Source organism: Ischnura elegans, chromosome 4 (genome assembly GCF_921293095.1).
Source record: "Ischnura elegans chromosome 4, ioIscEleg1.1, whole genome shotgun sequence".
Taxonomy (NCBI): domain Eukaryota; kingdom Metazoa; phylum Arthropoda; class Insecta; order Odonata; family Coenagrionidae; genus Ischnura; species Ischnura elegans.
In genome coordinates this window covers 118434875-118506963 of record NC_060249.1, presented here as the reverse complement: position 1 = coordinate 118506963, position 72089 = coordinate 118434875, and the positions used below count along the sequence as shown (strand labels likewise).

Sequence of the window (72089 nt, the reverse complement as noted above, 5' to 3'; positions counted from 1 at the left end):
TGGACAGAAGCTTTTTTTAAAATTTAAACATTAATATCTGAATGTTGCCGAGTTACTAAAATTATCATAGTGATGATATTATATTTCAAGGAAACCTTAAGTAAGAATTACTCTAAGGTTCATTCAGAAAGTAGGCCTGTAAAAGTGTAATTTGTTGGAAAAGGGGTCTCTCATCGTACAATTTTTAAAATTTCAGTATTTTTACTTTGACAGTTACTGTTGAACAAAGTGAGCTTACTATGTACCTTATTTGTAGTTCCTTGGAGTATTACTGACAATAATATCTATTTTTGATTTTTCTATATTGTTGGAATTTTATTACCTTGTTTTGACGAACTCGAAAATGTATATGGTAAAGGATACTATTAAGTGTGACCTCTTACTTATGGAATTACAAGTCATAGAAAATAAGAGCAAGGTAAGCGTATTAATTTCTCATTTATGTGTTGTCCAATAAATTTTGTAATGATATTATTTTATCATACGTTGCAATTGACTTTATAGCTAGCAATACTGGTCACGATGTGTTTTGCATTACTACATGCTCCTTTGGAACTTTTTCCTTTTATGGAAATAAATTGTTAAGATCTGGTCACTGATTGTCCATGAATAAAAAGTTTTTAATAGAACGTGTCCTTGTTATTATTATACATATTTTGTATAGAGGTATGTACGTTGTTGTGAGATTCCACCGTATTCACTAGATTTCCATGAATACCATAGAGCCTTATCTAGTGGGAGAAGGGGTATATATTTTTCAGTTCGAAAAATGATTTAAAGACATTATGATTTGCTACTTGACATCAAAGAGGTCCATTTTAAGTCATAACATAGGTCGCCATTAGGCAGTAGGCTACACTTGTTGTAGTTACGGCCTCTATTTGTTGCTTGCTGGTTTTTTTATGTTTAAGAAGTCATTGCGATTGCAATTTATCACGTTGGTCTTTGCAACCTCAGTGCCTGATTTGATGACAGAACTTACCATAGACTTTTCATTCACACACAGCCATTATCAGTGCTGGAATTCTGTTTGATTTCAGCTTTGTTATCAAAGAGATGTTGTATCGATGTACAATCTCTAAAGTGATGTAAGGCATGTTAATCCAAGCTAATATTCATGCAAGGATGCACTTAGGTATGGCTTGATACCATTAGACACAACGAAGAAGATGCCATTATTAGGAAGGTAAAAATAATCATCATAAGCAGGTTCCATCATATGTTGAATATGTACTTTTTATTTGGCTCCGGTTTTGCCTTTGTGCTTGAAAATTGCCTTATGTTGAAAGTGAATTCGTGAAGATGGCTGATGTTGGGACTTCATTTTTTTTTAATGGGGAAAACTTCCACTTAACCAAGAATTCGTACCTATAAATGGATCGGATTGCAGATTGAATGGTTTTGAGCCTTGCCTCAGAATAGGAAGTTCCCACTACAAGGGTACAATAGGGAGAGATTGCTACCCCAGTTACGTTGTTTTTAGGTTAGAAATAATTCCAAAAAGAGCTCTACTGTCCTCCATGTACTGGCATCATTGTAAATAGAAGTAACTTAATCCTAACTTAAACGATCATTTTTTCCATCCTTCAGAGAGATAAGAACAAGGTTCCCTCTCAACCGTTGAAAACCTTAAAACCGTGAATAAGCCGTGAATTTTGTCTGCCGTGAAAAAACCTGGAAATAGCCGTGAATTTCGTCATGAAACCTTAGAAATCTCTAAAAATTCATTTTAGAGCTACGATTGAAAGAGCAAAATAAAAATTGGTACGTCGCTCATGTTTCAAAGCCTGTCATGCGTAGACACTGTCCTTGCATTTATCTGCACACGTATATTCTAAGCGCAATTATTGGTCCTTGTGCCATGACGACACATTACCTTGAGCCTGTACCAAAGCCAGAAGACTGGTAACAAAAGTGTTCGTTAACCCTGGCGAAAATTCAGACTCTTCTTAATTTCCCTGGCACCCTGGTCTCTCCATTTTCCCACTCACAAACTTAAGCCAGAGCTGAATTTAGCCAGCGACGTCAAGAGAGCTTTCACTTTCCACTTTCATTGCTGCGTTTGCATTCACTGCGTCTGTCGCGTTTGTTAAATTTTTAGTTAACCTTCGGCCGATGATCGTTATGGGATCAATATTTCTGTCTAAAATAATTTTTCTATAGGCCGTGAATTTGATGACATCTAGACCGTGAAAACCTGGAAAAAACCGTGAATTTTATATTTCAGTTTGGGTGGGAACCATGAAGAAGCTGTGGTAATAGCTCTTCAGGGACCAACAGAGAGTGATCGCTCGACCCTTTCTTTTCTGAATCACACGGTTATTCCCACCATTCCTCTTCCATTAATTATTCCGTCACTTACCATATTTACAATTGTCATTCGATCAAAATCCAAGCGTGGCGTTACAATCACTGTTAGCAGCTGTGCAGTGGCACAGTGAGAATAGACCCATTTACCACAGACTACCCCAGGGTTTGGGGGTTAAAACCCCCTCCAGAGCTGAGAGAAATTTTTGAGTTTAATCTATTTTACTTAATTGCATTCATATTACTTATAGAATAGTCTACGGATTAATATAATAGCCCTCTGAAAGCCGTAGAACTCACTTGTACCATTTATCTTAATTTTTTCTGGCGGAAGGCCTCCACACCTCCCGCTTTCCCTGGTGGGTATTCCATGCCACCAGGCCCCCAGTATTAGTTGCACCTAAAAGCCCCCCTAGCCTTAGTTCCTGGCTGCACCCCTGCGGCCGTGTGTTCTGATTGGTTGAAAGACGGTGGCAGTGATGGTTTCAGCGACGGAGGAAGGGACATGCCGAGTGATGGGAAAAGAGATGGGATTTCCGTCCATGGAGACATTGCGGACAATCATTGCGTGATATGATCATTTTCCCGCCATCATTGGTACAATCGCTTAGAAGGGACGGAGAAAATGATTGTGCAGTTTCAGGATTAAGGATTTTTTTAAGGGGAAGAAGAGAGAGGCGCAGTGCTGATACACTCAGATCCAACTTCAGAAATTGTGGAGTGGATACCTACTTTTAAAATATTGCTGGAAATCCAGGCAGTCACCCTGATGAAGCTCTTCTCAGAAAAGAGTAGACTCGTTTACCAAAGACTAAAAATTCTACTTTTAGCACCCCTGATAAGGCAACAAAAGACAAATAACTTTTTTCAAATTTGGGAAACAATCATCAGATGTTATTTTTTATCTTGAAATATTCTCTGACACTATAAAGGAGGAGGCATGGGTAAACTGTATGGTTAAGCATGAAATATCACGGGGTGTCCTAATTTAAATTGAGTTAACCTAACCTTGATTTGATTTCAGCCCGCCTACAATTATCAAACCATTAACTTAAATGATTACTAAGACCTAAGTGTATGATGGGATAGATGGAGGCAAAACCCAAAGAACCAAAAATTGGCAAACCAAATTTGACGGATATTTCTGATGTTTCCCGGCTGGTGGGATTGCATCTCGTCTCCGGGGTTTAGCTATGCAATGGGGCCTAACCAATGTTTAGAGTTGCCAATGGCAGTTCCCTCAATGTTGAATGTAACGGAGGAGGCTTGCCCCCCCTCTGAAGTGAGGATCTTTAAATGTCAGTGAAGGACCTCAGAGTCTCCCAAAAGATTTGGGGAAGACGATTTTAACTGTACTTCCTCCGAAAGAATGCTTGCTGTACACCACCCCTCGAAATCAATCACCGAACATTTTTTCTGGCTATGGCTTTATCTCATTTGTAATCCTGCACTGCAAGTCAGTCGGCAAGAGCCTACCCTGAGTTAATGAGAGGCCCCAAGGGGACTACATCTTTACCTTCCACCCAACGGATGATATGCTGCATTTGGAGGGCCCTCCACATCAGTGGCGCAGCGAGGGGGGGTTTTGGGGGTTTAAACTAGAGATGGGTCGAATAGCAGATTTCTCGAACTCGAATATCGAATTCGAATATTAAATCATTGCTCGAATATTCGAATACCTCGAATACTAAATGATGAATGCTGGAATGTTTGACTCGGTTGCCTATGAAGCAGGCAACACAAGATTTTGGGGAGTAATTTTGATTTCCTTTAAAGGATTCGAACAGGAATTTAGCTGATTAATGGAATATTTTAATTTTATGGAAACAATTGGGCATATAATTAATTCAACTAACATCGCTTTACCCCCACTCCTGCTGCCAAGTGCTAGCTGACAATCTGAGGCATTTTGTAAAATACAAGCTCTTCTCCACCGTATTTTCTTCAATTATTTTCAGTCCATCTTTGGGAGTTCTCACGAGATAAGAAGATGAATTGGAATTGCTATCAGGGAGAAACCAAATATCCTGAGAAAATATCCCTTCGTCCGGGACTGTAACTATAAAGATTTATAGCACCACTCATAAATTGTAACTTGATATATGTTTTCGGAAAAAAATACCACATCAACTTCCGAGAAGCTCTGCTGCTCATATCGAGTCTCGCCAGAATACCAAGCCTCCGTCCTATTTTGACATTTATTTCCTCGCGTAAAATGCTTAAATAAAGTCAGAAATGCGTCGCGTTTGGTCTTGTTCTTTTTTAAATTACGCGCACATTACTAATATTTCAATCCAATAAAGGTGTGATAATAATTGCCGAAAGTCATTGTTAGACACCCTTCGGGCTAGTAGATGACTCATGCAGCAGTTGACCTCCAGAAAGGGGGAAATTCGAAGCAGGTAGGTAAAAAAAGCCAGTGGGTGAGAAAAGGGGGTGGGCGCGAGACACGCTTTTATTTTTCTCGCGTAAATTGATATTTTTTTCGAAGCTAAGGTCTTCGTAATATGATCTCTGCGCGAGCTGGGACCTTTTTTTATTTCGGAGAAGAGGAAAGCTTCAGAGGGGGACAGCGGATCTTGGGAAATGCGCTAATGTTACTATCCCATGGTACTCATGCAGCAGTTGAGCTCCAGAAATGGGGAACTTCGAAGCAGGTAGGCAGAAAAAGGTCAGTGGGCTAGAAAAGGGGGGCGTGAGACACGTCTTCATTGTTCTCGTGTTACTTGATATTTTTTTCGAAGCTAAGGTCTTCGTAATACGACCCCTGCCCGAGCGAGGACCTTTTGTTTGATTTCGGAGAAGATGAAAGCGTCAGAGTGGGTTAGGCGAGTGCTGAATGGAGGGGGATAGCAGATCGTGGGAAATGCGCCGATGTTACTATCCCACGGCACTGGAGTTTCCTGGTGGGAGAAACCGGGGATTTTCGGATTTTTTCACCCGGATCAATTTAGGTTCCCCACGTCGAACTCTTTTCACCGCTCTGACCCGCGAATTTGATGTATTTCGTCAACTTGCTTACACGGCGCTGCATGCACTAAAAGACAAGAGTTCTGTACATTTTTCCGAGTCAACTACCAACGACGTGCGTGCGACAGTGTACGACGCGAAATTCAAAGTATTCGAGGTATTCGAGGCGGTACTTTTCGCATAAATATTCGAGACCTCGAATATCGAATACTTTCTAGTATTCGAGGTATTCGAGTATTCGCGGATACTATTCGCACATCTCTAGTTTAAACCCCCCCAGGGGTTGGAGAAATTTTTAAGTTTAATCCATTTCACTTAATTGGATTGATATTACTAATAGAATAGTGTAAATATTAATAAAATATCCCTTAAGAAAGCTTTAAAACTCACCATTTTGAACCATTTATCTTAAAATTCCGCAATTTATTAATCTTGCACATACAGCTTATCCTGGTGGGTATGCCACACCCCCACACACCCCGATAATAGTTGCACCTAAACCCCCCAGCCGCCATTCCTAGCTGCGCCCCTGCTCCACATAGCACTGAAGCATGGATTTAGCAGCCTCAGATAAATGCCTTTGCCACCGCCGGTGTGCCTACGTGCTACAAATTGTCAATTCTTTTCGAAGGGCCACTTTATTCTCACTCAGGAGTGAAGTTCAAGGACGCCGACTTACGAAAAATATTGGGGGGGGGCCCAAACCGGGGATCTTGCCCCGGGAAATTTTATAAGCTGTGAGTTTTAAGTTTTTTAAGCATTTTAGAAGAGTCATATGATCGACATTAGAACCCTGATAACTCGAATCTCGATATCTGGACTCACTGCGGAAAATCGACAAGCCTCACACATTTTTTCCTCGCACCCATAACGAATTTTTCAGGGGGCTCGGGCCCCCTCAGGCCCCATGGAGTCGGCGCCACTGGTGAAGTTTATCCATGGTATACAAGGGCGTACTCAGGATCAAAACTAGGGGGGGGCATGGTAGGGTTGTTCAAGTTGTAGGTAAGATTTAAGCACGGAAAAGGGGAATGAAACACTTTAAGTAAATTGTAACAGCTCTTTATTAGTTTTTAAAATTATTTGCTTGAGAAAATATTATTTTCCTTAAAGACATTTGCGATTTTTGCTTCTGGGGGGGGGGGGGGTGCGCTACCCCTCGCTGGGTACGCCCATGATAGTATAAACTAAATTTACTCTAGATGGCGGCATAAAGCTCCATGCCTAACTGAAGAGCATTTAGAAATTGGCGCCGTAGAAACTTAATAATTCTTCTCGTCATTTATGAGTTGCCGTTAATTTTGCCATGGGATGGAATATACTGCCTAATGCGATGGAATAAGGTGCATTGTATTTTTTCTGCAAATGTAACGACATTACCAATTCAAAGAAGGAGCTGTACATAAAAATATAAACCACAGATATCACTTAACCTCTTGATTAAGATCAGTGAATTTCCGAGCCGGAGAATTTAACCATAAAACAATATATCGCTATCGTAGAATGGTTCGATCTCATGGTCGATCACTCGAATCGTATAGTCGCATTTTTTCGTTTGAGGGGATTTTACTAAATCACATCAGCACCTCTTCTTAATTCGTGAGTTGTTTTTAAAGCGCTATAAAAATCATTCTTGCAGACAGACTTCGGTGTATGTGGGTACGGCGCAATATCGTTCCTCGACACAGTATATCGAAGGTTTGTGTCTCGATAGTGCGTGTGCAAATGAGTGCGGTAGTGCTGTTGTGATTACGTATTTTCGATGTTTTCAATCTTTTATGGATATTCGTGCCCACTGACTGAGGACCGAGACGGGCGAAAGCCCTGGGTCTCGAGGAGAGGGGCCATCCTACAGCGAGAGTTGGGGAGTGCTTTGTCCTCAGTGGAACAGTAACAACATTGCCGTCCGCGATACGGATCTCGGTGGCGCTGTGATTAGTTTTCTGTTGTTCATTTCGCTCTTGTTTCCTTGATTGTGGTAAAAACGACGACCAGCTATGCTCTTGAAGCAATTGTGCTCACGTATTACCTAGTTGTTTTTACATTTCTGAGTTGTTCTTAGATAAATAGCATTAGTGTACAATGCAATTGTGCTATAACAATATCGGCAGTTTTCTGTGCGAAGTTAATCGCCGATGTGACTCTCATAATGCAGCTGGTGATGTGGTTTTGCACATTCTGCGGGGAAAATGACGGTTACTGATGCTGAAGATCCTTCTCAGATTTGAAATCCAGTTCTACTCGAGAGGGAGTTTGCTCACCCAGCATCACCTTTGGCCTTTTGGAATCAGAATCTCCAGGTAAGTCCGTTTTTAAGGACTACAATTTTGTTTTCTTTTCCTAGAATAAGTGTGTATTTCGATTGTAACGTGCCCTAGCGAAGCAATCGGTTAAATATAGGTGTATTTGTATGTAGGGGGGTTACCTAGTGGGTAGAGCACTTGGTTGCTGAACCAAGGGATCACGGGATCAAATCCTGGGTGTAGCTTCCGGTTACCCCAAACAATATCCTCGAAGCGCGAGGGAAAATAAGTGCCCCCCCTACCATGAATATGCGAAATTCATACACCTGCAGTTTAGTTCAGTGAGACCCCTACCCTCACCTACCCAAACCAACCTTCGGGGTCAATCACAAAGTGAGTGATGCACGTGGAGATATGATGATGCCGTATAAATATGTGTAATTGTAGTAGAGAAAATGGCTGATATTCAATATGTTGCAAGGTGATGGGACACAGGGGCGCAGCTAGGAATTAAGGTTGGGGGGGTTTAGGTGCTACTTATACTGGGGTGTGTGGGGGTATGGAATACTCACCAGGATAAGCGTTAGGTGCGAGATCAATAAATTGCGGAATTTTAAGATAAGCGGTTCAAAATGGTGAGTTTTATGGCTCTCTGAGGGATATTTAATTAATCCTTACACTATTCTATTAGTGATATCAATCCAATTAAGTAAAATGGATTAAACTGAAAAATTTCTTTGAGCTCTGGGGGTTTAACCCCCAAAACCCCCCCCCCCCTCACTGCACCACTGATAGGGCAGATGATTATAAGGATGTTTGCCCCATTGCCGTGGGGCCCAACCTCCTGGGCATTTTCTTCAGTTGCCATTGGCTACTATGGATACACTTAAACAGTTACATTATGATACCTCCACTGCAAAAATGCTCAACATTTGCCTACCAAATCAAATCCGATCATATAGTAGCCCAGCAATACGTATCCGCTCAGCTGCTCACCTCCTATTCTCCATTAAGCTTCGGAGGTGAGCGTTTATGCTCCAGCTACTACCAGCTGAGCGGATTTGTATTGTTGGGCTATCAAGATGAGCGGATTTGATTCGGCAGGCGATTGTTGAGTGTTTTTGCAGTGGAGGTATTGATTACAGAAATGAATTTTTTATATCTTTTACTTCAAAAAAGTTTTATAAGTAGAGGTACATGTAAATGTAGAGTATTTTATTCAGTTTGCTCTAGAGAGAGCAATCTACCAGAAAAGTGTAAAATGGAAACACCTCTGAGAGGGGCTCTCAGCCCTTGTTGTGGAGCTGTTCTTACGCTAGTGCGGAAGTGTGAACAGAAAGGTAGTTTGTCTCACTAGACTGCTCTCGCTACATCTTGGTGATCAGATTGAGTATTTTCTCCCTCTAGAGCTTTTTCTCTCTGCAACAAATGGATTAGAAGTGTGGGAACACTCATTTCATCTCTTTTTTTCTGGAAGAGACGCCAGCTTGTAGCTCGGGGGGAGGGGGCTTTAATTATCGAATATTCAGTGCTAAAATGTAATGGGTTCCATCATCGCATAGTCACAATGTCAAATGCTTAGTTGGTGTCCAAATTTCAACTATTTTTTTGTTTGCTCTCATACTTAAGGAAATACGCTATTCTTTGTAATCCTCTATTGTAACTTTTCCATTTATTTTGAGTTTAAATTGTACTATTAGTTTTGTCCACATATTTATTAATCAGGCTGTACATTTCACCAAGGGGAATTATCGTTTACAAAGAAAATTAGGGTTTTTTTCTCTACCATGACTATGAAAAGTCAATCATATGGTGAAGTTCTCTGAGTTATTCTTCTTTGTAGAATAATCTTCCATTTCTCTAGGTACAGAAAATTTGGTTTTGGTGGTGGTAGCTTACTTCCCCTTTATGACACATTGAGATTCTCCCATCTCTATTCTTACCCTGGAGGAATCATCAGGGTCTCATCACAACGTTTTTCTCCTATCCCTTTTTTTCTTCCTTTGTCCCCACCTCTGTGGTTACATGGTCATAAGGCCTGTTAACACGGTACATTAACACGTACGGGTCAATGTCTAAATGTACGAGTTCGAAAATGAATGCCAAAATGCGCCGTGTAACCACCCAACTTGTGCGAATACATGCACAGAAAATAGAACCTGTTCTAATTTGGTTCATGCATTCGTACATGTTCTGTTCCGGTCCACCAAAGTCATTCATGCAAACAGACATTAATTTTAGAACGTGGGTTTCCGCGGTGATGGATTTATTCAGGATTTTCTTACACGTCAGCTTGCTTATAGACACCTTTGACCTGAAGACGCAGGCAGGATAGCCAGCAAAACTGTTGTCTGTAAACAAGCTTACACAGAAGAAAATCCCGAAGAAATGCAGAGAAACAGACATTAACCCGTACGTGTTAATGTATTGTGTAAACAGGCCTATAGTATTAGTCTCTGACTGGGTTCGTGGACCAGAAAGGTGTATCTTTGTGGGCCCGCCCTGAGTACCTATTTCCATTGTGAAGCTAGTATTTACTTCTCCAATATTAGAGAATTTTAGGGAGCCACATAATGTATCTCTCACACAGAATATTTTCCCAGAAATGAATTTTTCTGCATTTTAAGTTGAATCCTTATTTGAAGTATTCAAAATGTTTATATCAAAGGAACCGTAGATATTTTAGCTAATGAGAGATCCAAGTATGAATGTAGTAGCATTTATGAACGAGCCTAATGTAATCAATATTTCTGTGGGCATGATATATAATAGGACTTTAAACTGCGAGTGGTTTTTGCTGTCTTCCAGGAAGGAGTATTTTGTGGAGAGTGACCATTTTGTTTGAAAATCTCCAGTATTCATTGTCCTCCTTAGGAATAAGTTACAGAATAAAATGATGTTTTTTCAAGGTACAGATAATAATCACCTGGATAAGAGTGACAAAATGTGCAAATTAGGCCACTCTTAAATATGATACAGCTCGTTTGTCCAGAAAATTTTCTGCCAACACTGGAGCTAAATTAAAATTAATCCGTAGTAAAATATTTTGGTAGGTATAGCTGTAAACATCTTGTATGAGGTAAACCAATACTATTTGATTTTAAGGTGTGGTGCTTTGATACAGTGGCGTAGGGAGGGGGGGTTTTGGGGGATAAAACCCCCCCCAGAGCTCAGAGAAATTTTTGAGTTTAATCCATTTTACTTACATTGGATCAGTATTACTTATAGTGTTATGATTAATCAAATATCCCTCAGAAAGCCGTAAAACTCGCCATTTTGAACCATTAATCTTAAAATATTTTGGAGGAGGGCCCCCGCAACTCCTGCTTACCCTGACGGGCACGCAATACCCCACACCCCAAAGTATTAGTTGCGCCTAAAACCCCCCTAGCCTTAATTCTTGGCTGCGCCCCTGCTTTGATACTCCTCAAGGGTGTTTGGTGGACTTTCACATATATTAGGGATGGAGAATTTAAAGGCAAAATAAGTAGAATAAATTGGTAGGTAGGTGAATACTCTTCCCCTTAGCTCATCCTGCTGGACAATTTAACCTTTTCCCTACTGTACACGTATATATACGTGTGGACGTTTCCTGACCCAGGAGACAACAGGCGTATATATACGTGTGAGATTTTCCTGGCCAGGAGATCGAAAGCCGTATATATACGTTTTCTAGCTCCCCCCCTTTTAGGACGGTCGTGGGTTTACGACGTCTTTATCTCGGGACCCAAGGCTTTGGGGTTTAGGATTAATCCTCGGAATCTGGGAGCAGGTACCCGGACCCTTCGTCTTTTATAACCCCTCTCAGCGGTCATTCAGTTGTTTATACAGTCAATTTTCGAAATAAATATTTGTTCATTTCTCAGGAAATATACACTAAGAATTGAATTATTTGTCTTTTGAGCAGCGTTTACAAATTTTAAACGAAATTCTACGACAAATATTAACTTCTATCTCGAGTTATGTATAAACATCTACATGGAAATTGTTGCTGCGTTAAATGCGTTAATAATGGCCTTAGAACTTCGTTTAAATTTGACAATGCTCAGATAAAAATGAGGAATTCAATTCAAAGTCTGTAATTTACGTGCAAGCAACAATTATCCATTTGCTAAATACATATAAGCAATACATAAGTTGACCGCGAACCAATGCCTTATGGTCGTAAACCGGGAAAGGAGGGATCACAACTACTCTCGGAGTCCGAGATAATGCGAAGTCCCTGCATGGAGGGGTCGAAAAAGGTTCAGCGAGACCCTTCTTAACGAATGCCCTCCAAAAATGCTCCGTACCACGAGAAAGAAGAGTCTCTTGGGGCTCAGTACAGCAGTCATGCTAAGACGAAAATTCCGCCGTCTCGAAAGGGTTAAGAGAGTCAAGCAATAAATGGCCCTTTTTTTTACTTCAACAATATCTTTAGTAGTTTTCCTTTTATAAGCAAAATGCCAAAGGAATGATAGTACTGGAATAGTTCTAGACAAAAATTAATTACCTAAAGGTATCCCATTGATGGAAAGAAAACAGCTAGGTAAGCAGCCTTTCAGATCTCGTATATTCGCATCGGAGAAAATTGAGAGCATTGTTGTCATTTGATGGAATGATAATTCGGTGGTGACTGTCCTGTCATCTTCCTCTGGTGAACATTCACTTAAATTCGTTATGAGATTCTTGCATGCTTCCTCAAAACAGGTACCAATGTCCTCTCAAAAACAATTAATACATGTGCGGAACTGATCTCATGTATCAAAATATCAACAGGTAATACATGGTTAGTGTTGAGGAAAAAAAATGGTGGTGGTCCATCAGGAGCTACATACCTCCTTGATGCTGTTATCATAAATTCCGAGATACGTATATGAAAAATGCAGGTTTGTAAGTCACTGTGGCCCTCTCATTGTCGTTCGTTGGAAAGGATAGGAAACATCGTGCAGAAAAAGCAAGAACTCAGATGTTGGGAACACTTACAATTTGGTTATCTCATTTCACTCGCATAGCCATGCCGACAGACTACTGTAGTGCCGTCTCCCTCTTGTCAGCACTTCATTCTGCTGTTATTGGCTTGGATGCATCGCATGATCACATACGAGATACGCCTTACCTTACATGGCCATGCAAGCTCTTCTGGCAATCAAAGGGGTCTTGGGGAACGTGGGAAACGAAAGGAAAGAAGAAAATTGCTGAGCTTGTTGCTGGGTGGAATAGGAAGAGGGAAGGAATATGCTAGCCACCTCCTATAGGTTCAGATGTACCATATGATGAGACTCGACAGATTTAGACGAGAGATAGCACAGGTGTATTTCAACAGTTGTTGTCTAAATTGATCGTAGAGTGTCAGATGAAATAAGGTATGATGCTACGATCTTCTTCATGTACCATCTGAGAGACATCAATGCGCATATAAAGAATATTCCTCATGTGAATGGCCAAAATGTCTGAAATGCAACATAGGTCTTTGCCTTCAGTGCAATTTTGATATCATACCTGACATTAGTGAATTATTTTTCTGTCTTCAATCGCTCCTTTTGTTACGGGACCCATTTAGTAAGCAACCTCATATATTATGTGCTTTGTTGTTCAATAACTGTTTTCAAAATGTGTTTTAGAAAATTGTGTGACTTAAAAACAAAATTTTGCTACAAACAATTGTGAACTGAACAAATAATCTGGAATGATTTCTGTGTACTTCAAGAAGACTAATATGAAGTTTCTTCATTAAAAACAAGAGTTATGCAGGAATTTTCTGCAGATTTCCGATCAGAGCCCCAAATTGCTACTGTGCCCATATGAGCACATCCCCTAAAGTGAGATTAAAATAGGTTTTTTTTTCTGATGCCTAATGTTCTAGCAATGTTTCTTTCTGTTTTCTAAAAGACTATTAAATTGTGGACATAGTTGAAAGGTTCCGAATGCATAGGTTCATATTTTTTGTTTAATAACATGAAGTGTATGAGATTGATAAATGTATCTGTAGGACACTCCTCACCTCGATGTTTAAATCATTATGGTCCTTTTAATGGTTGCCATCTCGTTAAATCAATTGAAAATGAGTCCATAGCAGCAATATAGATATTTCAAAACATTTCCTTTAATATAAAGGGACAATAAATATCAATACATAAAATACATAAATTTTCAGGGCTTTTTTGGAAAACATGATTGACTGGTAATCCCGTCACTCTGCCCTGAGGGTTGAAATCTATCAGAAATCATTGTATTTAACAAAATTCTCTCGTTGCCTTTTTAACAGACACACAACTTTTAAAACTTGAGACTAAAACAAAATATGATGCTAACTCCTAAAGGCCCACTGTGCTCAAGAATGTAAATCTTTCCATTTACACACTTGGCATTCAGGCTGATAATGTCAAGTAGAAACATTCAAAAGTTCGTACTTAAATTGCACCTTTGGTCTGTCCCAAGCACGTGGCATTGAAACTTGGTGTAAGAGAAGCAAGTCACTCTTTCCATGCCTTTGAAAATGTTATGCAAACTATAAAATTAAATGCAATTTCAAAATTAAAATGAATCGCTGCCATTAGAACAGGTCTTATAACTAGTAATACTACTTTCATTCTCTATACGAGTAGTGATCACAATTTTTCCATTCAGTGAACAGGAGTTGAGACAATCTTGGCAAACTTCATTAGATACAAGTGGAGCACTTACTAGTCAATCCTCGTTTCAACGAAGTAAATTGCAACTGTACCACCTCATTAGTATTTCAGACGGTAAATAATGTCAAGAATGATGTGCATTATTGGGGACCTAATTAGGCAGCTGGAGCAAATCTTATTATGTATCACACAAGTGCGAGAATGTTAGGAAAAGAAAAAGAAAAGAGTGAATTTAAAACAAACGTAAAATTTACACACGGCAAGTTTGAAAATGCTCACTCAAATCAAAAACTAGTTTGACATCCAAGAAAGGACACTGCTGACTTACAGCAGACGAGCCTAAGCTCAAAAAAGTGAGATCTAATGGCGCATTCCGAGGGAACGCAATTCGTTGATAATATTCCCTTCTCTGACTCCACATTATCCATATCATTATTATTGTCCATACTCCTTCAAAGGGGGCGACACCAGTTCCACGTAGCGAGACGTCTTCATCTCCAATTTGTGAGGGTCGGACTTGGCAACTTGGAGCACGGCATATTCGTCATTCACAAAGACTCTTCGAAATGGGTAGGGGTCGGGCACGAGACGAAATAGTACAGGGCACACTGGAGGACGATCTTTGGAAGCAGGGTCTTCCACATCCCAGAGGTCAGTCATACTGCATCCAGTTCTGCAATGTAAGTCACAGTTAAAGTGCAGTAAAAGTGTTTTGAATCGTCGTAACAGGACTTGTTAATGCAGTTTTTAAATGCGGAGCATTCTTCACCAATTCCAATTAATAGAATGTATTTTAATGACACATTTAGAGAATTTTTGGGATCTTTTTATAGTACAGAAGCAAAATTTGAAAAATTAAACTTTTTCGGGACCTTTTGAAAATATTCCATGAAATAAGTCAACATTTCCCCATTGAGATTAGATATATTATTTAATGTTAAGTGAGTGCTATTAATAAACTCCACATACCAGAAGGAATCATGCAAGAAATTTTACTTGTGTCTGGAGGCTGTTTACCAAGAACAAAAAAATCCAGATAAATTAATTGATTTATTACTTTTTCCACCATTCATAGGTATCACGTGAGGTTTCAAGAATAAAAATTCAATTTGGTATCAATACATGCTCTGCAAAGTGTTATTTATCATCTAAAGTTTTATTCAGAATGCAAATTTGTGTGATGGTACCAAAATTCTTTATTCTTATTTCTATTATTCATGAAAGTATGTACCATGGAATTGTGAGTAATGTACATACAAAATATTTATGTACTACCTTTTTCACCTAAATTTAGGATCATCTTCAAGCACTAATAATAATCCAATAAGTCAGTGTAATTTCCTATGTTTCAGCAGAAGAGTTTTTTCCCACTCAAAGCAAGTTGTTGTGATGTAGGGAATCTGAATCTTGACTTTAAAAGAAATACCTCAGGTAGTGATCCGCTTTAAGAGTAATTAGCATACAAATTTTTTGTATTGGAAAGTACACATTGGAATAATCGCTTCAATATGCACACTACTGAAGCTTTATTTTGCTTTTTTTGCACCGCAGCTTTTTACTAAAAATGATTAGTTGTTCCCCTTTAAGAGTAAGTTTTCTTTTAATGAAAACACTCCGTATTAAATCACTCTAGTGAGAATTTTAAGGTTCTGAGCTGAATTCATTTGCCCTTAGCACTAAACTACCAATTAGGTATCTACTGTAGTACTAGATATTTCTGAAGCCTTTTTCTAGGATTACACCTCCTCCATCTAGCTCCTTTCATATTTTCAACCAGCCGCTTAACCTAGTGCCACCCTCTAATTAAGATATTATAGTACTAATCACTGTAGGTGGTGCTTCATCTCTGTGTTTACAGGGAATAAATTTCAGAAAAGTGAATTTAAATTGAAGCTGTGGGTGAAGGGGATGCATTTGGTTATGGGGTGCTAAGGTTTAAGATTATTCGAGAGGGTAGAAATAAAGTACAGGCTAAAATTGTAAGCAAAGCCAAGTATGCATAGTAAAAAGAGTATTTTTTAGGGAAGGTGTAGTGTGCAACAGATATGCACTAACGTCTCTCACAACTAATAATTCGAAACAATTGGTCCACAATTGAAAACGTTGGTCAATATTAAGTATTTTGGTTTTTACAAGGGCCTGAATTGGGTATTGAAAACTGATGAGTTATTTAGTTTCCCAATACTTACTTGCTAGCTCCAAAACACCAAGACTCTTCTAGCACAACATAGTCGACTTTCATTTGAAGAAGTGTCTTGTAGACCTCTGGTATAGTCTTCCGACTGAATACGGAGTAAACCTTTTTTGTTCTTTCTCTGAAATGAAAAAATATACATGTGGATTTACCATAGACTTGCATTAAATTTGGACTGATTGAAATGAAATTCATTTTTAGAGATACACATGAATGTTAACCAAAACACTCTAAGCATTGTAAAAAAATAACCTCTCAAAAAAGTGGGCTGATGCATTGTTATAGCACATAAATAGGTTTATTATGACTGATTATCTGCAGTTAACTTTCAGTTAGTTTAACTATTTTGCCTTTTCATCTTAAAGTTAGCATGTTCACACACATATGGAGTTAAAACTTAAAAGACTGGACAGCAACTCATAATAACAATGAAGGTCACAGAAAAATTTCTCAAAATTTGTGATTACCTCAACCCAGCATCTTCATAATGAGGATGGTTGACAATAGGCCTGCCAGTAGAGAGGAGGAGGTTGGCCATGACAGGCATTGGACCAGCAAACGATGCCTGAGGATGAGTCTCAGATCGAACCCACTCCACAAGCTCCTCTAGAGGGACATTGCTGTATTCACCTGGTGACATTAGAATTCATTTAGGATTTTTTCCATTTTAGACCCTCAAGCAGTCCTTACTCTTGGGAACATTTCATATCATTGTAACTCAGAAAAATTACTCAAAATGGATAGTAATTCTGCCATTTATTTACACAAAGATGGTGCTTAGCACTGGCACACACTTTTTTTATGGTTCTACTAGATCCAAACTTAGTTAATGATCTAAATTAACTAATATCATTCAGTAAAGTAGACGAGATAAATTACTTCCGTAGGTCGGCTACTCGGACCTCATGACATGTGATATTTTTGGCCATTGTGCAGCAAATGATTTCGACTAGCATATAAACAAAGAATAAGATTTTAGGCAAGAAATACCTTAAAAACTCTTACTCTTACATCAACTCTTAAAATCGTAAAATGAGAGTAATTTCATGTGTACTTGGCGCAAGTTCACATTTTATCAAGAGAATGTTAAGGTTATTTGATTAGGCAAAGCATTGTAGAGAAGTTTCCACGATGAATGAATTTGCGCTATACCGAAATTGTGTTAAGTGAAGCATGGACGTATAAGTAAATGCTTTGCTATAAGTGAATGGTTTTTTTTTGTGGAGCTCTAACAGTTAGCTGGTGAACTGAGAAGGTGCATACTTACCAATGATATTCCTTTGCTCAACTATGTTCTTTATCCCTTGAGCACTCATCCCACTCATTAAAACAGCTATGAGTGCCCACTGAACCTCAACATTCCGGATGCAAGGCCAGTACTGTAATCAAGGTAAACGATACTAAGTTTCAGAATTTTCAATATTTTTCTATTATTATCAGCATGCAGTCAGGGTAGAATATACAATTGTCATTCAAACTTAAGTTCTTTGTGGGCAATAAGTTATAAACCAAATTTTTGAAACAAAAATAGGGACTTAACACACTGGAAACATACGATAGTTTGTCTTCCATTTTAGAATAGCTATCAGAAAGAATTTAAGTTTGTATGCCTACTAAAAGTATGCTCATAGTTTGGAAATTAGATTTTTCCCCTTAGAAACATAATTCAAGAAGATAAATTGTTAAATTAAACATGGATACTAACAATAAGCAATGAGGTGTAAATGGTCTTTCTTCGTCCCATCCAAATAAATTTTTATGGATTTTTGTTCTACTAGTAAATAATCCCAACTCCCTGTCTCAAATTTACGTAGATTTAAAGTCAATGCAAGTGGACTGGTAATCAAAGTACATTTGAGCTTATCTTCCATTTTAGGTATGTATGAAATAAATGACCCTTTTGTTCTTGAATTTCAACATTTTTCTCATGAAAAGTCTTGAATAAGTCTGGGATTTACTTCCAAAACTTTTGCATACAATGATACCAGGAGCACAGCTAGGAATTAAGGTTGGGGGGGTTTCGGTGCAACTAATACCGGGGTGTGTTGGGGTATGGAATACCCACCAGGATAATAGGTAGGTGCGAGATTAATAAATTGCAGAATGGTTCAAAATGGTGAGTTTTACGGTTTTCTGAGGGATATTTTATTAATCCTTAAACTATTCTATTAGTAATATGTATCAAGCTAATCAAGTAAAATAGATTAAACTTAAAATTTCTCTGAGATCTGGGGAGGGTTTTATCCCCCAAAACCCCCCCTCGCTGCGCCACTGAATGATACTGTGTCACACGTTCCAGTCACCCAAGAATATATCCTTTAACGAATAAGAGCAGTTGCTCAGACAGACCTTTCTTGATGCAAGAAGAGAAGTCATGATGCAAAGGTGAGGCGTGAAGAAGAGTTTCAACCTCATAACCATAACAGCCATCACGCCAAAGACACACATCTGACTGAGGTTATACATGACGTCAGGTTCCCAGATATCATTCCACTTCCACCTGAAGAATAGCAACAATTTTCAGTGGCAAGGATTAAATGCAATTGATAACCAGTAAAAAGTTGGATTTATCAAGAAAAATACATACTAAAGAATTGGTAGAATGAGATTTAACATTGCCCTAAGAATCACTAATTATTTATTTGAAATCTAACTCTATTCAGCTGATGTGCATCTTTCACAGGAGGTAGCAGGCATTATTCATCAATAAAAGCAGAGGAGTTTTGATGCAAACGTTAGTTGTAGTCGCAATTATATTTTCCTGGTTATATTCATAATTCACTTGTAATGCAAACCATTTACAAAATTGTGAAGCCAATGTACCAATGAATACAAATTATTGCTAAACTCCTAAGAATTCATAGCTAAAAGTAAGGCATTGTTGAAGACTTGCAGTCATTGCTTATACCGTGGTTCATCTACAAGTTTTAGACATTGTGGATCATTGAGAAAGACTATTGCAGTAGGGTGGTCCTTATTTTTAAAATTTTCGAATTTGTTTCAGGACACCCTCTCATTTTATGCCAAATGGTGTAAAACCATATATGTACTGTAAAATATTATTGCAACTGGATAATGGGAAGACACGCTGCATCGCACTCAAAGTTGAGAAAAGCCCAAATACTAGCCCGTTTTGGCAATACACAGTGATAATAATAGCATACTAGGTATACATATCGACAAAGTTTAAAGTTCATCTAAAGAATTTTATGGATTTACGAAGATGATCAACAAATATTATGTGTATGCAACCCACGTGCCACCAAAAATGTCTGCCTGGGGTGGCACACACTCACTCTTGAGGCTTTATCTCGGAAACCACTGGTCATAATTGGAAAATATTTTAGGTGCAGCATGACAAATGTCCAGCGTATCGTTGGTTACCATAGAAAATTAGGTGAAGAATACCTGCGCCTCCTTATTGCAATTAATATCTGAAAAACAGCCGAAAATGCTAAAATTTCTCAACTTTGAATGCGATGCAGCATGTCTTCCCGTTATCCAATTGTAATAATATTTCACAGGATATGTTTTTATACCAATTGGCATAGAGTGAGGGGATGTCCCGAAAGAAATTCGCAAAATAAGGACCACCCTACTACACATTATATACACATAGTATGTTTACACATAATGACTAATCTATGAAATTACTAAGAATGACATGACCCTAATTTACCCTATTGCACTACTGCTTGACATTTTCATTAGAAATTGATCAAGCACAAAATGAAAGATATTAAATTGCCTTACCCAAATTCCATACAATCATAAAATCTCTTCCAGCCTGTGGAAATATTCATGGCCTCACCTTTTGCGATCATTTCGATTTTTGGAGAATGTAAGACGAAGGCCTCGAACGATGATGCCCAATACGGAGAGGGTGACAGCAGGAAGCAATAAAGTCCACGTGATCTTCTCCGCCGTTTCAAATCCCAAGAAGTCAAACTCTGGCGAGCAAGTGTACAGCATGGTGTGGAAATTTTTGAAAGACGTAATTTTGGAGCGTAGCAAGTCAAGTATGTGTGCCTGTTTTAGCCCATAAAAAAGATAAAAGGGAATTTACATTCAGAAATGCTAGATTTGATTCATGTAAGCACCTAATATTCACATTGATATTTTTTACTTATCTTTTTTAAGTAAGTAAAAAATATACAAGGTAGCGATACACCAGAAAAATCCAGGCAGTGATCCTTTTCTTAAGTAATCAATAAATTTGCACTTAATTCTGGAGGCCATTAACCATTAAAAAGGAATTATTTGTATATAAGTACATGTACCATTACTTATTCTCAAATTAGTTTTCTATTGAATGCAGCAGTTTAAAGTTGCTCATATATTATTTACTCCATATGCAGGAGTCAAGAGATTTAAGAACCACTTAGGTATACTTGTATTCATGGAAATTTAAGACTTAATTTCTGAAAATGGGTTTTTAGGTATACCCTTCATGTGATTATTCCAATAACATGATGCTCATGGGTGATTATGATAGATCTCTGTGCCTCCTGCAGTGAAGCTGGAATATTTGAATCTTATCAAATTGTATATTATTTTGTTTCTCAAGTCCTTACTCGTAATATTTTACTCCTTACATGCATTCAAGAACTTCACCAGCATTATTCATCATATAGTAACTCTAATTCAATCATGCATAGGTAATACATAATTTAATTTTGATTTCAATTATCGAGAATGAGAAAATATGCATGTGCTTAGCCATATTTCAATTGAATTCTATCATCAGTTGCATTAAAAGTCCAAGCTAATTTTATTCAATGTCTCTAATACATTTTAAATAATTTTAATATTTTGATTAATAAAATATTAGCTTCCCGTAAGAGGCAGCTACTTACATCATCATCTGTCCCCATCAATTCTGACAGCTTCTCTTTTGTAACTAATGCAGATCCTATTGTCAATGGCAGTCCGATTAGTAGGCGGATGATTATTAGCCCAAAAGGCATTCTTTTCCCTTTGACACCATCTTCTGAGTCAGCTGGTGCTTTTGAAGGAGAAGTGTCAGAATTGTCTGGCTGATTACCTTTTGTCTTCTTTAATGTTTGACAGTAATACATTTGTATTCGCTCGGCTCCGACGGAAAATATGAGGATAGGAGCAAGAAGACAGACAAGAAATGAGAAGGCAAGCAACTCATTCCCACACAAGAGGGCTATGGAATGCTGAATTCCGATCTGTAAAAGAGGGAAGTATATTAATAAATACAAAGGATTTAAAAAAACCAAGTCTCTAACTTAGAACTGCATTCCACAGTTGGTAGGTACTAAAGGCTTTTTTCTGGTATTCATAAAATACACTCAAGCAGTAAATAAGATAGATGTTGAAGAGAAATAATTTTTGGTGTAAAATACTTGCTCCGCAGGCTGCGACATCAATCATCTCGTAGAATTACAAAACATTAGAATCTGTGCCCTCGACCCATTCACAAGTAGGAGTGAAACCCAAACAAACTTAGTGAGCTGTTAATTTAGTTTCACGAAAACTGGACGCACTTTTTGATTGAGACAGTATTTTACTGAGCATGAGTACTCACAGCCATTCCAACAGTGTAGACTAGAATGGGATGATGATCGATAATTCCCACGAGGTACAGAGCAAACAATATAACAGCCTGTGTTGCCAGCACAAATTGTGCAAATTGCCATGTTATCAAACAAGCAATGGATGACACTGCTATCATTATAATCTGCAAAATGAAATGGGAAAAAAATCATCAGAAGTTTCCAAAGATTTTCATGGATTATTTTTTTTAGCATAAAAATGTTATAGTGGAACCAAATGATGAAATTATGACTCTCCGGGAATTAGTTTTTAAAATTTCATTTCCAATACACTCCTTGACATGACAATGATAATATTTAGAGTGTGATCATATGCACATTTTTAGATGTAAGCACGCCTGCCTGTGGGCAGTCCATACGATCGCCTTTCTTAAGTCACTTTCATTCATCAGGCACAGCAACAAAAGTGCATTTAAAAGGAAAATCATTACTATTAGTACTAATTACCACACAAATTTGTCATTTGCTTAATATGTTATGAATAGGGTAGTTTACTTCACCAAAGAAAACGAAAGGCATTGATTGCGATTCGTTACCCACCATTAGTGTATTCATAATATGTATACAAATTATTTGGTTTTAGAAATACCGGTTTAGATGAATGGCAATGGTCAATTTCATCTTCAGTACTCTGCAGTACTCTGGGTCTGGGTACTCTGCTACCTGCTAGCATCCTGCGTCGTATCAGTGCTCAAAGCCTCGCCCCAAGGTCACCTCACTTGCGGCAGCGGGTACCAGAACGATGTCACACAGAGTTTTCCCAGCATTCATACTTAACCATCGCGTTTTCGCACGCTTGAAACTTTTCACTTTTCATTTAATCGCGAAAAATAGATATCATCATTTAAAAATCTACAAGCGTGAAATACGTACTCCAGGAGTAATAATCTTTCGATTTAGGCAATAAAAAAATAATACGAAACCACCCTATTCTCAAAAACATACACATAAGTTAAATACATCTTCTCAAACTCAATAGCATTTTTTTACTGAATAACAACAACATTCCTGTATCTAGGACTGTATTGGAAAATGAAATTTCAATACTAGGGCCAAGTTAACAAAAAAAAATGACTGTGCTTTCGCACAAATCTATTTTGTACGTACAATGTCTTTCGACCATCAGGTCACTCTCAAGAACAGTGCAGTACAACAGCGGAAACACGTCGTATGGAATGCAATATGCTTGTGGAAAAGTGCCATTCTTTTTACATTAACTGAGAATGTCCTTTCACTACATCTCCTCTGCCTCAGTTACTTTAAGTAAGGGGTAAAAAATGACATTTTCTGTAAAAGAAACTGAATTGAGAGTTATTGGCCTGATTAGAATACTCACATGTCTGACCGATGGTTCAGCATTGCTTTTCAGGCAATTAGTGATTTGAAGCATTTGCAGGAGTAATAGAGGATAACAAAAACTTTCCCGTAAAGGTGGGGTCCACTGGACTCTGGTGCACTGAAAATGGCAAACATATGATTTTAAAAATCAAGAATGATAATCATAGTTGTCCATGGGCGGTTCAATTGGAATGGATGTCAATTATTGGAGATAGAAATGAATAGGTCAAACATTGTCACAAATATGAACATATAAATTAGATGAGAGCAGCTATTATATAGCAAAAAAAGATAGATTGATGTTCCTGAAAAATCCGAGGGGTCATACTGCTCCCCTTTTCAATAGACTGAAAGTTCTTCCTCTTAGAAATATGTATCACTATAAGGAACTAAAACTATTTTATGTAAGAAGCGGAATGTGCCTAAAGAAATGGACAGGCATATGTATCATTGATGAAGAGGATACTGGGTCCATATGCTACAGTGCGCCTCACGCTTTTCTAAAGACCCTCTTTGCTCATGGAACCTAAAGTATATACATACATAGTAAACTACCAAACAAAATTAAAAAGGAGTTATTCTGTACACAACTTTTCTCTGATTAGCTAAGCAATGGTTAATATGGTCTTGCATAAATATTGAAAATGTGCTTTGTTAAAATTTCTTTTTACATACTTTGTACCCAATTTTACGTTTTATATAAAAGAAAGTTTATTTTTCTGTAAAATATACTAATATATAATGAAATGCCCTTACCTAATTTTGAGCAATGTATGTATTTAAAAGCCTGTTGGTAGCCTAAAAACAGGCCTTTTGTCTACTAGGGCACCTAACTTCCAAATATGCATGTAAATATTGTATGAATCCATTTGATCTTTTGTGGAAGTATAAATTATTATTATTAGAAATGAATTGTCACTGCATGCAGCAACACTTTTTCAACTCGGAGGATGTAAATTGAATAGGCACCTCAGTTTCCATGAGGTTCCATTTTTTGGCTTATCAGTAATCAATGGATACATGGATGTGTATGAATATCATGTATTATAAATCACTATGTACTTCATTCATTCCCACGGCACCTTAAGCGCAAACATACAAATAAATTCATAGGTAAGGGGTAAAAAAGGGGAAGGAAAATACAATGGAAGAAGGATGAGGACAACCGTGCTGTGGTAGATGGAAAAAAAGTATGCCAAAGGCTTATTTCACTTGGGCTCAGCATGCCCCGAAATGCATGTTCCTGTCTTTTTTCTGCTATCATGTGAGTGTGATCTTTCCTTTCATCCTTGTGTCCTCGTCCATTTCTTCTGTTGGTTCGTGGTGAGCTGCCCCAGTGCCATCTATGTATTGGTTACTCTTGTGGGCCAAAGGAAAGGGAGTTTCCTGTGTATAAACCCCCACCGAAATCATGGTAAATCTAAGCGTCCTGGTAGCGCAACTGTTAGAGCACCTGGCTGGCAACCAGGAGGTTCTGGGTTAGAGTCCCAGTCAGGCCACATTTTCACCCTCGGATTTCTGGCTTTTTTCCATCTACCACAGCACCGTTGTCCTTGTCCCTTTTCCATCATATGTTCCTATCCCTTTCTTTCCTTACCTCTGAATTTATTTGCATGCATTATAAATATTCACTCACATATTCTGTATGCCTCATAGAAAAAATTGATAGGAATGACCACTTATTGAAAGGTGAATAAATAAATATACACTTACCTCCCCATGATTGTAAAAGAAGCAGACAACAACTAGAAATCCACCCAATATGGAATCACTGAAAATAGAAAAAAAAATCCCAAGTTGATGAATCACTTTTTAGTCATTGAACTAATTTGTATAGGAACGGCCTGCAGAAGATAATTTAGAGATGCATGGGAAACTGAACAATGCATGAATTTGTAGAATTGTTTTCAGAATTCCATTCGGGTCATGTGTTGGTTCACATGATCCACACTGCAAAAGAACAAGCCTTGAGGGCAGGGCAAAAAATTTTTCTCTGAAACGCTGGTGTTATGGATCATCTGAACCAGCACATCACCAGGATGGAAGCCTGAGGACAATTCTCCATTGTAATACACCAGGAAAAACTCTTATACATGCATGAAAATGTTTACCATAATTGTAATTATACATTGCTGACAATCAAAATGTAAAAAAAGAGTAGAACTAGTGAAAATGAAGACACATTTGCAACAATTATTGATGCTAGATTATTACAGCCTATGCGAAAAATGTATATTAGAATTGATGTCATGAGCACATTCATTGATTTAGAATGATTATTCATCATAGCAAAATTTTTGCCCAAGCTGAGTAATCATTGGACAATTGTTATCCTTTTTTGAGCAAGAGTCAATTACTTGGGAATAACATAATTTTTTGCAAAAGAACACATGTCATATTTTGAACTGAGTTACAATTTAATCGTCAAAGCTGATTTTATTCGAGGGAAATTAAAGTAAACATTGAATCATAAAATACAGTCAAAATTATATTACGGGATGTGCCTTATAAAGTTAAGAAGGTTTTGATTTCCAGAGTGTACTATTATGTTTAGTGAAGGATTAGGCATGTTGGCTGCAAAACAAAGCAGTCTTTCACATCATGGGAATTTGGGTAATAAAAGCGTGAGCTTATAAAGTTCCCCTCAAGTAGCTATCTCAGTCAGCAAAAGTGTAACGATATAATCTCATGAATAAGATCTGAAGATTTAAGCGTGATGGAGTGGGATTTTCCACATTGAAATATACACTTGCAATTTTCCAGAATTATAAAATTTATGAAATGTAATAAATTTTATAATCATGGAAAAATGCAAGTTTCTTTTTTAAATTGAATATTCTCATTATGCAGGGGAAGGGCAAGCAACCATGCCTTGAATACCTCTGTGAACTGATCCTAATTTTCAAAATGTTGTTGTGATTGATATCTCTTAAAAGAGCCCCTGGGTACCTGTATTTTTCAAAATGAATTTTTAAAGAAAAAAGATGGTAAAAAATGGATGATGTTACATTTTTACCAGATTCAAACTTGCTAATGTAGTTGAGGATATAAGAATGTATTTGAGGCTAACATACCTAATTTTTTTTCCTAAAGATCTACAATCATTATGAGCCATTTACCAAACGATACCATCCATTGGCGCCGACTCCATGGGGCTTGAGGGGGCCCGAGCCCCCTCAATAATTCGTTATGGGTGTGAGGAAAAATGTTTAAGGCTTGTTGATTTTCCCCGGAGTGTCCAGATATCGAGATTGGAGTTCTCAGTGTTCTAATGTCGATCATATGACTCTTCTAAAATGCTTCAAAAACTTAAAACTCACTACTTATAAAATTTCCCGGGGATAGATCCCCGGTTTGGGCCCCCCAATATTTTTTGCAAGTCAGCGTCCCTGATACCATCACCTTTGACTTGTTGGTCATGGTGTCTCAAATAATGTGCGAGCTATCCTTATACCCCTTTGACTAAATTTATTTTGGAAACTATGTATAATTATTCAACTTTTTACCAACACACCTAATCGTTTAACCAGTTTTTGAAGTATTTCAGTGCATGCTGAAACTTTTTTAAACTCTTTTTTTTCATGAAATATTTCTTGCTAATAGAAACCCTCCTAAAGCAGTAAAAATAAAGAACTGGCTGAAGTAGGTGCTTGCACTCTTCCAGTGTTTTATAAAAGCACAACTTAACAGCAATTGTACATTATGCCATGGTGTAGAGGAGATTGAAATTGCCATTCACATTGAAAGAACTGGTTTTCATTTACCACAGGATTCATGGAGTATGTAATATTATCAGTCATAAACTTTTGGAATAACTACCTTAAATGCACGCCAAAGATGAAGAGCGTTGCAACGCAAAGCCCTGCCATGAACCACACTCCCGTGAGATAGAAGTATGCCGGGTCACCCATTCCCTCGCAGCTAAGAACAGGGGGAAGGCCTCCACCTCGCTCAACCTGCCAACACTGCTTGTTTTCTACACCCATGCTGGTGCACACCGAATCGAAGGCTCGATATAAGAATCCCAGGATGAGCTGAAAGAAGTTGAAGTTTTAAATTTCCCTGCTTTAAAATACACTTGTATCAAAAAGGAATGGCAATATCTTTCCAAAATAACTATGTATATTAGGATTCTAGCCAAATTTGGGGAGTGAACTGACGGTTAATATCCCACAAATTTCAGTTGGAAAATTTCTTTTTTACTGGATAATTTCTTAATTAACTTAATGTTTTTGTCACATCAGATATTCATGTCTTTAGACAGTTGTATCTGGCTTTTTACATATGGTCCAACTCTGTGCGTACAAAGTAAACACATTGAACATATGGACATTTACTTTACCTCGGGGTATAAATTAAACCTTTTTAGGGTGTTAATGACCAGTGGATATTCGGTAACGTTATTATTTATGATCGAGTACAGTCCATCAACCACCGTTGGGGCTTCCACTATAGTCTTGTAGTAGAAGTAGTAAAGACCCTGAAACAAAAATGATTTTAGTTATAGGCTAAAAATAATGCAAGGAAAATGACATTTATACTTTCATAAGTATATCGAAGTAGAAACCGAGGCCTAACCATTTCCGTTCTGAAGGTCATCTCTCTTTCCAAGGTGGATAAATGAGAAAAATGCCGGTCATTTTCAAACATTGTGGATACATGGTAAATACTCAAACAGGAGAATCCAAAAGCTGAAACAAAGAGAATAATAAATAAAATGATAGAAACGTATATTTTACGATTAAATATTCCCAAGGATTCGAGCAATTTTCGAATGTAATTAGTCAGTGTCTTCAGCCTGCAGCTGTTGACAATTTTAATTTTCCGGTGCCATAGGATCACCATATGGCGGAGGGAATATTTGAATTAGGGTCGCTGAATTGTGAAATATCTATCTACATAGTACGCTACCCATAAAAATAACAGCGAGGTTGTAGTAAACACTTCTTTCGGCATTAGCTGCTGGCTGTTTTTCGGTATCCTGCTTCTTCTTGGAAGAATTGACATTTTTATTGTTTTTCTCCTTTTTCACCATAACACTATTAACTTTCTTCTTCTCAGCATTTCCTGCATTCTTCACAGCCATTGTAAACTTTTCCTTTCATTCATTTTTTCAAATAACCAACCATGATACTAGGGAAGTCGCATAACACATTTCATTTGTTTTATCGGCAAAATGCATGTAGTGACACCTGCAGGCCATTGTGTCTACTACATCCATTGGGGATTGTGGCGGAAGTTCGTGAAAATTTGAATGTTCTTCGTGATGGAAAACTTAATTATAAAATAATCGTCGATTATAATGAAAAAAAAACTTCTCCTTCCGGACTTAAAAATGTGAAAATTATTATATGGAATCAATTATTCATGTAATGTAAGCTTTAAATTATGAATTGAATTAATATTCTTCCTGAGAGATCCTTCAGTAAACGAGCACATAGTGTGCGTACGAGTGCTATGATATGCCAAGTTTTGATCTAAATGTTATTTTGGACAATATGCACCGCCTTGTTGAGAAAATTATTCATATTCATTCATTTTTTATTTGAAGTATACAATGAATGAGTTCTTTTTTGTGAACATTTACACACTTTTGCTTTTTAACTGTTTCACATTTCACGACGGTAATCACACAAAAGACATTAAGACTTTTGCCGACGCTATGAGCCTAGGCCCAAGCATGGGCGTACCCAACGAGGGGCAGGAGAGGGCAGATGCCCCCCCTCCCCACGAGAAGCAAAAATCGCAAATATCTTCAAAGAAAATATATTTTTTCAAGCAAATAATTTTAAAAACTAATAAAGAGCTGTTACAGTTTCCTTAAAATGTTGATTCCATGCACTTGTTCCAAGCTTAAATCTTACCTACAACTTGAACAACCATGGCTTGCCCCCTCCCCCCTTTCCTAGTTTTGATCTTGGGTACGCCCTTGGGCCCAAGGTCTGAGGCTAGGAACTGATCTTTGAGGGACCGCTGAATAATAGTCCAGGAAATGAAGCGTTTTGGCTTGCAATTTTTTCAAACTGAATCGATTGTCTTGAAATTTTCACAATAAGTAGGGCATATACCAAGAATCAAAATCTATATCATGCCGACGGGCGCTTTTACCCTGGGGGTGGTTTCCACCCCATCTCGGGGGTGGAAATTTTTAATTATATTTTGACCACAGGAATCAATAGAAAAATAAATTCTAAGAATAAAATGTTCCTACAATTTTTTGCGTAAAATTAATATTTTTTGAGTTATTTGCGATTGAAAGTAACAGTTTTTTGACGAAAAAATCAACGATTGTAATCGATTACAGGCAAATAACTTGAAAAGTATTAATTTTATTAGGAAATTGTGAATTACAAAACTGTAGCTTGTAAAAAATTAAATAAAAATCTTATTTTATGTTTCCTTTATGACCACTTCGGACTGAGCTACAACTTGTTGATGGTTATCTATTGTGTGTCATACGCTAAATTTGAAAGATTCAATACCAAATAGCGGGAAAAATGTAATTTTTGAGGAAAAATTATGTAATCTGTTTAAAAGTGTTTTTAAAAAACTTTCTTATAATGAGAAAAAATATTTTTTACCATGAAATTTGAGCGAGTTATGATTAAAAATAAGATCAGTCCCTACTTTTTTGTACGAAAAAATCAGTGAAAACAACTCCTTATTACCACACTAGACAAAATTGATCAATGCCCTTCAGTATTTCTCTTTATTTAAGTATTGTTAATTGATCCTAGAAGTTTTTTAAATTTACAACGCTAAATATTGAAAAAATGGAGGAAAAAGTGAAAAGTCATTTTCTACCATTTCGTTAAAAATGCTCTTTTTTTCAAAATAACTCCAAAAAAACTAGAGATATGAAAAAATGCAGGAGTAATAAATTGTAGCTTCTTTATTTTCAAATATTTTGGTGTGTTTTAATTTTCTATACAATAAATACTTGGTGAGATATTGATAATTAAAACCTTTATTTCCAAGGGAGCTCCACCTTATTTAAACCCTTAAATCCCTCCCCTTTCAAAATTAATGACTCGAAAAAAATTTAATTCACATGAACTTGTAGTCAGTAAAAACCCTACAAAATACAATTTAAATTAACTTGCTATCATAAAAAATAAAGGAGCAATGTTTGAAATACCAATCAAATTTATTTTCGAAAAATTCAAAATCCACAATTCAGAGCATAATATTCCTCATAATCAGCATATACTTTGTGTACTTTACGTTAGAAGCTAACGATACACTCAAATTTGCTACAAAATAAACACACATACCCATAAGATGTATATATAGATACACATATGTGAGTATGTATGCTCTCGCTCACAGTGACCTGTGAGCATGCATGTGGTGGGAAGACTGGAAGCCATTCAGTCTCCGTTTGATTGTGTTTCATGTAATATCTACATAATTGTGCATTTATTGTTTGTTTATGTCACCATGACGAATTTTGTTCTGTTTATCCAATTGTTATATCTTTTCTGTGCTGTGATTAAAATCATGAGAGAAAAAAGTGAATACATAATAAAAGGAGTAAGAAAGTGAATAAGAAGATACAATGATAAATAACTTTTATTTTTAGGGTAAATAATTTTTTTTACATTAACCCCCAATGAGGGTTGATTATTATGGGTTGAAACGCCTTAATATTATTTTCCAAAAAAAAAAAAAAATAATTATACAAATAATTTAAACTTAATTTTACTCGTATTTAGCTTTAAAAAATAATTTTTTAAGTTTCAGCTTTTAGGGGTAGTTTTCACCCCTAAATAATAAAAGGCGCCCTTCCGCATAATATATATTTTGAAGAAGGAGGTATGATTAGTCTAATCCCAAATATTTATGCAAATCGATTCGGTTTGAAAAAATTTTTAAAGGTGGTATGATTAGTATAAACACAAATTTTTATGCAAATCGATTCAGTTTGAAAATTCTTTTTTACATTAACCCCCAATAAGGGTTGATTATTATGGGTTGAAACGCCTTAAAATTATTTTCCAAACATAAAAAAATAATTATACAAATAATTTAAACTAAATTTTACTCGTATTTAGCTTTAAAAAATAATTTTTTAAGTTCCAGCTTTTAGGGGTAGTTTTCACCCATAAAAAATAAAAGGCGCCCTTCGGCATAATATAGATTTTGAAGAAGGAGGTATGATTAGTCTAATCCCAAATATGTATGCAAATCGATTCGGTTTGAAAAAAAAAATTAAAGGAGGTATGATTAGTATAAACACAAATTTTTATGCAAATCGATTTAGTTTGAAAATTCTTTTTTACATTAACCCCCAATAAGGGTTGATTAGTATGGGTTGAAACACCTTAAAATATTTTCCAAACATAAAAAAATAATTGTACGTATAATTTAAACTAAATTTTACTCGTATTTAGCTTTAAAAAATAATTTTTTAAGTTCCAGCTTTTAGGGGTAGTTTTCACCCCTAAAAAATAAAAAGCGCCCTTCGGCATAATATAGATTTTGAAGTGGGGGGTATAATTAGTCTAATCCCAAATTTTGGTGCAAATCGATTCAGTTTGAAAAAATTGCAAGGTTTTTCACTTTTATGAGCTTCATTTCCTGGACTATAATGCTTCAACCAAGAACTACCGAAGTGCTACATCAAAATTAGTACTAATTTTTAATACAACCACATTTTTTTAAATATTTATTTTAATTTTTGTTTCCTAAGAGTAGTGGCAACCTTTCGTAGTAAACCTGTGGATTTTTAAGTATTATTCTTGGCTTCAAAAAAACACAATACTTTTCGCACTATAGGGTACCAACAGGTTTTTACATGCTCAAATGATAAAAGGGTATTTCATTTTATTTAAGAATATTTGAACAGAAAAAAACTTGCTTTAACGTAGAACTTGATTCTGAGAACAAAAGAAAAAGAAATTTTAATGAACCACATTTTCAAAGTTTTTGCAAGGCATTAAGCATTGCTTAAACAATCTAAGAAAAGTTGTAAAAATAACCTCTATTTCATTTTGTTTGATAGTTATATACTGTAAAATTTAAGTCCAACGAACAAAAGGATCTTTTGAACAGCGTGAGGTACATTTTAGGCATACCTGCGGACCCAGTAGCCTCTACGACAATTATGCATAGGCCCGGGGCGGATCCAGGATTTTTTCTGGGGGAGGCATAGTGGGCTGACAGGTATTCTCATACTTGACATTAAAAACGAAATACAGCAATAGGGTGGTTTCCTATTATTTTTTTATTGCCTGAATCGAAAGATTATTACTCCTGGAGTACGTATTTCACGCTTTTAGATTTTTAAATTACGATACTATTTTTCGCGATTAAATGAAAAGTGAAAAATTTCAAGCGCGCGAAAACGCGACGCGTAAGTAGGAATGATGGGAAAAAGTCCGTGCGACGCATCTCTGGTTCCCCCTCCCGCCTTGTGAGGTGACCTTGATCGAGGCTCTGAGCGCTGATAGGACGCAGGATGCTAGCGGGTAGCTGAGTACCTTGCTGGCTGGTAGCGCTTGGCTTAAAACAGGTTTATTAATACGTTATCAAACGAAGAAAACTTTCGAACCTTAGCCAGTTTTAATAGGTGATTATTAAGACATGTTTCCTTGAGCTCTGTGCCTCATGCATGCATTGGTAACCTCAGACGATGTATAACTCCTATCCTCTCGTGTAGAAACTAGGTCCCTGTGACGTCACCTGGAGTGGAATCGCATGGGCGCCAATCAGGCCTTTTTCAAATGAGGATAAAATTTGACCCTTGCCATTCGTCTAAACCGGTATTTCAAAAACCAAATAATTTGTGTATTATGAATACACTAATGGTGGGTAACGAATCGCTATCAATGCCTTTCGTTTTCTTTGATGAAGGAAACTACCCTATTACTGTAGAAAATATTCTTTTAATTCTGATATAAAATAAATTAATAATTAAATGATTGAGGCTCCGTAATACAAAAATTAAGTGAACGTGATGATAACCGTATTAAAAGTCTTGTCAACTTTTTAAACGTCTGGGAGTGGGGGGGGGGGGGACGTGCCCCCGTGCCCACCCCATAAATCCGCCTATGCATAGGTCTGTCCATTTCATCGGGCGCATTTCCCCTTTCTTGCATAGAATATTTTTAGTAACTCATAGCAGTATCAGTGGCGCCGACTCCATGGGGCTTGAGGGGGCCCGAGCCCCCTCAAAAATTCGTCATGGGTGTGAGGAAAAATTTGTCAGGCTTGCTGATTTTCCCCAGAGTGTCCAGATATAGAGATTCGAGTTATCAGGGCTTTAATGTTGGTCTTATGGCTATTCTAAAATGCTTAAAAAACTTAAAACTCACTACTAATAATATTTCCCGAGGCAAGATCCCCGGTTTGGGCCCCCTAATATTTTTTGTAAGTCGGCACCCCTGAGCAGTATGGCAGATTTCCACGCAGTACCTACTCCTCCATAGAACCTTTTAAATTTTACGCATTTCTTTTCTTTAACATCTTTCATCACCAGTTCTATGGTATATCATGCCTTCCTTAGCCGTTCTTCCCGTCCACATATCTTTTGATGGCCGACTTCATCGGAAATCTTTCATGATGTGGTATTGTGGCATATTGGGGTTAACCCCCCTCATCTGAACAGGATTTTCATTTTTCTTCCCCCCCACTATTTTTCGGACTTCACGTCAGTACTTAAACGGTCGATATATTTTACGTGTGTCATTCCACTTGCATTTCCAGCAAATTTCGGATGCTCCCATCCTTGCTGTCTCTGCCGCTGTCATCGTCCATGCCTTCCAGCCGCAGCGACAGCTCTAGATGTAAATTCCGATGAATTGTTTCCGTTCTTTAGGGGAGGTCTGGGGTGATTGGGGGCTCTGAGCTGGGGCTCGTGATGGCCCCTCCTTACAGAAGGAATCGGGGGTCCTCCCCCGGAAACTCACAGAAAATTGCAGGCCCAGAAATGGATTTTGACGCTATTCTGGCTCATAAAAAACTAGGCCAAAGTTAATGACAGATAGCAATTTTATTAGAAAACATTCCATGAAAAGTGAAATTTTCACAGCTTATAAAATAAATTAATTTACTGTGGCTCCATTTTCTAGAAAGCGAATTGCTGCTTGAAGCTGTAATGACATCTATCTATAAATAACCCTTACGGAAAAGCATCAGGCTTTCTCTCATCTCTGCACTTTTTTATTTAATTTATGTTAATATCAAATTTTGCTCCGATCATGCTGTAAATTAGGCAGCCAATGAAAACTTAGAGTTTTATTATAATTACAAAAAAAACTTTGGTGAAAGTTCTCTGATGCGGTGACGTCCGGGCAAAATTAGCAGTACCGCAACGCACTTTCCTCAACTTTTTTTACAAGTGAAATATTAGTTTGTGTGTTTTTTTGTTGCAAGGTGTTATTTACATTTTATTGCATTTTTTTGTTCTGGTAACAAATTCATGGAAGAAGGAGGACCTCCTCCTTTTCCCACGACGAATGTATATATATTAGAAATTTTGAAGCAACAAAATTGGTAAAAGTGTTATTTGATCTTGTTGATTTAGAAGTGTATCATATCTTTAGTTAACTAGTTCCGGAACGGCGTTCCGTCGTGTTGCGGCACCATGACACGACTGCTCTGACGCGAGTCTTTTTTTTATCACACATTTCGTTCACGCTTTTCGATAGACGCGAGTGTTTTGGGGGCCCTGTAAGCTCGGGGGCCTCGGCGATTGCCGACCAGCTGACTCGGCCAGACCATCCCTACTGTACTTCATCGCTTAGATACCCTCTGTGAGTTGATGCATCTTTTTGTTGAATCCCTAGTTCGTTTGGACTCTTAAATTTTACCTACAATTCATTCACTGTGAGGTGCATCGCTAATTAGTCGGCTTCCTATCATGGGCGTGCCCAGCATGGGGGGGGGGGGTCAGCTGTCCCCCCTAGAAGCAAAAATCGGAAGTCTTTTAGCAAAATCAGTACTGAATTGAAACGAAAGCATTCAACAAATTTTCTTCAAATCCACGAAAAATGATATGTATTAGTATAATATATGTAATAAAAATAAAACTATTTTTTCAAGGAAATAATGTCATAAACTAATGTCGCAACTTGGTTTGCCCCCCCCACCCCCCTAGACCATGGCCTGCCCCCGCCTTGCTATGATCCTGGGTAGGTACGCCCTTGCTTCCTATATAAAAAATTTACACCTCTCAAGTTTTTTCTTTTCTAAATGATGGTTCTCACTACATTGGTTCTAACATAGCGTCCGACCTGTTTCCTGAGGAAATGACCTTTTGGCTGAGGCTTGCGTAAACCCATGAAGGCTCTGCTCTTGCTTCAGAGCAGGGCAGCTGCTGCCAACTGAATAGCCGCCGATGACGATAAGTAGGGCTACAGCTGGCCTTTTGCCTAAAGGTGATGGTGGTGAACCACCTGTCGGACGATGTGACTTCCATTTCACGGCGATTGTCGTTAAAATTACCATAACTCATTTTACTGGAGAAAAGGCGACTCTCTCTCTCTCTCTTTTTGGCAACTGGAGCAATGCCTTGCAGGCATCTAATACTGCATCTTTTAAGGCCGTTTTACGCGGGACACGTACTTGCACAATCTGACGTGTGTACGAAGGCGCAGTCGAAATTTCGTCGTGTAAAGTGGTGAATTGCTAGAAAAAATGCGAAAATGCGTGGACGTGAGATGACAAAATAGCCCCTGTTCTAATTTCGTTCATGCATTCGCGCAATTCCACGCCATTTTATAAATTAATGCAGTTCTAACCTGTGCAATTCCATTCCCCATGTAAAACGGCCTTTACATTATTTCCGCATGCAATCAGGGACCATAGTACTTTTGATAGTTTAGCTCTTGGATATCTCGATTCGGACTAGGAAATATAGGCTCTGCATGTGTAGTTCATAACTTATTCTAAAATATGCTACGTGTGATAAATATTCCGTAAAACACCTCAGATATATATACATATATATATTAAATGATAATATAATACATAATATAATTTATTGTGTTCAGATTTACATCCGTTTGAACATTTATATATAGTCAGTTTATAGGTCAGCAGTAAATTAACCAATATAATATTCATTTGTACCAATTAACAAAAAAATGAGCTTTTACAAAAACTTCAAGACAATCAAACACAACAGAAGTAAATAACTTGAACCAATCAACAGAAACCAACATACACAAAGAATTCAAGTCAATCAAATACAGCAGAAAACAACTTGAACCAATTAACAAAAATTTACACATAACAAAAATTTTTATGTGTAAGTGATTTACCGGGCCTCTCAATAATTTCCTGTATGGAATTTCGGGGATGTAAAACATACAGTGCGATGGATAAGTACTACTTTAGTGAATTGTGATGTGGTGTTTTTCAGACGAATCAACTGGATATAGCGCTCTCGGGATTCCAACCGGGTGAGAGACGTTTCCATTACGTGCGACGTTTCGGGGCGCACCAAGTACTCACCATCGTCATTCTCTGAAGAAGACGAGCGTGACCTTACTCGAAACGTCGGACATAATTTATTTTGCGACTAAACCCTTTAAAAATATTTTATCAGATACAAAAATACAAACGTGGTAAAATAATAAATTGACAGTAATGTTGAGGAAAGTGAAATAAAATAATTAATATATAATTAGGTTGATAAGACCCTAATGGATCAAGGGCGCACCCAGGATCAAAACTAGAGGGGGAAGGGGGCAAGACGTGGTTGTTCAAATTGTAGGTAATATTTAAGCATGGAAAAGGTGAATGAAACCAACATTTTAAGGAAACTTTAACAGCACTTCATTATTTAAAAAAAATTATTTGCTTGAAAAAATACGATTTTTGCTTCTAGGTGGAGGACAGCTGCCCTCTCCTGCCCCTCGCTGGGTACGCCCACGTAATGGACAATACCCAGGCAGCACCAAAAAGTCATTTGGTCGTGTTTTTTTTAATGGAAAGATAGTGTAAAAATAGTACTCGGTCATTATCAGGTTAAAACCCGTGTATCGATGCATTCAACATTTAACGGCGCATTTTACCATAATTTTGGCATAAAATCCTTTCCTGCCTTTATATTTGTGTTTTTTTTAAATTGCTTGTGTAATTCCAGGTACGAGAAGTTATAATTTTAAAAACACATTTATTTAAATTTGTCGGGAACTGCATCAAATGTCTGAACTCGCCCATTCATAAATTTCTATATTGATATATATCGTTTCAGATGTGGATTGATGAACGTTTTTAATATTGACGAAAAATACTCCTTACAATAGGGTTGTTCACCATATTTTTTTTATTTAAGAAATCGAAAGATCGTGCTTCAGAAGGAGCAATGACAATAATATTATGCTATTTTCTTAATTGTACATGTTTAGAGAAGGCTTTAAACAGTGACAAATTTTACGTTACGCCAAAAAGCCCTACTTCCATCTTGAATTGATGTGTGACGTCACAAGCCTGTAGATGCCCTACTGCAGTGTTGTTTAAGTGGCTCAGCAGGGTTATTCCACTTTTTTTCAAGATCTCCAGCGTCTGCCGCCAGATCAGTGTTTAAAGAAAATCCAAATTTATCCTTTAATAAGAGTAATAATAAGCAAAATTACCCTTACTTGTACATATTTATTGCTCATCATATCATAAATAGCACTACAACGTACACATTTCACGAGTTGTCTTTTTGATACGAATTATTCGAATATATTCCGAATCAACTGATTCAATGAAAAACTTGACTCACAATAAATATAAAACACTAATAAAACATGATAATCGGTTTTCCAATCACTATGCACACGCTAAAAGAATTTGCACTCCTTGAAGTTCGAAAGATTCTCCACACCTCACTTCTCACTCATCACTAACGACTTAGAATCAGTTTACGTTATTTCACATTGACATTTCGAGGACAATGAAATGAATAGGCTGAAACAAATAGCTAAACCGGTTATTGTAACATCAAAAAACTTCGAATTTCACTATTACTCTTACCCGTACTCTTACCGTAACCAAAATATGACCAAAACAAAAACAAACAACAGCGCAACGAAATTCGTGAAATGTAAACACTCGTGAATGCTCAAAATGAATAGGTAATAAAATCAAACGGAACTTAGAAGCGAACAAACGATTGAAAATTAATATGCGTTCGATGTATCCCTAAAGCACAACTAGCTCAAATATGAAAAATATCCCCTAGGCAATAGTTAGATACCTTAGATCGAAATGTATAGGGTTGATTGAACTAGCATGGAAGAAATAAATAATTACGTCGAAGCAGTTACATTCACAACTCACTTCACTCTTTACTTCATCGTCTATATGCAATCATTCACTTAGGGGTACATTAAGGGCACAAATTGTGTTCACTTGCACTAGAAGCACAATGAAAGTTCACTGCACGTAGTTTCCTAGCAAATGCAGCAATACAAAACTTTCAATTCCTGTCAACGCTACATACATTGCCTGCCTAACTTGAAGAAAGGATTTCATGTCGCCTTGATCCATCCGGAAGCTTCATGCACAACATAGGCCATTTCAAAATAAGGAATAACCTTGGCAAATGTCCAGTCGGCATGCAGAGTACTCAGCTTGGCATCGAGCGATCGAGGGTACAGGCCAGCCGTACAGGCTTGTGTCGTCATCACCTCTATTTCAAGATGGCCGACCGTTTTTGGCGGCGTTTAAAATTGTTCGAATTTTGATTGCTAATAATTCCATCATTACTTTTTCAACGCATCTGTCATTCATCCCAATCAAAATGAAATTACATCAGAAGTGATATACATTCGTTTTTTTAGACCGTTTTGATAGGCTTGAACAACCCTATTAACGAAGAAAACGTTATTCGTGATATTCATGATGAATCGTGACACTGAAGCATATAGCATAATTTGTTCTTATATATATCGGGACAAATTATGTAATTATAAGTGCAAATACTTATATATAAGTGCAAATTGTTGTAAGAGTAAAAAATTTGAAAATAAACTCACATTTGGTTATGAATACTAAATCATATTATGAGACCAATATGATTACAATCATTTTCTAATAATTCTCCGGAATTTTCCGTAACATTTTTTAATGGTCGGGTTGTAAGACGTAGAAGAGACGTGTCTATATAAATCAGGTCATTGGCATCTATGAACATACGACTAATCGGTGAGAGGAAGGCGTAGTTTTTTTATGATAATTGATTTGTAAGATAATATTATTTCTAACATGATGGGTTGGTGCTCTTACGTTTATCTCACCGAAGAGCTCAGGGGAATCAATACAATTATTCAATAGTTTATGTAGAATTATGATGTTATTAATTTTCCTTCGTATATATCAGGATTGAAGAATAAGCATGCTTAGTGTATCATGATAGCTGTAAGGAATTTTGTCTAGATTGAATTTGAGAGCAGGTTTCGAACAAAATTCCTTTGTACGTTATCTATCAAATGTATATGTTGCTTGTACATAGTACGGTGAGCAGAGCACATAGTCTTACTCACGTAGAGATAATGGGCGAAGCTGGAATGAAAACTGTTAAACAATATTTACTATTTAGTATATCGAGAATCCTGTTTCCCTGGCGACTGAAAGGCACTAATTGCGCATTTCCCTCATCTGTGACGTACCTGCGTCACATCTCCTCGAAGTGTCACGAATAGAAAGGACGCTTAGAACCTTTTACAAGTGGCATATTTATCCTCGATCAAGGCCACTCAGTCGATTGTCAAACTCGGTGATATACCTACCCTTATGATTGTGTTTCTACTATCTATGCTCTAGACGTGCGTGATACCTCTCGCCTCTATGAATTATTGAAGACACCGGTGGTGTTAACAGCCACGGCTTTAGATTCTCGCTGGAATGATGGCGGAATTTTAATGTTTGTATGATCTTCTGACTTCGCTCGCCGACAGGCAAGCCTTATACTAAGGAGCCAAGTGGATTTCTCTTCTGCGTGAGGATGGGGACCGCGTTATATAGGTAATTCATGGCACGTTCGATTCTATAGTCGAATGCATGGTTTTGGAATTGACGTTTTCCCGCGCAGTGTTGTATATATTCAGCACCGGTCACCTTCGCCTGTCTTCTGCTCGCGATCTGGTGAAACCACTCGCATTGAGAGCAGTCTCGAAATTTATCGCCTTGAAAATAGATAGTATACATCGGAAACAAACCGGCATAATGTCTGCTAGTCTGAGAATTACCATTTATATAAGGTCTAAGGCTATTTTTACGCTGATTTGTCATTCTGACTTTTAAACATTGTGCTTTGCTTGCAAATAATTTCGAAAACGAAAGTTATTTCGGGAGAATTTGATTTTCTGGGTTCCCAGCTGGGTGAGACTGTTTCGATTTTCTCCAATGTTTCGAGGTCCCCGTCATCGGGGAATGATGCTGTTGTCATGACAGTGGCCTGTATTTATGCTTGTAAGGCATTATGAATGCTTTCGCGAACCAAACTATTATTTACCGAGAGTTATTACGATTTAAGTCACTAGTTAAGGTGCATCGATGTTTTTACGTGGTAGATTTCTTGTGGAAAAAGTAAACGACCGTAACAGACCGAAATATCCGACAACGAGTGCGCTGTCGAAGGAATTTTGAGATCCAACCCATCTCTCCGAAATGTTTGGGAGGTAACGGTGATGATTTCTGACATGATATCTTTCTAGTTTAGTTAGATACTGAACTAGCTACGTCGGTGTAAACACTAATAGCTCAATGCTGGGCTTAGCTTGACTTGGACATGATAAAAAAAGCTTTGCATGTGTACGGTGGCGTAGCCAGGAATTTTTACTCGGGGAGGGGTCCAAAACTAGGGGGGGGATTTTTTAAAAACAGGGTACTAAGCCTTATACCTTAGACAAATTTTAACATTTTTCATAATCGAAAAAACTTTATTTTTCAAAGAAATATTTTGCAAATTCATAATTTTTCAATATTTGGTTTTCTTTTGCGATGCAAAGTAAGTGTGCTTTTATATTTGTGGGGGTCCGGATCCCCCCGACCTCTCCCCTCCCTACGTCACTGCATTTGTAGTTGATAACTTATTATATTTGTAAATTTTAATTACCTGCATGGATTTTTGGCATGTTATTGCTCATGCATGAATTACTGACGGCACTAATTCGTTTTTCCAGTACTTAATAGTAATTTTATTTGAATGGTAGCTAGTTCGCGTCCTTAGCACTCTCCTAGTTTCTAATCTTCATCGTGTCGTTGTCCAGAGAACTTGGCCTATGTCAGGCGAACGAGCGCGTTTCCGATTAAGGCTAGGATGAGTGTTACGTGACTGATGTGTAATCACCCTCTGCCACACACCCTTGTGGTTCCTTGCACGGTACCTCGTGGATGTAGATCCTTTCCTTGTTTTATATTTGCTTCCAAGGGAATCAAATGTCTTTGGACAATTCAGGCTACATGCTTTTTGAAGTCTTTGTATATTCTGTAACATCTCTCCTTATCTTATCGTTCTTCGTTCCGATATTTCTGGCTATATACCTTCGTTCGGATGTTTTTTTAATTTTTAATTTGCTTCCAGAGTCAAGTTATATGTAAATGAAAGTTCGTGCCTTCTGTTAAAATATTCTTACATAAAATTTATTTGATGTGAGCAATGCATATAAAAACCTGTTGGTACCCTAAAAACAGACCTTATGTCCTGTCGGGAACCTAATATTAATATGTGTGTTGAAATACTGTATGAAACCATTTGTTTACGGAAGGAATAAAATATGATTTATTATCATAATCATTGTCATTAATTTTTCATAATTTTTCTCAGAGTTTTCTGTAAAGAGTACGGGTTCTTATAAAAGGTACATTTTACTGTATTGTTGAGAACTTTCCTCGTGATGTGGCAAGTTGAGATTATTACGGCCTTTTGCAGTTCGATACATGCATGTAAATCAAGATTGAGAATTGTAAAACTCTTTTGTTTTTGTTTCGGGACGATACCGGTCGCAGAGATGACAGTTGACGCAAGAAAAACCTGTTCCATATTCCATCTTCTTTTTATTTCCATTACCAATTCCTGGTACTTGTTTATTTTTTCGTCTATTGTATTTCCGATGTTATGTTAGAGTGGTACTGCAACATTAACTTTACAGGAAGTTCTGTTTCTTCTTGTAAATGATATAAAATCTGATCTATTCATGACAATGGTTTCTATATCTTTGGATTAAAAAATCGCATTAGAATATATATGAATTGTTTTCAAGCCCAGTTTCGGGGTAGTAACTCATATTAAAATGGAGTAAGGGTATCTACTCATTCGTACTAATATGCCTGATTGTGGTGGCTAATTTTTGCGATTTGATTATTTCTCTTCAAAAATTCTGTATTTGCTAACACCCTGATATGATATCCTATGTGTTGCGTTGTTTCTGGTACCTGAAACCATCTTCTACATTTTTCATTTGTCGCTCTTTTTCCATTCAGAATGTATTTTGCATTATTTTTAGCGCGGATAACATGGCCTTGTATGATTACCATGACCCTTTCAGTTTCTTCATGAAGTAATCTCGATGACAACCATTTGTTTGATGAAATTTCATCAACATATGGTTGATTGAGGTGTCATGTAATTCCATCTGGGCCCACCTTTCTTTTTATTGCACGGTACTTATATTGGTTGTTTTATAACACGTCGCATTTTTGAAAAAATTATCGGCGGCAAGTTATTTTCAGTATCTTACATTGACTTATGCAACATTAAATTTCTTGATTAATCAAAAAAGAATTTTTTAATTCCACGTATTTGATTTTTGCGGAGTTGTTGTATATTCATTAGCCCTCTACCTCCCAAGTATCGGGGTAGCATTAGTCTCTCTCTTCCAGCCTTTGGATGATGGAAATTAAAGTTTGTGAGCGATGTATTTATTAATTTTACTATGCCCACTATTTTGGTTTTGGACCAGTTAATCACACCAAATGTATATTTCAACTAAGGTAAAGTAAAAGTGTTGATGGCTTTAATTGTTTCGTGAATTTAATTCTGTTTTGAGAATTAGTATTAGCCTTGCATTGAATTCAGAAATTGATTATTTCATTTTGATTTGCTTATGCTTATTGACTACGATTTCAGGAATCCAAGATAATTGTATTTATCATTCTCTTCCATTGAAATTATTAACTGCCGTCCGTTATTTTGCAGTTTCCAGGCTTCATTTCTGCTTTTTCTATGAGAAGCAGTCAGAATTTATCCAGTTCGAACCGCATGTTAAGGTCATTGGGGAGCCTTATTGTGATATCTAGAAGGTATATGAGATGTATTTCATTTGATACATATATTTTAATATCGTCTTATTTTTAATGGGTATTACTTAATAACCCGATACGAAATAGACAAAACCAGTTAAAGAAAACAAATTTTCAATAAATTTAGAGAGCAGCACCAAGAATATGAATTTACCGAGCAAAGAGTCGCTGACCGGAGACGTGCAATTGTATTGAAAAACCTCTTAACAGTTCCAATACGAGAAGAAATTAATCATAAGATTTATGTTCCCATGCGATTGTATAAAAGAAAAACTTCAAATTCACTTGACGCTATTTTATCTTTCTCTATTCCGTACCTATCAATACGGCTTCCTCCACAAAAAATTCCTTGTTTTTCCCTCTGTAACCATGGCGCCAACTCAGCACAAATCACTAAAGAATGAAAAAGCAAATACAACGAACAACAAATGTACGGTAAAGTATGTAAAAACAGATATTATAAAAGTAATATCGGCAATTCAAAGTACAAACACGCATCAAATTAAGCACAGAATTGTTCAAAAGTAGGCCCTTGTAGGTCCTCCTATATAATATTAAATATTCATTAATATAAAAAGAAATATGATGCGGTGAGAAGCCAAGGGGTACAAGTGATTTTTTTTATAAATAAACCTATGTAAAATTAATTTCTGGAAGAAATACACAAAAACTTAGTTACCAAGGGCTACGAGTGAGTCTATGTTCTGTGGTGACATCGAGTGGAAAATCATATGCACTACTAAACACCTAATTGATCTCGTTTGTTTTCTATACCTTATTTCTGTACCTAACTGTTTAGAAAAAGAAAACCGTCATACCCCTTGACTTCTCACCCCCTCATATGTTATTTTTATTTTCTGCCGCGTCTCGTCTGATACCGTTCTTTGAAAGTCGTCCTGAGAACGTGCAAATGTCACGGAGCGCGAAGATGGGTGAGACGAGGGCACATTTCCACCCCGCTGATTACGAATGCAAGTCGCCGTCGAGTCGACATGTCCGTCCCCTCGGCATTCAAGATATCACTGCGACGAGTACACGCTGTGAGCGCTGTTTATTTTTCAAAATGGACTCCGCGAACTCTCATTTTTATACCCGTTTATTTGATCTCAGATTTCAAGGCAACAACGGTACGGAGAACGGTATAAACTTTGCGACCGAGGTGTAATTACCCTCGATTAACCGTTTGCGAAGTCTCTTGAAACGGGATCGCACTCACTTACTATGTTGACCTAAATGTTTTTGAAGAATTTGAATTTCCCGGAACGACGTATGGTTTATAATTTCGTGTCAGAATTCTTATATCCCAGATGTAAATTACAGTGTCGTAGCCTCTTGCAAATGATGAAATATCAATACAATCGAGAATTTTGTAAATCAACTTTAAAAATACGCAAATATTACCGCCAAATTGTTATTTTTAGGAAAAAATTAATAATTAATAATTGATTCAGCATGTAAATGTTACTGTAAGGGATAATATTCTAATGTGAACAGATGGCATTCATTATAGAGTAAGAAATGAGCAAATAAAGTATCTGTAATAAAATTTATAGAGATTGAATAAATATTTCATTTAATTTTTTTTACGATTATAAAATCAATGTAAAACTTTCTGATTTGAAATGAACCTCTGTGCCTTATTTACTTCTAAATTTAATCCTTACTTTACTTTTGTGACTGATGATGTTCATGTGTAAGTACTAGAAATCCTCAATGAGGTGGGAAATATAACTGTCTAACCTCAGCTTAGAATAATATATCATTTTTATACATCCCACATCCATGGCCGTACCCAGCGAGGGGCAGGAGGGGGCAGCTGCCCCCCCCCCCCGCTCCCCAGAAGCAAAAATCGCAAATATCTTTAAGGAAAATAATATTTTTTCAAGTAAATCATTTTAAAAACAAATAAAGAGCTGTAACAGTTTCCTTAAAATGTTGATTTGAACAACCATGGCTTGCCCCCCCCCTAGTTTTGATCTTGAGTACGCCGTTGCCAGTATCAACAATTACTATGGCTTGCAGAATACAATGTATTTGGTGGATCATTAATACATGCTATTATTTTGTTACCTTCACGTTCAGGGAAAATATCTCTATGAATTTATCGTTTATGTTGGAGTTGGAAATATAGTATGGCTCTAATATGATGTTCTCCGTGTCGCTCTAAAAGATATCGGAGGATATTAGGCTGGGAGCCACTGGAGACTCGGAGGCTGCGCGCTAGGCTTAGATTGCTTGAAAAATTGAGAATAGATACTTTAAGAGCGACAAGGAAAAAATAATATTAGAGCCGCACCAGATCTGACAGAAGCGTTTAATTAAGAGAGATGTTTTTCCGAACGGATGGGTAAGCGAATTCGTTTTTACCCCGAACCATAAAGGATTTTAATAAATGCTAGTCGTAATTCCCTTGGCGCACTTCCTTTTTATTTGTAATTGGCTGGTGTCCTAATACCCCCTGCCACACGCCTTGTAGGCAGCTTATTATGGCGGGGTATTATGTAGATGTAGACATCTGTTCTCAATCCCTCAAGCAATCTAAGTCCAGTGCGAAGCCTCCGAGTTACTGGCGGAACCCATCCTAATTCGTTTAACATTCTTGTAACGCTTTCTGTGCACCCTTAGTAGTTTTCTACGAATCCCGCCACATTTCTTTGTATTTTCTCAAGTTCTCGGGTCAAATCTTTCTGCGCCGGATCCCATACACTCGCTGAATATTCAAAGTGTGGCCGGACGAGTGAGCGATAGCACCATTCTTTCACTTTTTAAGACAAAAATCTTCATAATGACTTATTGCTCTAGGCTTTTCATTAATTTAACGAGATATCAATCTGTTGGGTATAATATTTCTCATCTTCGTCACGTATGCAGGAAATTCGTTCGGGTTTTCAGTGCGGGCGTGTTTTCTAAAAAATCAAATTTTTCTTCCAAGATGTAAGGTGTGGCGATAGCCGTGGGATTAATTAACACTCAAATAGGCTGCCCGTCAGTGGTGGTGGTCCTAATTGAAACAGATTGGCTCGTCAGACCACCCTCCGGTGTGATTTGAGGTGGGTAATTTATTCCACGCGCGTGACGTTGTATAAGGCGATTGGTGATCACTTCTCGCCTGCTAATACGCCAAACTGTGACCAATCAACTTTGCTCTCTTTTTTTATTTCTTTTTTTTTACTAAACTTGGGTAACCGGAAGCCAAATAAAAAGTGTTCCATCGTCTATAAGTCTCTGGTGTCGAAAGATACAGGGAGAATGAGGGCTCAGGGGAGCCCTTCGAGGATACAACCATCGGGGCCGGGACCCAGTAATTCAACTGACGCGCCCGATCACCCGGGGAGAGGCTGGAGAGGAAGGAAAAAGGAAAGAGGCGGCACCGCGATAGGATCTTCGGCATCGAAGCGTAGGGACGCGGGAAGTAGTTTTTTTTAATTTTTAATTTATTGAATCATCCAAAAACAACCAAAACGGCCTTTGCATTGAATAGACAACTTAAAATCTGCAGCTTTAACAAATATAAACTATAAAAAAACTATAAAATGGATATTTAAAAAAGATTCAGAAGATGGCCTGTCGAAGCTGCCTCTTGAATGATCTAATGGGTATTGAAAGATCCAGGGAAGGGTGAGAGGTGATAAGAACCATAAATAGGCAATGCGGGGTGTACACTAGCCCGGTCAAAATAGACATTGACCCTTGCATATATTGCCAACATGCTGAAAATTTCCAGGAGCGTTAGGGATATCACTCTAAGTAAATCCTGAAAAGTCCCCATCGATCCCGTGTGTGCAAAAATTTTTATTCAAGGTTAAAGGTCACAAAAATGGGTTTTTTGGATTTTTCGGCCAAACGGTTGGTTTTACGATAAAAATTGCTCAGTTCAAAATTGTAGAGCAGTTAATTTTCTACAAAATTGTGATTGTACTTTTTTCTCTAAGATTTATCATTTCTGAGATAGAGCCATTCGAGCAATGCACGTGTTACGTGTCCAATAATGTTCAGAGAGCGCAATAATATAGTTATGCATATTACTGAGAATACAGTTACGGGTAATTTCGAATGGGTCTAAATCTCAGAAATGATAAATCTTAGAGAAAAAAGTAAAATGACAATTTTGTAGAAAATTAACTGCTCTAAAATTTTAAACTGAGCAATTTTTATCGTAAAACCAACCGTTTGGCCGAAAAATCCAAAAAACCCATTTTTGTGACCTTTGACCTTGAATAAAAATTTTTGCACACCCGGGATCGATGGGGACTTTTCATGATTTTATTAGAGTGGTATTCCTAACGTTCCTGGAAATTTTCAGCTTGTTGGCAATTTATGAAAGGGTACCCCCCTTTTTTGGGCTAATTTGACCGGGCTAGAAAGCCTTTACAAATGAGCGGGGTTGGAAAGAAATAGGACTGAAGCTGGACTCACCCTGCTTCATAGGAAGGAAATATCATAAATTCAAAATTAAGTAAAAAAAACAGAAAACGGACATTTTGAAAAAATCCTTCCTACATAGAGGAATAAAGGAGTGCAACGACCAACCTGAAGTTGTGTTTAAGATCTTCCCTGCAAATGCGAAAATTTTTAGGAAGAAGTGCTCATCACTTATTGGTTAATTACAAACTGGTTTAAAAGGGAGAGTGTAAAATTGGGTTAATTGGGTCAATGCTAATGTTTTAGTTGTATTATATTAGAATTAATGTATTTAATGGTTTGTTTGTAATTTGTTTATTGGGACAATGCTAAATTCTTAGTAGTAGGGTATTAGAATTAATGTATTATTTTTTACCATGAGTGTCTTTTCTGTTTCTAAACTTTGTATTAAATAGGTATATTTGCTATTCATGTATATACATCTAATGCTGCCACCAGGAATAGTCTACTTGCAGCAATGTGTAATAATAATAGTCGAAATGATATTGAAAGAGGTAGGGAGTCTGTAAAAAAAAGTGATCTCTAAGAGAGAGAAAGGCGGAATTTCGCTTGGTGTGGTAGGTGACTATTACGAAAGGAGCGGGTGGGAATGAGGAGTGAAAAGAAAGGCAGTATATCTGAGGATCGGAACTTGCCATTTAAGACATTGTAAGTGAAGGGAAGATCATGAAAATTCCTACGAGAGTTAAAATGTAGAACAGATACCTCTTAGAATTTCACAGTGATCACCATATTAGAACCGCAGTATATTTCCAGTATTTGGATTATATTGAGGATTCCATTTCCAACAGAATAAAATAAAATTTTTAGGCTCGCTTGAGTAATTGAGAAAAGAAGTCCCTCAGAGCAACCCGGAGAACGTTATAATAGAACCATACTATGGTTCCAGGTCCGACAAAAACAATAAATTATGGGAAATATTTTTTACGAAGGGATAGGTGTGGGAATTCGTATTTCCATGTAATAATAATGGAAATCAATGAGTGCTAGGCGGAAATTCTTTGGATCATTTTATTTTTATTTGTTAACGGATGTTGTCCTAGCACCCCCTGCCACATGCTAATTGAGGCGGCTTGCGGGGTAGTTTGTATATGTAGACCCGAGTGGAACGAATTTGGGATTCCCATATCTGGCAGAAAAGAAAATATTGCCAGAAAAGAAAACATTGCCCTGTTATTACTACTTTCCGCTGCTATTTTACCGGTTGATTAGCTGTTGAACGAAAGGGCTTTAAAAATTGTAGACATTGGGTGCTTTCCATTCATTGACACACGTCGACACAAGTCAACTTGCGTCGCGGTTTTCGTGTTCCATTCTGTGTGTGTCGCCGACTGTTGTGACACAAGTCAACAAACGGTAACGCACAGGAAAAGGAGAGTTATCAACAATTACCGCGAGTCGACACGTCAAGTCGAAGCGTGAGTCGCATGAATGGAAAGCACCCATTGTCGTCTGAAAATCCAATAAGAACGAATCGCCATCATAGAATTGGGAGGCTTTCAGAGGCTAAGTAGCAATGGGTTCACTTTACATTAGAAAGGTATAACATATGCCTAAGTTTCAGAATGACGCAATGGACATCTTCTTACAAGTGTAGTATGTTTCCAGGTCCGAGTGGAGTTGATGCAGGATTTGCATATCCAGCAGAAACGATGGTCAACATTTTAAGTGAGATATTTTGCCGAACGGATCGGTATTGAAATGAAGAACTCGAATAGATTAAAGGTCGCAATCAGGCTGTCATATCTATCACAATGCTCGCTTAATTTTTTAATTCGGCAAGTCAACGGTGTCCTGGTCTCCTAACACTTCCCGCCATACTCCTACCGAACGGATTGCGGGCTAGTTAGTAAATGTTGTCTTACGGTGTGCGCAAGTGTCTTGTTAGCCAGTGTTCTCTAAAGTCAAGATAATCAAGACGAAACCTCACCTCATCTTTGAACTCTCATATCCCTTCCTTAAATGGTAGAAATCATATATTTACCCCATAAATTGTAATAGAACCAATTATCTGTTATACACTGAATGCAAAGACATGTAAATGTGCATGCAAAATATAATTACTTCTCCAAATCAGTTCAGTGATTCAAGAAGGGTATTATTAAGTTTATTGGGTAGATTATGGTTCCCTATTTATCTACGTATCAAATGTATTTATTTCCCATTTTAATCTCTGTGTTTCCCTTACATTGTCAACCACATATGTTTCCTACTGATGTTCCTATTGCTTTACTGTTGGCTTTTGAGGTACACAAAAATTATAGTATTGACATTTTTGCCCCGACATTACATGAACTGAAAAGAATGTTACTTTGATTTGACATCTATAAATCTCTCTGTTATGCATTCCGCTGATATTATCTTTTGCTCGTGGACCCTTCTTTTACAGAACGACGGTAAGCTAAGGATATTTTTGAAATCATTTAATAAAACTCCCTTTCCGCTTTTTTAGTACTTCAGCCTCTCTTTTGCTTTGTGCCCCTTACTACACACTAGCCGTGCAAATATTTGGGCTTGAAATTCTGTTTAATTCAGTTTCCAATTTCTCCATATTTCCGGTGCAACCGCGTCGGTTTGTTGGTGATGACAACAGTTTCGCTGGCACTGCTGCCAGCGTCTTCAGGTCGAAGATGATGCCGGTCCACGATTTTCGTCCTCCTTATATAGGGGGTCAGTCCCGCCAGTTGTGGCTGCCGCTCTCCTATTGGTCCGCCTAATGAGCCTCCTCCAATGGGCATCTGTTGTCATCACCAACAAACCGACGCGGTTGCACCGGAAATATGGAGAAATTGGAACCTGAACACCGCGGAAATCTACGTAGTCACATTGTTTAATTCAGTGTTCAGCAGCTTGCGCGCATGATGAGGTTCGGCTTCAGCCTTATTCGAGATGCAGCTTAGTACTTATTTCTTGAATGATAATCTTTCATCTCTCCTCCTGACTCCCACGTTCTATGCCTTGTTCATCTACGGCGATTTCCCCATGTTGTAATGAAGTTATTGGGATACATTTTGTTCTTTATTGCCGTGAATTCAGGTTTCGTGTCTTAAAAGAAAATGACTTTCAGGGTCGTTAAAGACAAAACCCCACACTAATCGCCATGAGCATTAAATTAGAATAAGAATGGAAACCGACCCATAAAGAGCTGTGCTGCTCTCTCGCATCTAAAACGGGATTTAACATATTATCGAGTGGGATAACTTTATTGGGGTACGCCATTGACGACCGTTTTCTACCGACAATGTTTTGACCAAGAATGAAGGATGACTTGACTCCTCACCTCGACGTGATACCTTTGCTGCAGCTGGCCGAGGCACAGCGCCACCGGTCTAATTGAGGCCACTAACAGACGAATAGGGTGGTTTCCAATTATTTTTTTACTGCCTAAATCGAAAGATTATTACTCCTGAAGTACGTATTTCACGCTCTTAGATTTTTAAATGACGATATCTATTTTTCGCGATTAAATGAAAAGTGAAAATTTTCAAGCGCGCGAAAACGCGACGGCTAAGTATGAATGATGGGAAAACTCCGTGTGACGTCGTTCTGGTTCCCGCTGCCGCAAGTGAGGTGACCTCGGGACGAGGCTTTGAGCGCTGATACGACGCAGGATGCTAGCAGGTAGCTAAGTACCCTGCTGGCTGGCAGCGCTTGGCTTAAATAAGGATTATTATTCCCCAATCAAACGAAGGAAACTTTCCGAACTTAGGTATTTTTAATGTGTGTTATTAAGAGATTTTTCCCTGAGCTCTGTGCCTCACGCATGCATTGGTAATCTCAGACGTTGCAAAATGAGGTTAAAATTGACCGTTGCCATTCGTCTAAACTGGGATTTCTAAAACCAAATAATTTGTATATTATTAATACACTAATGGTGGGTAAGGAATCGCAATCATTGCATTTCGTTTTCTTTGATGCAGGAAACTACCCTATTCTGTGTAAACTTACGGCGTTTCATAATATTTGAACTTCCAAAAATATATAAATATTACAACAAGGGAAATAATTGTTATGCCCGTGTGTTAAAATACAATATACTCACTTAAACTCTTTAAAATCTATGGCTTTCACATCGAATAGATAAGTACTTACAGTAGAATTATGCCTCAGTAGATGAAATAAAATAATACCGACGAATAGAATGAGTTACCATGCGGTAAGCGTTGAATACCACGAGGTAGTTACATTGTCCTTGAACGAACTTTAAGTCTTCACTCGGCAAAGTTTTTCCTTTTTCTTTGCACCTCCATCCCCGTGTAGCATCCAGGAAGAAAACAAGACCTTTTACCTTTTTTCGCCAAGGTCTTCTATATTATTTCTACTGTATAGATACTTTTTCTCAATTAATACGCAACCAAACTCTACAAATGAGGTACCAAAATGCACAGAAATTATCAGAGAAAATGGGACGGCATATCTTACTTCCTAAATATTGCTATTGTTTCCTAAAATTGGTTTTTAAATAATTTAAAAAACGGTAAATATTCCTGACGTTAACGGCGCACAAACTGGTACATTTGTTCATTTGCAACAATCGCATCTCGCATTCTTTAAATAACTTTTATCAAAATGCGGCTGATTCCACATTCAAGTCTCCTGTTGATACGTAAGTATGAGTCATCATGTGCGTTCAACAGAGGATAGTGTAATTACTTCCAATGCTGTGTTTAAAGAGGTCCTCTGACCTCCATTTGTACATGAACATTCCAATTAAATTTGTACATAAGACCCTGCCTTTTTTTTCTACATTTTAAAATTAGACCCGCGCCTATCCCTCTGTGGACCTGCATTGAAAAGAGCGGGGGAAGCCCGCTGGGAGCGGGCGCATCACGCCCGCATTACTAAATTCCTCTGCCAACTACAAATATTCGTCATTAGACGCCATGCAATACATTGATCACAGTAGCCTAGGATTTCTCCCCACTGCCATCTGGCGCCCAGTATTAAACAGTTGAACTTAAAACAATGAAAGCGTAAGGAGCTTGGTGGGGCTTGTTTTGACGTAACTTCCTGTTTTTGGGAACGGTTCTTCTTTTGTTTCACCATCATTCTTCGCGTAAAGGGTTTAAAAGACCGATCTTGGCCCTGTCCAAGGTCGGAATCGTGCCCCGGGCCATCAAACTCACGGAAAAGATCCGTTTCGGTTTTTTTCCTCATCGTGCGATGGTTTCTCGCGGTCGGAAGTCGTTTAACTTTGAGCTCGGGTTTTTGCCCTGAGGCCTGCTTTCCATTTTCCGACGTGCTTAAAAACATAATCGCCCGGCTGTAAACCGATTTCCGAGGCGCAGGGTTGGAGTTATCCCTCTCCAGCTATATTTAGGGGATTTGTTTTGAATGATCCGTCGCACGCTAGTGAAGCGGTATCAATAACGGTGGTTGCGAGAGAGGAAGTTGAATGGTTTGTCGCGTCCACTGTTTTGATGGCGTCATAGTTTGTTCGATGATCTTATTTCATTAATTTCGTCTTAAGACATTACTGTATGCTTTTTTTAAAATACGTTTATGTCTCCCAATGTTTTGTTAGTGAAATATTAAATAGAACATGAATTGTTTTAATTTGAAGCCATTTTATTGAGAAACAAATACTTGCTTATTTTTTCCTTAACTTTGTGTCAAATTAAGGAGATTTGAAAAACCAAACTTATATACAAGAATTGCCATGAGAAAAATTCCCCTGGACCGGGAATGGAACCACGGACCTTTGGCTTTCCGGGACACTGCGTAGACCACTACGCTATCCAGGTTCCCATGGCAACTACACCGAGGCTCACGGTACTAGGTGTTAGGAAATCAAACTTATTGTTAGATATTTTTATATGACTCAATCTCGATTTATTTTCCTTCACTTTCTCTCTACATTTCTTTGACGTTGGAGTGTGTAGTTCAGACCATTCGCTATTTTCAGTCAATAAGGCAGAAAAAAATGGAGCAAGATCACTAGGTTTGATTTCCTTCGGAGGAATATTGTCGAACGTATTACTTATAGAAATTGCGAAAAAGTTTGGTTCATATTATGAAAGGGTATGATAAGGTGTAAAAAAATGATATGACGCAACAATTATTATAATAATGGCACAAAACTTCATCAATGTTCGTTGGAAATAAGTAAAACTCTTTGTCGAAATCTGTGTTACCTTAGTGTCTTAGCAGGGAACAGATAACTTTATATGGAATGGCACTATTATATATTGAACACATGGCCTCGGAGGATTATTAAGTCGTCTCCTTGGTACTTCAGATGGAAACTATGAATAACCCTAAAAAGAACCGTCACCGATTAACCACGGTGAAACAGGAGCAAACCGTGTACTTTTTCTGAATGTTGTGTAGTAATTTTATATTAATTGCAGAAAATTACATTTTTTAAATTCTAGTTACATAGGTTGTTATGAGTCTACAAGTACAATAAAAACTATTGGAATAACAATTGTTGCATTAATTGCTATGTGGCTACATATACAATAAAATGTATCATGATAACAATTGTTAAATTGGTTGCTAAGAGGCTGAATGTGACAAAAAACTATAATGATAACAATTGTTACATTGGTTGGTAAGAGGCTGCATGTACTATAAAAACTATTGTGCTAACAATTGGCAAAAAATGAAACGATTATATACGTTCCTCGCCAATCAGTGAACTTCAAAAATCGAAAATGATGTATAAGATTTTTTTGTTCATTCTCCACTTGTAATTTACTATTTACTATCGCTACGTGAAGGCTATGAATGAAATTGCCCATAGAAAATTTTTGCTGGATATAGTTCACTTTCTAATCCCTATCTTTAGGAACTTACATTTTTATGTTTTCGCGCGTTGTTCTTTACTACCCATAGAGTCGGACGTCTGCCTGCGGAAGATAGACGGGATCTCGAGGCGAGCTGTTTAGGGTACGGATAACCGCCTCTGGATAATATCCATAACGGTGAATTTTTAACTCGTCGTAAATAGGTCGCCGTGACGGGGTGTAGACTTGGCCACGGTCGGGAGAAAATTTTTTTTCCCTTCATTATTATGTATTCCAGAAGAGCGGAAGAGTTGATGGAGGTAAACAGAAGAGCATCAACTGCCCGCTGCACCATTTTCATAGCTGTCTGCCCAACCTCCCGAGCTTTTTAACTCCTCATCCAATGGAATGGAAATAAAAAAAACTCTTGACGCCAGAATACCTTTCAGTTTGATAACCATCAACGTTGGATCTGTCACGATAGGTGTAATTGTAAAGTTCCAGTCCTAGAATGATAATGTTCAGTGGTCATTTCAGAGAAAAAAAAACTTTCAAAAGAATGTTTTCATGTGGCTCTCGTTCTAAACCTAGCTGTCATGGGCTTAACCCTATCATTATCATAATTCTCTTTGTAAATGGTAGGCAAGCTGGCTTAAATAACGGTGCTTTTACTTCCAGTTTTACCTTCTTTAGACTTCCATTTCTTCGGCCCTAGACTGAATTTATTTTCTTCGGTGAACTGTTTTTGCATGACATCATAAATATCTTAGGACGCCATACTTACTAAAAAGAAGATTCTCTTATGAGCCTGGAATTATGGAAAAAAACAAGCCGGAGAGATTTAAACATTAATTTTTCTGGGCGCGATCAAAACCCGTACCAAATATCATGTTGAATCTAGCACACACATATAGGGTACAAGCCGACCTCTGATGGTTGAACAAAAAGAGAATAGGCCCTTGCTTGTGCAAACAGCCTTCACGACATCTTCTTATAATGGCAGTATATTATCGATTTTTTTAATATTTCAATTTTTTAAATACCTAAGATACGATTAATTGGCGAGTTCAGTACACTACGATTTGTCTTTTCATCCATAATCAAATCATTTCAACAGATTGGATAAAAATTATAGATATGTTCCCGAGACTCAGATTTTTCTCTTGGTATTTAATGGAGTCAAGAAATACGTACACATTAGAGTGATATATGAAACTATGTTGATGCTATGTAATATGAATTTTACAGTGAGCTGAAAGTCAGCGTATTTACCTATTTCCCGAAACCATTTTCCTCTAGTTTGGGTGCTGAAGGTGAAGTTGAATGGTTTGAATGTGAACGTGATATGTCCAGTGAAAACCTGCCTTTATCTTTCCTTCGTACGACGATTTGCAACGATCTTTAATCTTCCTGAGTAAGTTTCAGATGGTAAGTAGTCTGAGTCGTTCCTTTAAGTGTTTTGTGTTCACGTATACATGGTAATAGTACCCATGCTACCTATCTTATGCGAATGTTTTCATAAACATGCGACCATATTCTCTGATTATATTTTATTACTCATGTCTTTACTCCTACTAAAAAGTTCCAAAGTGAGCCTCTGAGCTTGTTCCCTATTTCCTCGTTTACCAATCTCCTCCCCCCCCCCCCCCCGTTATCAGCGTTCCGATTTGATAATTGTGGTATCCAGACTAATAGCAGGGCCATGAAAGGATAGAGGATAGCCCGAAATTCTTCGTGTGAGGGGCGGAAACGAACCCCTTAGCTCCTATGACCGTGGGTCAGGAAAGATCAGAATGAGGGACGGTAACGCTGCGACCTCTGAGAGCTGAACGAAGGTAGAACAACAGACCCTTGCTCGTTCAAGCAGCCTTCAAAGTACTCCACTCACAATGGAAGTAAATTTTCGATTTCATAACTTAATATTTCAGTTTTTTATGGTTGTTTCGGGAGCAAAGTAAAATCGTCAAATGATAGTTTGTCGAATAAAGATTTACACTCAAAAACTTATTTAAATAACCAAGTTTCAGTCTCCTACCAAGGGCGTACCCAGGGTCATAACTATCATAACTAGGGGGGGGGCAAGCCATCGTCAAGGGGGGGGGGGGGAAGCCATCGTCAAGGGGGGCAAGCCAAGTTGTGACATTAGTTTATGAGATTATTTACTTGAAAAAGTAGTTTTATTTTAGTTATATACTTTATTATAATACATATAATTTTTCGTGGGTTTAAAGAAAATTTGTGGAATACTTTCGTTTCAATTCAGTACTGATTTTTTTTAAAGATTTTTCCAATTTTTGCTTCTAGGGGGGGAGGCAGCTGCCCCTCGCTCGGTACACCCATGTCTGCCACCCCTATTAGAAGGGCAAAGTGTTTTTCCTACGAAAGACGCCAAGTTGCGAACCGGAAATTCATTATGGACACCAAATTTCTACAAATTACATGCATGTAACATATAATAAAACAGGAAATGGCCCTGTAAATATTATTGTAACTTTCCTCCATCCAAAAATATGTTTGCCTTGAAGACTCATCATTTTTGTCGAAGCTAGCCGAAGAAATGGAACGAAATCAGATTCTGACCTCGTTACCACCTAGTGTTGCTGAATGACTATCGGTCATTCTGAAGGAACAAGTTGATATGTCTTCAAAATCGCTAACAGATATTTTTCTGGGCGTAAATAGATAAAAATTTCAGCACTTATTATGTAATTATTTATTTTTCTCGAAAAAGAATCATTTTTCGATTCTGGATGATATTTCTGGAATTATTTATTTCACTGCGAAGGAATTTTATGTGAATTCTGTAATTGACCTATCTCTTTCTTCGCTATCTTGAATGCAGTTGAAGAATAACGCCGCGGCAAATTGGGGCAGGATTTTTCAATCGATAACTGATTTTGACTCTTTATTTTATAATGTAGTAGTTTGTTGGTGATGACAACAGTTTCGCTGGCACTGCTGCCAGCGTCTTCAGGTCGAAGATGATGCCGGTCCACGATTTTCGTCCTCCTTATATAGGGGGTCAGTCCCGCCAGTTGTGGCTGCCGCTCTCCTATTGGTCCGCCTAATGAGCCTCCTCCAATGGGCATCTGTTGTCATCACCAACAAACCGACGCGGTTGCACCGGAAATATGGAGAAATTGGAACCTGAACACCGCGGAAATCTACGTAGTCACATTGTTTAATTCAGTGTTCAGCAGCTTGCGCGCATGATGAGGTTCGGCTTCAGCCTTATTCGAGATGCAGCTTAGTACTTATTTCTTGAATGATAATCTTTCATCTCTCCTCCTGACTCCCACGTTCTATGCCTTGTTCATCTACGGCGATTTCCCCATGTTGTAATGAAGTTATTGGGATACATTTTGTTCTTTATTGCCGTGAATTCAGGTTTCGTGTCTTAAAAGAAAATGACTTTCAGGGTCGTTAAAGACAAAACCCCACACTAATCGCCATGAGCATTAAATTAGAATAAGAATGGAAACCGACCCATAAAGAGCTGTGCTGCTCTCTCGCATCTAAAACGGGATTTAACATATTATCGAGTGGGATAACTTTATTGGGGTACGCCATTGACGACCGTTTTCTACCGACAATGTTTTGACCAAGAATGAAGGATGACTTGACTCCTCACCTCGACGTGATACCTTTGCTGCAGCTGGCCGAGGCACAGCGCCACCGGTCTAATTGAGGCCACTAACAGACGAATAGGGTGGTTTCCAATTATTTTTTTACTGCCTAAATCGAAAGATTATTACTCCTGAAGTACGTATTTCACGCTCTTAGATTTTTAAATGACGATATCTATTTTTCGCGATTAAATGAAAAGTGAAAATTTTCAAGCGCGCGAAAACGCGACGGCTAAGTATGAATGATGGGAAAACTCCGTGTGACGTCGTTCTGGTTCCCGCTGCCGCAAGTGAGGTGACCTCGGGACGAGGCTTTGAGCGCTGATACGACGCAGGATGCTAGCAGGTAGCTAAGTACCCTGCTGGCTGGCAGCGCTTGGCTTAAATAAGGATTATTATTCCCCAATCAAACGAAGGAAACTTTCCGAACTTAGGTATTTTTAATGTGTGTTATTAAGAGATTTTTCCCCTGAGCTCTGTGCCTCACGCATGCATTGGTAATCTCAGACGTTGCAAAATGAGGTTAAAATTGACCGTTGCCATTCGTCTAAACTGGGATTTCTAAAACCAAATAATTTGTATATTATTAATACACTAATGGTGGGTAAGGAATCGCAATCATTGCATTTCGTTTTCTTTGATGCAGGAAACTACCCTATTCTGTGTAAACTTACGGCGTTTCATAATATTTGAACTTCCAAAAATATATAAATATTACAACAAGGGAAATAATTGTTATGCCCGTGTGTTAAAATACAATATACTCACTTAAACTCTTTAAAATCTATGGCTTTCACATCGAATAGATAAGTACTTACAGTAGAATTATGCCTCAGTAGATGAAATAAAATAATACCGACGAATAGAATGAGTTACCATGCGGTAAGCGTTGAATACCACGAGGTAGTTACATTGTCCTTGAACGAACTTTAAGTCTTCACTCGGCAAAGTTTTTCCTTTTTCTTTGCACCTCCATCCCCGTGTAGCATCCAGGAAGAAAACAAGACCTTTTACCTTTTTTCGCCAAGGTCTTCTATATTATTTCTACTGTATAGATACTTTTTCTCAATTAATACGCAACCAAACTCTACAAATGAGGTACCAAAATGCACAGAAATTATCAGAGAAAATGGGACGGCATATCTTACTTCCTAAATATTGCTATTGTTTCCTAAAATTGGTTTTTAAATAATTTAAAAAACGGTAAATATTCCTGACGTTAACGGCGCACAAACTGGTACATTTGTTCATTTGCAACAATCGCATCTCGCATTCTTTAAATAACTTTTATCAAAATGCGGCTGATTCCACATTCAAGTCTCCTGTTGATACGTAAGTATGAGTCATCATGTGCGTTCAACAGAGGATAGTGTAATTACTTCCAATGCTGTGTTTAAAGAGGTCCTCTGACCTCCATTTGTACATGAACATTCCAATTAAATTTGTACATAAGACCCTGCCTTTTTTTTCTACATTTTAAAATTAGACCCGCGCCTATCCCTCTGTGGACCTGCATTGAAAAGAGCGGGGGAAGCCCGCTGGGAGCGGGCGCATCACGCCCGCATTACTAAATTCCTCTGCCAACTACAAATATTCGTCATTAGACGCCATGCAATACATTGATCACAGTAGCCTAGGATTTCTCCCCACTGCCATCTGGCGCCCAGTATTAAACAGTTGAACTTAAAACAATGAAAGCGTAAGGAGCTTGGTGGGGCTTGTTTTGACGTAACTTCCTGTTTTTGGGAACGGTTCTTCTTTTGTTTCACCATCATTCTTCGCGTAAAGGGTTTAAAAGACCGATCTTGGCCCTGTCCAAGGTCGGAATCGTGCCCCGGGCCATCAAACTCACGGAAAAGATCCGTTTCGGTTTTTTTCCTCATCGTGCGATGGTTTCTCGCGGTCGGAAGTCGTTTAACTTTGAGCTCGGGTTTTTGCCCTGAGGCCTGCTTTCCATTTTCCGACGTGCTTAAAAACATAATCGCCCGGCTGTAAACCGATTTCCGAGGCGCAGGGTTGGAGTTATCCCTCTCCAGCTATATTTAGGGGATTTGTTTTGAATGATCCGTCGCACGCTAGTGAAGCGGTATCAATAACGGTGGTTGCGAGAGAGGAAGTTGAATGGTTTGTCGCGTCCACTGTTTTGATGGCGTCATAGTTTGTTCGATGATCTTATTTCATTAATTTCGTCTTAAGACATTACTGTATGCTTTTTTTAAAATACGTTTATGTCTCCCAATGTTTTGTTAGTGAAATATTAAATAGAACATGAATTGTTTTAATTTGAAGCCATTTTATTGAGAAACAAATACTTGCTTATTTTTTCCTTAACTTTGTGTCAAATTAAGGAGATTTGAAAAACCAAACTTATATACAAGAATTGCCATGAGAAAAATTCCCCTGGACCGGGAATGGAACCACGGACCTTTGGCTTTCCGGGACACTGCGTAGACCACTACGCTATCCAGGTTCCCATGGCAACTACACCGAGGCTCACGGTACTAGGTGTTAGGAAATCAAACTTATTGTTAGATATTTTTATATGACTCAATCTCGATTTATTTTCCTTCACTTTCTCTCTACATTTCTTTGACGTTGGAGTGTGTAGTTCAGACCATTCGCTATTTTCAGTCAATAAGGCAGAAAAAAATGGAGCAAGATCACTAGGTTTGATTTCCTTCGGAGGAATATTGTCGAACGTATTACTTATAGAAATTGCGAAAAAGTTTGGTTCATATTATGAAAGGGTATGATAAGGTGTAAAAAAATGATATGACGCAACAATTATTATAATAATGGCACAAAACTTCATCAATGTTCGTTGGAAATAAGTAAAACTCTTTGTCGAAATCTGTGTTACCTTAGTGTCTTAGCAGGGAACAGATAACTTTATATGGAATGGCACTATTATATATTGAACACATGGCCTCGGAGGATTATTAAGTCGTCTCCTTGGTACTTCAGATGGAAACTATGAATAACCCTAAAAAGAACCGTCACCGATTAACCACGGTGAAACAGGAGCAAACCGTGTACTTTTTCTGAATGTTGTGTAGTAATTTTATATTAATTGCAGAAAATTACATTTTTTAAATTCTAGTTACATAGGTTGTTATGAGTCTACAAGTACAATAAAAACTATTGGAATAACAATTGTTGCATTAATTGCTATGTGGCTACATATACAATAAAATGTATCATGATAACAATTGTTAAATTGGTTGCTAAGAGGCTGAATGTGACAAAAAACTATAATGATAACAATTGTTACATTGGTTGGTAAGAGGCTGCATGTACTATAAAAACTATTGTGCTAACAATTGGCAAAAAATGAAACGATTATATACGTTCCTCGCCAATCAGTGAACTTCAAAAATCGAAAATGATGTATAAGATTTTTTTGTTCATTCTCCACTTGTAATTTACTATTTACTATCGCTACGTGAAGGCTATGAATGAAATTGCCCATAGAAAATTTTTGCTGGATATAGTTCACCTTTCTAATCCCTATCTTTAGGAACTTACATTTTTATGTTTTCGCGCGTTGTTCTTTACTACCCATAGAGTCGGACGTCTGCCTGCGGAAGATAGACGGGATCTCGAGGCGAGCTGTTTAGGGTACGGATAACCGCCTCTGGATAATATCCATAACGGTGAATTTTTAACTCGTCGTAAATAGGTCGCCGTGACGGGGTGTAGACTTGGCCACGGTCGGGAGAAAATTTTTTTTCCCTTCATTATTATGTATTCCAGAAGAGCGGAAGAGTTGATGGAGGTAAACAGAAGAGCATCAACTGCCCGCTGCACCATTTTCATAGCTGTCTGCCCAACCTCCCGAGCTTTTTAACTCCTCATCCAATGGAATGGAAATAAAAAAAACTCTTGACGCCAGAATACCTTTCAGTTTGATAACCATCAACGTTGGATCTGTCACGATAGGTGTAATTGTAAAGTTCCAGTCCTAGAATGATAATGTTCAGTGGTCATTTCAGAGAAAAAAAAACTTTCAAAAGAATGTTTTCATGTGGCTCTCGTTCTAAACCTAGCTGTCATGGGCTTAACCCTATCATTATCATAATTCTCTTTGTAAATGGTAGGCAAGCTGGCTTAAATAACGGTGCTTTTACTTCCAGTTTTACCTTCTTTAGACTTCCATTTCTTCGGCCCTAGACTGAATTTATTTTCTTCGGTGAACTGTTTTTGCATGACATCATAAATATCTTAGGACGCCATACTTACTAAAAAGAAGATTCTCTTATGAGCCTGGAATTATGGAAAAAAACAAGCCGGAGAGATTTAAACATTAATTTTTCTGGGCGCGATCAAAACCCGTACCAAATATCATGTTGAATCTAGCACACACATATAGGGTACAAGCCGACCTCTGATGGTTGAACAAAAAGAGAATAGGCCCTTGCTTGTGCAAACAGCCTTCACGACATCTTCTTATAATGGCAGTATATTATCGATTTTTTTAATATTTCAATTTTTTAAATACCTAAGATACGATTAATTGGCGAGTTCAGTACACTACGATTTGTCTTTTCATCCATAATCAAATCATTTCAACAGATTGGATAAAAATTATAGATATGTTCCCGAGACTCAGATTTTTCTCTTGGTATTTAATGGAGTCAAGAAATACGTACACATTAGAGTGATATATGAAACTATGTTGATGCTATGTAATATGAATTTTACAGTGAGCTGAAAGTCAGCGTATTTACCTATTTCCCGAAACCATTTTCCTCTAGTTTGGGTGCTGAAGGTGAAGTTGAATGGTTTGAATGTGAACGTGATATGTCCAGTGAAAACCTGCCTTTATCTTTCCTTCGTACGACGATTTGCAACGATCTTTAATCTTCCTGAGTAAGTTTCAGATGGTAAGTAGTCTGAGTCGTTCCTTTAAGTGTTTTGTGTTCACGTATACATGGTAATAGTACCCATGCTACCTATCTTATGCGAATGTTTTCATAAACATGCGACCATATTCTCTGATTATATTTTATTACTCATGTCTTTACTCCTACTAAAAAGTTCCAAAGTGAGCCTCTGAGCTTGTTCCCTATTTCCTCGTTTACCAATCTCCTCCCCCCCCCCCCCCGTTATCAGCGTTCCGATTTGATAATTGTGGTATCCAGACTAATAGCAGGGCCATGAAAGGATAGAGGATAGCCCGAAATTCTTCGTGTGAGGGGCGGAAACGAACCCCTTAGCTCCTATGACCGTGGGTCAGGAAAGATCAGAATGAGGGACGGTAACGCTGCGACCTCTGAGAGCTGAACGAAGGTAGAACAACAGACCCTTGCTCGTTCAAGCAGCCTTCAAAGTACTCCACTCACAATGGAAGTAAATTTTCGATTTCATAACTTAATATTTCAGTTTTTTATGGTTGTTTCGGGAGCAAAGTAAAATCGTCAAATGATAGTTTGTCGAATAAAGATTTACACTCAAAAACTTATTTAAATAACCAAGTTTCAGTCTCCTACCAAGGGCGTACCCAGGGTCATAACTATCATAACTAGGGGGGGGGGCAAGCCATCGTCAAGGGGGGGGGGGGGGAAGCCATCGTCAAGGGGGGCAAGCCAAGTTGTGACATTAGTTTATGAGATTATTTACTTGAAAAAGTAGTTTTATTTTAGTTATATACTTTATTATAATACATATAATTTTTCGTGGGTTTAAAGAAAATTTGTGGAATACTTTCGTTTCAATTCAGTACTGATTTTTTTTAAAGATTTTTCCAATTTTTGCTTCTAGGGGGGGAGGCAGCTGCCCCTCGCTCGGTACACCCATGTCTGCCACCCCTATTAGAAGGGCAAAGTGTTTTTCCTACGAAAGACGCCAAGTTGCGAACCGGAAATTCATTATGGACACCAAATTTCTACAAATTACATGCATGTAACATATAATAAAACAGGAAATGGCCCTGTAAATATTATTGTAACTTTCCTCCATCCAAAAATATGTTTGCCTTGAAGACTCATCATTTTTGTCGAAGCTAGCCGAAGAAATGGAACGAAATCAGATTCTGACCTCGTTACCACCTAGTGTTGCTGAATGACTATCGGTCATTCTGAAGGAACAAGTTGATATGTCTTCAAAATCGCTAACAGATATTTTTCTGGGCGTAAATAGATAAAAATTTCAGCACTTATTATGTAATTATTTATTTTTCTCGAAAAAGAATCATTTTTCGATTCTGGATGATATTTCTGGAATTATTTATTTCACTGCGAAGGAATTTTATGTGAATTCTGTAATTGACCTATCTCTTTCTTCGCTATCTTGAATGCAGTTGAAGAATAACGCCGCGGCAAATTGGGGCAGGATTTTTCAATCGATAACTGATTTTGACTCTTTATTTTATAATGTAGTGCTAAACACTTCGTGAAGCAAAGTGACAAACATAAAGTTTTTCTTTACATTGTGTTAAAAATACGTGAAAAATAGGACATTTTAATTGTTTAAATAAAAGTAATAAAAATTATCGCTAGAATAAAAACTTTCACTACAACGGATTCTAAAAATGTTCATTTTTATTGTGTAATAATTTAAATTTAGACATTTTAAAACATAACGCGGCGGTAGAAAAAAACTTCAGTCAATTTTTTTGAAAAAATGGAAAAAAATTGACATAATTTTTCATTAAATTGACAGAAGTCTCCTGCTTTAAAAAATGAGTTAAAAATACAATTATTTCAGCAATGTGGTCACTGATCATGTTATAATTTGAAAAGTAATAGTTTTTTCCAAATTAAAAAGTGAAAAAAAAATCACTTTTGGCCAGCTTTTTTCGATTTCAGCCCACTGTGCGCAGCCCGTCAGTGTAATAGTTCTCTAGCGTAATAGTTCTCACAGCCATGAGTGACAGGAAATACGAGCAAGCCATAATCAGAACAACGGTGCGGTGTCCAACACCTCGATGATCGTAACCGTGCTGTCAAAAACGTAACCGAGGAGAATAATTTACGACAACAGCCATGGTGCTCTTATCTGTCTTGAATGCAGTGGTTGGTAATACCGGTTCTTGGGTAAAGTGCTCGTGGTAAGAAGTGGCGAAATGTTTTGTTAGAAAATGCGAGTAGAGTTTAAGTGACCCTTGGGCATGGTATACTAACGAGACATACTATCTCGTTAACTATAATGTTTAATCTATCTCGTTTTGTTATATATTTTAGGCGAGTTAGAATGAGAATCTTTACAGGAACGTAGACCACAGTACAGTCTAAATTTACTTAGTGAATTGGGAGAAGATATTTTTCTCGGATGACGTGAAAATCATTCTTCGTTCACCGTCGTAACATGGTAGGCGTGATCACAAGGAGATAATTAAGGATATATACTTCAAAACAGAGAGATTTGAAGTGTCATTCTTTCCTCGTACCATTAAAAGGAGAACAGCAAAGTCTCCATTGATAAATTACTGGTATTAGTCTAGTTAACCTATCTAAATCTACATAATACTCTGTTAGCCACCTCTAAGGAGTTTGGCAGGGGGTGATCAACCACCAGCTTGTAGCATGCTAGACAATTCCACCATGCACACCACTCGGTAATGAAAATAGTGCACACAACAACAAAAAATGTGCACATTCTCGGCCAGCCACAACTTGCCAAAGGCTAGTCGTTCCTAAAGTAAATCAAATGCAAGATGAGAGTAATTGAAAATAAAACATGCTATAAGTCATGCCAATTTTATTAATCGAGGCACCGTTGCTATCCTTAATAGTACGGGGAAAGAATGATACTTTCAGTATCTCTTTTTTGCAGTTTATTTCCTTAATTTTCTTCTCGTGGTCACGTATACTATAGTGCGACGATAAACGTAAGATATTTTTCACGTCGTTTAAGAAAAAATTTTGTCCTGGTTCACTCAATAAATTTAGGCTATACATAGCTCTACGCTCCTGCAAAGTTTTCCATCATAACTCGTCAAACATGTTGGAAACGCTGCTCTTTTCATGGCTACAACTCATTACGAATCTGACCGGCCTTCGCTGTACTCTTCGGATTTCAGCTATCAGTCCTACCTAATGATATGAGTCCCTCAGGCATGCAGCATATTCCAAGTGAGGCCTCACCATAGTCAGGTAGCTGATCTCTTTCACCTTACTTTGGCATTTACCGATAATTCTTTTTACAAATGTAAGGTTACGGTTGGTTTTCCCGCATACTTCGCACATACTATGACGTCGGGGTTCCTCAAATAATTATACAAACTTCCTTAAAATCTCAATTTGGCATTGCCCCTCTTGATTACACGTCTTCTCTCTGAAACGTACGTCTGAAACTTTCTTTTGAACAATACCCTTCTTTTTATCAACAACACATAGCAACGTTCTTTTAAACAAACAATAAACGACCTAAAGCATCAACCTAGCAAAACATACATTGACGTATGAATTTATCATGTATATTAATACAATTAAAACACGAATAACGAAAGAAATTAAATAAATAAAGTCAAATAAAATAAATGAAACTGGAGTTGCACTAGGCACGACGTTACAATACCTATGCCTCCTATGTGGGGACCTATAACACGATGCTCTATGAATTAACCTATCTAGAGTCCGCTAGACTCAAGAGGAGGATCAGGAGCGCCATGCCTTCGTAGCCGACTCAGCCGTGGGAATGTTTTACGCGGAACCGATTGGTATGCTGGCTGAGCGGAAGGAGGGGGGGCGGGTGAGGGTCAGTGCTGGGGTGGGTGGCGAAGGCGATCCAGACGCAGGGGGGCAAAGGGAATGCCAGGTAGGGGGCTAGATAGGGGGAGGAGGAGCGTTGGTTTATTTTGCGGCCACTTCGCTCGCACCGAGTACAAACAGAGCTCTGAAGGGGCCGCGCGGAAGCCTTATCAAGTTCAAATTTTCCGTATCTTCTGCCTTCCAGTAATTTAAATTATTATTTAAAGCATTAGCGTAACTATGGGGGGGGGGGATAAGGGGATAGTTCCCCCTCCCCAGAGCCTCAGTGATATAAATAATTTTTTTACAACTATTGTCTAGTTTTGACGTATAATAACTGCATCTGCTTTAAGTTCTATTTTTGGTGCCAAAATTATGCAAAATGTATTTCCAGGCAGGTCATTTTTCAAAAGTTTTACCAGATTTTACCTGGGGGGGAGGGGTCGTCACCCTATGCCATCCCGTCCCCCCCAAGGGATATCCCTAGTTACGCTACTGATTTAAAGTATTTTATCTATTAAGATAGTTCTACACGGAAGATTTTTCTAATTAGCCCGGCTTGCTTCCCCTCCCCTCATGGACTTTCTCTCTTCAATTCAAAATATGGTATACTGCCTTTAATTTTATCTATAAAATCGCATTTTCTTCATTCCTCTCCCTAGTTTCTTTAACATTCTACCATCCAACGCAGGTCAACATCCCCTCCCCGCTCAATACTGTCTCCATCCATACCTTCTGTCTCTTCCGTATCACACATATAGGCTTACTCTCCTCACCCACCATGTTCAGCACTTCGTCCTTCTTTTTCTTCTCTGTCATCTTCGTAATCTCCATTCTCCTCTCCACCCATGCCTTGAATTCCTCCAGTCTCTTCTTTGTATGACAACGACATTTTCGCTCAAAATAAACAATAATGCATGGATACCTCACCAGCATGGCAGTGGACCATCGAAATATAGTTATCGAAACCGAAAATCGATATCTTCTCTTGGGAGTCGTTACTCAAAATCATCTTGATATGATTCCAGCCTATTGAACAACCCTAATTGGAGGTGATAGATCTAATTGGGAATGTCAGTGTATCAAGGCTTTACAAATATATTATTTAAATAAAACTCTCCTTATTCAAGAGTCTTAAAGTATATGATAATAAAATTTTCACTCGGAACAAGCAATCATACATTGATACATCGTCAACATGACAATCGACCATCGAAATAAAGCTATCGAGACCGACAATCGATATCTTCATTACGGTATTGTTGCTCAAAACCATGTACATCGGTTCGTTGTACACTATTGAACAGGCATAATTGGAGGTGATAGTGGGTGGAAGAGGAGGAGATATTCCACGTGTACCTGTCCATTATTGTCACCGATATAGTTCGTGGGATGCAGGCAGCACTTGTCGCTCACCTCCGCCGCTACCCACAAGATGGCATCGTCGTCGCCACGGGGCGTCTTGAGATTTCACTGGTTGCGTGGGTGTGCAGACAAGCGACTTCGAGTGGGCGGTCAGTGGTGGTGGGGTTGAATCTCCGGGGGGGGGGGGGGGGGGGGGGGGGGGGGGGCTCGATTCATCCGGAAGATGAGGGCGATTTCGAGGGGGCACGGTTCTTTGGCCACCTCTTCAGCTTACTTTGCGGTAGATGTAACTCGTGTTACCCGCGTGAAATGCGACACATCTCTGCGGGTTAAAATAAGACGCAGTGCGGACAAAACGCAAGTAGTGGTTTTCCATGGAAAGGACGCATGGAAACACCGCGATGGCCAGTCCACCGCATCAAACAAAAGGTAATAAGATATAAGATGTAGGTAATGACGCCGCCACTTACCTTGCTCTCGATTTCTCGAGGAGTCTCGATTAAATTTGGTGACCTCGTCAAAAATATCACGAAAAATGCTCTGGGAGCTAAAGCCGACTTTACACTGATCTAACGTGATCTCAGGACCTCCCTAACAAAACATTTTTCTTATATATCATCTCTCCTCCCTTCTAAACTCTAAACTCACCTCCTTACTCCATCGATCCATTTTACTTATCATTCAACAATTTCACCGTACAAGCTATGTTCCGGTTGTCAGCTAATTGAATGTATTCGTCTCTCCACTGGTGTATTCTTCGTTATTTTTATATTGATATTGTATTTTGTTTCAACTAGTATTTTGTTAAAATTATCTCCCTAAATTGGAGTCACGCCCAGGGGCGCGATTTCCCAGAGTTCAGATAATTGTTTAAATTTAATCCATTTTAGTTAATTGGATAAATATTGAATACAGAATAGATTAAGGATTAATAAAATATCCCTGAAGAAGCCGTAAAACTCATCATTTTGAAGTATTTATGGAAAGGACGCATAAAAAAATGGGACCATATCAGTAACTATTACAATCACCTCAACTGGCTTAAGTATAAAGAGCGTCGCACCCTTCACATAATAACTCTAGCCTTTAGTATCTTAACGACCGGTTACCCGCCATACTTGTATGAGAAATTCATTAGAAAATCTGAGGTTCATGATATACCTACCCGAAATCATAACATTGACCTCCATATTCCAAAACATCACACGCCTCATATGAACAAATCATTCATAGTAACCGCCTCACAAATATGGAACTCTCTCCCAGCCCAAATAAGAAGCAGTACAAATATCAATAGGTTCAAACACATCACATATGGGTTTCTGAAGAATGCCTCCTTATCCCCAAGTTAAATTTCTTTTGTTTATATTCACTTTCTTATGTTCATATTTCTTGTTTATATTCACTTTCTTATGTTCATATTTCTTGTTTATATTCACTTTCTTATGCTCATATTTCTTGTTTATATTCACTTTCTTATGTTCATATTTCTTGTTTATATTCACTTTCTTATGTTCATATCTCTTGTTCATATTTATTTTGTTTGTCACCTTAAATTTTGTAATTAGTGTGTTATATCGAAGTGCGATTATTTATTATTATTTTTTTTGTCGAAAATATTGTATTGTTTCTTTCATGTACTAGGCGATATGCACTGTTCACATTTGACTGTATATGTATATATATTTATTTACTTTTTCTTTTATTTATCTATCTCAATGTGAAATGTAGAAAGATGTACTTATATTTTCTCATGGGCCCCAGTGCCTACGAAAATAAACGATATTATTATTATTATTATTATTATTATTATTATTTATCTATAAATTTTCCGGGGGAGGGCCCCGCACCTCCTGCCTACCCTGGCGGGTATTCCATACCCCCCAGACTCTGCAGTATTAGTTGCGCCTAAAGCCCTTCCTATCCTTAATTCTTAGCTACGCCCCTGGCCACGGCTGCAATTTAACAATGAAACAAATAAAAAATATAATAGGGTGGTATATTTATTGTAATCATGAAGCTCCCTAAAAAAAGCTGGAATTGAAAATATTGAAGAATCGAGGAATTCACGCTCGCCCGAGGGCAAGACTCTTACGCACCTAATAATAAAAATCACTTTGCTGGTCAAATTTTCCTTCCTCGATGTCCAAAATAGTCCTTTTCGACCGCATCGAAAAAAAGGCCCTCCCTTCCAACTCAGAGGGTTTGTTCCTCTCCGATGCGTGAGACAGCGTTACTGCCAATTCGGGGTCAATTCGGGAATTGGTCAATTTTCGGCTCGTGGGTGGTTAGATTTTTGTGTCCGGGACTGCCAGGGTTGGGCAAAATACTCGCTCTCCGGTTTTTTAAGTACAAATACAAAATACTTGAAATGCTAGTATTTTAAATACTGTTACAAAATACATTGGAACATATCTGTCAAAATACTTACTAAAATACTGTATTTTAAAATAGTGACAATACTCTAAATACTTCTACAAAATAAAAACCACCCATTTGATCCCATGAATCCTCGCTTTACATTTAAACCAACCAAAAAATATCTCATAAAAAGACTAGTCAGTAGTTTTGCCAAATGTCAACAGTGAAGAACCAAAGAGCTTATATCCTGTGTTTCTTCACCAATCGAATTGGTGATAAATTATGCTTGCATATCTTTCAGTATTTTAAATATTTCAATTACAATACACTCCCATTCTTGTGTATTTTAAATACAAATACGAAATACATTACATAGTTCGTTCGAAAAGACAAAATGTTAAATAAATATCCATTTTTAATACGTATTTAAAATACATGTATTTGCAGTACTGCCCAACTCTTGGGACTGCACAATGTGGGAAGGGTGTCATGCCGTAGTGATTCGTGAAAAATGCCTCACATGGACCTCGTCTAACTGCTGGAACACCTTTTATACTTATCCGATCATGTCTTGGTTACTCAGTGTAGGATTCATCAAATATTCGCGAGTCCAATGGCCGATGGTGGCAGCACCGTCGCCGGCGGAGAGGTGATCGGGTGCAAACGGTCATATTTATGAAATACGGTTTTACAACTGGTGTTTTTTTAAATAAATTTTTGCGATGGCCTCGATAATTAAAGTGCCCGTGATCGTGAAATACAATGATGTTGGGCAGCAGCATTTGGCTGAAGGTATTGAAATGAACACTTGCAATTTTCCACGATTATAAAATTTAAAGCGACGTATGTTTCAACGTTGCTATAGAGCGTTCCACATTTAGTTGACAGTACGGGCCTTATGGATAACAGTGTTGCCAAGCTTCCGCTCCGCCGGCAGGCATCCTAACAGCGTATGCAACCACACATAATAGAGCGCCAAAATGGTTTAGTTCAAAAAGGAGTTGGGGATCGCACGAAAGACGGCGTATATTAAGGAATTTTTTTAACGTAAATTACAATACCTTTGATGCAATATAAGAGGAAAAGTCTTTTGTTATTTTATGCACGTACTTATTCAATGCACAAGCTGAATAAGAATAATCTGTAATGTAAAAAATAACAATAAATTGAAGGATACTAAAAATTATCGCCACTCCTGAATGAGACGAAATTTCTATTCCTTCCATATTATGCAATATTTTTTGGCTCTAGCTAGTATTACATGAAAGGCGATGTTGTATAAGACATCATCAATCTTCAATTTTTCAAAATTTTCCCGTACTTGGTTTATTGTAAATTAAAGATCTCTTTTCAAGCTGACATCTTCAAAGCTAATTTCCTTAATGTTCTCTTTCCTTCACCTTGTAGT

The 72089-nt window shown here is 37.8% G+C and overlaps 2 protein-coding genes across 2 annotated transcripts in view; one reads left to right on the top strand and one right to left on the bottom strand.

Moving 5' to 3' along the window:
- The window catches only part of LOC124157951 (delta-1-pyrroline-5-carboxylate dehydrogenase, mitochondrial), a 21747-nt gene extending 21118 nt beyond the window's left edge, over positions 1-629 (top strand). Inside the window, exon 12 of the mRNA XM_046533059.1 lies at positions 1-629. This exon is cut by the window's left edge and continues 359 nt beyond it. The gene's annotated coding sequence lies outside the window, so the exon portion shown is untranslated.
- Positions 630-13583: 12954 nt separating this feature from the next.
- Positions 13584-28392, bottom strand: LOC124157950 (probable C-mannosyltransferase DPY19L1). The gene is made up of 14 exons (XM_046533058.1): positions 28160-28392; positions 27827-27939; positions 27591-27728; positions 27068-27282; positions 24962-25019; positions 23247-23366; positions 21883-22035; positions 21185-21523; positions 20140-20357; positions 18678-18828; positions 17596-17707; positions 16796-16958; positions 16324-16449; positions 13584-14807 (listed from the first exon to the last, which is right to left on the bottom strand). Exons 1-14 carry the CDS (start codon positions 28332-28334, stop codon positions 14570-14572), a joined length of 2319 nt encoding a protein of 772 aa, XP_046389014.1. The 5' UTR covers positions 28335-28392; the 3' UTR covers positions 13584-14569.
- Between the last annotated feature and the right edge of the window lie 43697 nt (positions 28393-72089).

Coding starts and splice junctions, on each gene's coding strand:
- LOC124157950 (XM_046533058.1), bottom strand. CDS start 28,334: ATGGCTGTGAAGAATGCAGGAAATGCTGAGAAGAAGAAAGTTAATAGT. Junction 17,708..18,677: donor CTCTTCTTGCATCAAGAAAG/GTCTGTCTGAGC, acceptor CCTTGATTACAG/TACTGGCCTTGCATCCGGAA. Junction 14,808..16,323: donor TGGTGTTTTGGAGCTAGCAA/GTAAGTATTGGG, acceptor CTTACATTGCAG/AACTGGATGCAGTATGACTG.